We start from the raw sequence: 72,089 nt of genomic DNA on the forward strand, positions 1-72,089 counted from the left end.
TCGAAGATAGGTGAAAAGATATATATTAATAATATGATAACTAATATTACAAAATATATTCTAAGTACTTACATATAGAACTTACGAAGTTAGTCAATATTCCAATAATTTATAAGGACTTGACCATCTTCCATAGCTATCCTATACGACCCTGGTCAATTAGATTTGACCACCTTGTAGGGACCTTCCCACTTCGGAGATAGCTTGTTGCTATTTTTTCTGGCTTTGTACGAGATGTAGAACTAGATCTCCGAGTTTGAAAGATCTTTTACAGATGTTCTAGTCATGGTAGCATCAGAGAGCTTGTTGGTACTGTCTTGATCTTACCAACACTTGTGTCTTTTTTTCTTCAAAAGCGTTGAGGTCATCTTGTCTTCTCGGGATTTCGTCCTTATAGGCGTATAACTCGACTCGGGGAGATTTGATCTTTAGTTCACAAGGCAGCGGTGCTTCAGCCCTATAGACTAGGAAGAAAGACGTTTCACCCATCATCCTACTAGACGTTATTCGAAGTGCCTAGAGTACGTTAGGCAATTTGAAAGCCCATGTTTTAGCATAGGCGAATAAGCAGTTGAAGATGCCAGTTTTGATTCTCTGCAGTACTAGGCCATTTACCTGCTCGACCTGTCCATTGCTTTATGGGTGTGCTATGGACGCAAAGCAAACTGTAGTGCCGAGTTCCTCGCATTAATCGATGAACATCGTGCTAGAGAACTGAGTACTATTGTCTGTGATGATTCTCGTCGGGATGCTGAATCTTGACATGATGCTTTTCATGATGAATTTCTTGGCGGGTGCCGACGTTATTTTTCCGACTGGCTCAGCTTCAATCCACTTGGTAAATGTTTCAATTGCAACGAACAGTAACTTGAAGCCCCCGGTGCTACCGGGAAGGGCCCCAGAAAATTCGGCCCCCAAGTCGCGAATGACCAGGACAAATGGATCGTCTATAAGGCTTGAGCGGGGTGATGCACTCTTCTGCTGTGAAATTTGTAGTGGAATGGGCAGGTTAGGCTGGCCTAAAAGAAAAAATTTCTACCTCATTAATCCAAAAAACCATGCTAGTAAGAGATCATAGATCATTACCACTAGATGTGCAGAGCAGCGGAAGAAGAGTTGGAGTAGACCGATCCAACTTTGTGCACATCAATATGGATGAGGCAGCTCTCCAACCACCTCTAAGCAGGTGCGTTGCATTTCTCAACCACCTCCAAGCAGGTGCCTCGCGCTTCTCGACCACCTCAGAGTAGGTGTGTCTCAATCTTCGACCAGCTCCAAATAGTAGTCACGCTCCTCAACCACCTTTGAGTAGCGCTACTTGATCTTCGACTAGTTCCAAGCAGCACATCTCGACATGCGACTAGCTCCGAGAAGCACGTCGTGATCCACTCACCGAGGAGATCAATGCTGCAGTAGCAGTAGCGCCTCTAAGGTATTCACACATACTGGGCTGGATCACCGTGCGCCGGTGTGCTAGCACCGCACACGCAGCTAGGTTTAGGAAAATCGAGTGGAAGGTAGCATCTAGGGTTTCAGAGTGGCTTACACCTTACACATCCCACCCCATGCCTCTCCTTATATAGAGCTCGCTAATGGGCTCCCACTTTGGAAGCCCTTTAGGACTCTAACTCCTCATAGATCACAATCCAATCAAACCCGTATGTGAATCCAATCCATGTGTTTTGTTCCAACCCATTATGTTTGGTTCATGTACAAATGACTATGACTTGGAAACCCTTTTCGAATCAAAATCAATAGCGGTCCCTAGCAGGAGATGTTGACTTCCAAATATATACAAAGATCATATCGGCCGAACCTTTTATACACATACACTGATCCCTTTGTCTCACGATATCAGTCAAGCTCAAGGTGAGATACGTGCCACCATTTGTGATAGCTCGACCCTTCATTCAATCGAGTCATGGATTATCAAAACTGTGATTAACTCTTTAATAACATTGGCATGGCCATGCACTTTCTTATCCAACGACATTGAGGGGCCCAGAGATATCTCTCCTGTTATCAATAAGGGACAAATTTCAGAAGCCCCAGAGCATCTTTGCCAGTTGTCAATGAACTGATGCAAGTTGTTGATCAGATGACCCTTGACTTGAAAGGTATGATGATTATTGTTTGCTCGATTGTCATCCTGGGAAAACCTATTCCTAGGGTTATGCCTCTTTGGGTCAAATACATCTCACGATGGAGGATTGCCTGGTCTACCCTGGTTAGCACTATTCCTAGCCAGGTCCAGATGAGAGTTCTTGGCCTAGAGCATGATCTCCTTTGTCAGGTCGACCATCGAGTTCATCCAATCCTTACTAGCTGGGGTAGCCAGATTTGTGCTCGGGGCGCATGAGAGCCTCTTGTAGAAGGAGGGTCCTCTTTGCAGTTGCATACATGAAGTGGTCGACCCGTTATTCATGATTAGGAGACTGTATGACCTGGGCCCCGATAAGGGCCGGAGGTGTTGTGTCCACGTGAAGCTGACCATTACCTACTGCCGCGGCCAGAGGACCCCTAACGTTGGCAGGGTCATCGTCATGATGAGCCTGATCACCACCCATGTTTCCGATGGCGAAAACTTCCCGGGGGTAACCTCTGCTGGATGCAGTGTCTAGATCCATCATGGAGGCATCATTGGGTTGCTCCGGATTGGAATCTTGACAAACTATGTTGCCAGAAGATGCGGGGATTGATCCTGACTTACTATGAATCGGACATCCACAGTTGTCTTGGCAACCGAGTGGTTTGAACTCAATACCATAATCTTTGGTGCATCAATCCATAAATCAACTTATCTCATCTCTTGAATCGTTGCCAGAAAGTTCATCACCGAAATCTACCCGATTGATCATCAGTTTATCGGGAGGAGAGGCAACGTTGTCGTAGAACCCCACATCCAAAAAATCAGTTTTCAATGAAGCATTTGGCGATGTCAATTGCATGTCATGAGTAGACTCTTCGGTGCCTTTGGTCATGATTTCCATGGATGGTGCCAGCTGTCGACGATTGCTAAATCACCGATCTAACAAATTTATTAAAGTATAGGATTATGCTTTTAGTAGACGAATCACAGGGGAAACACACAGGGATTTTTAGACATGTTTGGGCCTTTCTAAGGATAATAACCCTACGTAATTTTTGTCGTGTATTGATATGAGCATGTTACAAGGGTGTGTGGCTAGTCTAGATGAATCTAAACCTAGTTGGCAACTTCTTCCTTGGCTTCTGTTGGCTTGTAGAATTTGTATCGCTCGTGACAACTCGTTCTCATTTGTCCTCCACAGGGCCCCTTGGCTTCATAGATATATGGGGGTATCATATGTCCTATGGCTTCTTCCTTCTTATTCTTGGAGATAGACCTTCTCGGTTATGGAATGCCTACAGTAGTTTCTTTTCTTCCAGGGATCCCCTTCTTAGAAATAAAGGTATGCTTCGAGGATTACGGGACACTCTAGGGTACCCGATAATGGTAACTAACCATTATTCATCGTCAGACTGCATTGTGTAGATGTATGATGGTAGCATTAACGGAGGCCGTCGATTCTTCTGATGTCCTCTTGGAATGGTGAGATTGCCAACTAGTTCAGTATCGTATTGTAGGACATTATAGTCTATAGTTTCTATGTAATTGCAAAAGTCAAAGGATGATGAGAGCTGCCACTACACGACATGGGTCGATCCTCCCATTGAACAGAAAAATGTAGGAGTACATCCATCACCTGCAAGACCGTATCTTTGACCTGCAGTGTGAGGTTGATGCTATACTAGTCCCTCTGGAGGAGGACGAGCTGGTTATCCACATCGATGATCCTACCATATGCCTCGATCCCTAGGGCTCATGCCCGTGTCACCAAAAGTTTCCTCCTCCTCCTCCTCCTCCACCACCACCACCACCACCGACGCACTATGGTGATGGGGGATGCTGGGGGTCAGGAGAGTCTTCGTAGTTCATTCTAAGTCAGTATGACTAGAACTAATGTATCCTGATGTGTTTCCTTAGACTTCATTGAATAAATTATACCCTGTCATGTATTGTCATATTCTAGTTGCAAGCGTAATAGTAGTAGGGTTTGTAATGAGAAGAGTTTTTATTTGGAAAGTAGGAAGTGAACGATTTATTGCCTGACAGAACAACACGCCGATACGGTTAGAAAGAGGATACGATTGCACGAAGTTATGCTTTGGGATGGAACGAGAGCACATGTAATAAAAACATGGATCATAACATAGTAGAGACATAAACATCACACATGATATGAAAAACACATAATATAAATTACATAAACATGTCAAAGCATTATCTAATGGCACAGTCAAGGGTCGTCACCATGGCCACAGGTGCGCTTGTTGGGCACGCCTGGCTACCTAGGCTGGCCAGCTGCTCTGTGACGCACTTGGTAAAATGAGTACATCAAGGGCTCATGGGGAGGGTGGCGACGCCGTGCAACATCTCCAAGGGTGGTAGCATCGGTACGACGACTGCATCGGTAGAGGTGCCCTTGTTGTCTACAATGGACCCTCCTCATCGGGAGTAACGGTGAATCAGTCGTTAGGTAGGGAGTACGTCGAGCTAGACACAGCGTCGAAGGATCTTGGAACTATTGCATGGTACGAACATGTCAAATGTCATGCATCACATAATAATTAAATTGTAAGGTGCAATCCCGAGTTATGAAATTGAGAGTGACAGACCTAGAATTGTAGTACCCAAGTGGAAACTAGAAGTAGGTAGTAGCACATTGGTGGTGGCTGAGATGATGCTAGTTCTGTGTAGAAGCGTGGCACCATAGTCTAAGTGTGTGCCAGAGTTCTCATGTGTGTGCTAGGCTCGATGACGTCCGGTAACCTCTAGCATGAAGCGCGTCAAAACCCATCATGGCAAAGCTGTGCGAGCTGATGCAGACTTGCCATTAGTTCCATTGGGTCAACCCTGAGGTGGGACCGACTCCCAACAGTCCGTGAAGTCTAGCATCTCTGTGCCGACGTCCATGCATGTGTCCGACTGCAATGCACGAGACAATACATTTAATATAAGAATGCAAGTCAAGACAATATAACAAGCCACATGTACCATGGTGTGGTACACATTGTCAGCTCCATAGCATAAGTGTTGGTGATGTTGGGTCATGGTGCAGTGCCTCTGGATGCACTGGGATACACCTAACTCGTGTCGCCGTGTGGAACCAGTGCAAGTATGCGTCCTTCATCGATGGGTCGTCAGGACCGCTAGGGATGTAGACGTCTACATCCGCGTCCTCCCACTACTCCACCCATGGCTACATCTTAACCATCCAGGTTGCACTGTACACAATGCCATGACCCCTCCTAGTCATCCTAAAAGACAAAGTTACGATTAATGAACTGAAAACATCAATAGTAAAGCACATGTAACAAGAAATACTTAAAAAGTGAGTGATGTCCATCAGTCGCCATTGGAGGGGGAAGTGCTGGTAGTACTCAAATTGCCTATAGACTCTATCTAGGTAGTAGGGTTCGACCGTGACGTTGCGCTGCCGCCTCGTAAGCCACAAAGCCTGGTCCCTGTGGCATAACATAGAGAGGCCAATAGGTGCGCACATCGTTCCAAATGGGGACAAACTAGTCTTCTTCACAATCTTTGGATACATGATATTTGCAACAAAATCAGCGATCATGTTCTTGTGTATGCACAGAGTTTGGCTTAAGTTGCAAGTATGCAGCTCAACAATGGATGGTATCCATACAGTGTCACACCTCGGTAAGAATCCATGGACTCACCACGCGCAACCTTCAACTAAACATTTCACGTCGTATGTTCAAGGATTGGAAATAAACACCATGAACTCCCTCTTCTCCGAGAAGCACCATATCTTCACTGCATGCTGGAGGTGCACCTTGACACGAAACATCTGGCCTTTAGTCACCACGATGGAATCATACTGCCATGATGACTCATGTCCATCGTTCACCGTCAAATTTTCCAATGCAAAATCCATACATTCCTCCGGAATTCTAGCACCTGAGTCCACAAATGTGCGAAACCCATCGTCATTTGCCTCCATCTGATCCACATGTGCCTCGTCTTGCTCCCTCTGATTAGCAAGCATCGCGGCTTGATTATATTCGCTGTCGTTATGTTCTTCTCTTGTTGTCTCTACCTCAACCGATGCACTTATCCACAAGAGAACCTCTGGAACCACACTCTACTGCACCTCCTCATCGATAATATTTTCACCAACAACTTCTACAGTGCTAGGGTTGGCTTCTATCCCCAATATTGCTCGCTTCTACAAGGATGCAGTAGGAAAAACCCCGTCTCAACCCTAGTGACACAAATTGTTGTCATTGCTTGAAACATGTAAGCTCTCAGAGCTCCCACTACAACCCGATTCCTCGATGTCTAGGAATCAGAACCATCACCGTCAGCCGCTGATGTGCCAGACTAAGTTGCAGTAGATTATACATCTAACCTAACACTTGGACCCGCTCATCTCTCTAGGACTACTCAATTCCTTGTCCGCATACTGGAAGTTACTCAGATTCATCCCTTTGTCACAATGCATTACATATCCAGTGTCGTAAAAAAACCCTAAACCCAACTACAGTCAACATCCCTGATTCAAGAACCATACTATACTCAGTCAGTTTAAATAAATTGTAATGACCATACAACATCTACAACAAAAAATCTATTTAACCTCAACACTTGTATTCTACTTAACCATAAAATACCACTGCTACCTATACCATTCTAAATCTAATGCTGCAAAAAAAACTACTCCATTTCGCTTATGCATATCCTACATTAACAAAATATTTCTACTACATATATATCTCCAATTCATAACAATTCTAACTCTAAATTATCTTACTATTTAAAAATTCTAACTCTATATTATCTTACTATTGAAAAATTCTAACTCTAAATTATCTTACTATTGAAAAAATTGAATTATGTACACTCTATGCTAAATTGTCTATTCAACTGGATTTTAAAATTTTCATACTCTAAATTTCAAACTAATATAATTTTTCCCTACCATTATAAATACAAAGTTGGGAAAACCCAAAACATTTCTATTGTACAATTCCTACTCCGACGGAAGATGTGTTGATCTATTCATATGAAATTCTTAATTATACTACCAACAAATTCATAAAAATGCACCATCAAACAATTCTAAATCTATAAATTTCAAGAACATTAAAGAACATATTTCTAAAATCTCAACCATGCATACTCTAGTCTAAATTTAATATCATTATTTTTCTAAAATTTCTACTCTACTATAACTACTTTCCTAACTTCACTATATTTTCCACTCTACTTTAACTAACCATTTTATATTTTCTAATCTATCTAACTATTTTTCTAAATTTACTACATTTTCTATTGTTTTTCTATCTAATTTCCTAATTTTTATACTCTACTCTAACTAATTTCTTGACTATACTATATTTTCTATTCTTTCTAACTTAATTTTTTAACTATACTAAATTTCCTAATTTTTCTACTCTACTCTAACTAAATATTACCTATTTTTCTAAAGAAAAGCAATAAAAAACATTCTCTTCGCCGGTCGACCACCGCCGAAACTCACCGCGCCGCCTGGTGCGTGCTGCGCCACTGCCCCACGTCGGTGCTCGTCGCTGCCCCACCTCCGTGACTCGCCCCACTGCATGTCTCCGCGCCCGTGCCTGCGCCCCCTCTGCTCACCGCACCTCACCACTGCTATTGTGTGTGCATGGATCATGGAAGACAAATTGGTGGTGACCAAGATTAAACAGGGATCTGTTGGCACTTTGAGTGCTGATAAGTCATCGGAATCCTCCGAATGTCAACGTGGCACCCCCACCCAATTAATTGGACCCACCACCTATCGGTATGCGGAATGTCGACAAGTATGGGATCCATTATCATGTAGAAAATCGGCACGCAAAATACCGACGGGACCCTAGTCGATAGTCCGCGTGCCGACAATGACCTATTCTTGTAATTTTATGATTTTAGCTATTAATTTTTATTTTCTAATAAAATAATATTATAAAAAAAATTCATTTATTTCATTCGTATCCAATATATGACTACCCAGTGGAACTAAACAATACAAGTAATCAGCCATTCCACCCCATTTCCCCTATAAATCAATAACATTGACGTTTACGTCAATGATCCATGAATCAAACACTATCTAATTGTTACAAGATTAATTACTTCTGTTATCTAAAGCCCGGAAACCATCTATCACTCCTATTGAAGCTCCCTTGCGCAATTACGTACACATGCATTGTTTGCTAATAACTTTATAGTACTAGGATCAGGATGATACAAAGGTGGAGTCCTTGACGGCACTCTAGATGATGTCCATCCCCTTAGGCCGGGCAAGATATTGCGTGTGTACTACAACTGTTTTAAAAAATAAACTGATAAAGGAGCTGTCTATTGTATTCATAATGAAAAAATTCCAGCGTGCTTCCTGCTCGGTTAATTAAGAGAAAACCGAGTAAAAGCCACAAACATAGCGGGTAGCTACCTAGCTAAACTAGACCTAGAGCATAGCAGAAATGACTCAACACAAGATCAACTACCTAGCTAAACCAGGCCATAGATGATCCACAATGCCGCAAACCAGATGAATGTCGGAACAAAGCCGACAGACACCCAAAATGCAGGGAAGGCAACTCCCAAGAAACGTCTCCAAGAAGGGCTTGACGCCAAAGATGTCGTCGTCGCTTATTCCGAAAACTAGAATTGATTTTTCACCCAGAAAAACCTCCCGAAGCAGGCAAAGAACACCGCAACACTACCTCCAGGGAGGGAACAATGCCCAAAGGTGTCGTCAATGCTAGCATCAACAAGAAGCCGAACATATCTTTCACTTGGTACTAAGGCACCCACCAAGGTGAGAGGAAAAAAAAAGAAGTTCCCCAATCACATAGTAGCTGCCAATGACACAGCTATGTGCCCCTTGAGCATGCACAATCCAAGGAGCTATCACCAAGTCGCAGAGCTCCATCAGACCAAATCAGGAGAGAAATCTAGCAAGGGGAGGAGCCAGTAGGACACTGGAGACACCCATTGTCGTCGCACTGAGCAACACCGGACTCAAGCCATCTGACACACTGACGTTTCATGCACCGATACAGGGCAGATAAGATCACCATAACATAAAGCATGAGAGAGAAAAATAGAAGCAAGACCACAATGATCCACAAGCTTCACCACAGTCCAATGAAACCATGGTAGGTATACACTGCTAGACACTCCGATCATCGTCTTCAAAATGGCATAGGTGAGAGGCAACTCCTCAGCTTGGTAGCGATAGGGACGGAGCTAGGATTGAACGATAGGAGCGGGGGGGGGGGGGGTGAAGAGAGACAAATTTGAACCGATTTTAAAAGATCAAACTATATGTATTGAGATGAACCCATTTTCCATGATCAACTTAAAATACATTAATTCTTGTTCATATACAAATTCACCCACAATAGTAGATCAATTATCTTTTATATAATAAATGAAGATATATATCCATTCAACATCCTGATTGCCTTTGCTACTTGGATATAGGTCTACCATAAAAGTTGCTAAAAAATCTCTATAGCTGAAAATAACTAGAGCTCAGATAATAAATAGTGTAATAATTGAACATGAACCATGACCATTAAGGATAAATATTTTAAACTTAGCAAAGTTTTATAAGAAAAAATAGTTTGTTATGTGCATTCACAATAACCATCCATAGTAAATTTGCGTTAAAAAGACATATAATACTTGAACATATATAATAGATAAAATGAGTTTATATGTCAATGAGTTTTTAAGTTATTTAGTAATATGTTGCTCGGCTAGAAAATATGAGGTTTGTGTTAGTTCTACCAACGTTAATAGCAGATCTCATTCTATGATAAAAGAGTTGTTGCTAAAAAAGAGTATAATGGCATGAGTTAGAAATCGAGCGTATAGGCTGACTAGCAGACAACCAAAGTTTATATACATGTATAATGTAAAACAACATCAGTTCATTAATTGGTTCTAGGTGTCAGATTATTAATTTATTTTTTAACAAAAACAAATATGATTTTCACATTGGTCATACATGCTTGGGGCGGGGGTGGCTGCCCCCTTGTCTCCGCCCCTGGGCAGCAACGAAGGGCGAAATGACATGAGCACCTCACGACCGACAGCTACGTGAGGAGGGCTACCTCGTCGCCAGTCCTGAGGGCACCACCAGCTGCGAGTCGAACCCGACGACGAAGCGAGGGTGTAGACGTGGACGAAAAGGTCTTGCTGTGGCACGAGACTGACGCCATGGTGAAGCATGTGCCTTGCAGCACATGGCCACCAGCTGCCGGAAATCCAAAAGAACATGTGAAGAGGGTTGAAATATCAAGGCACGAAGGCCTCATTGCGCCCGCGCGCGTCGTGGCAGTGGAGGTGCGGCATGACGGGCACCGCAAAAGTGCACGTCCCAGCATGGGCCACCAAGCTGGCCAGCCGGGAGTTTTTTTTTATATATTTTTTATTAAAAATTTAAATAAATAGATTCTCTGTAAGAGAAATTATAAAACTAGGCGTCTGTCCTTTGAGAGGATGGTTAGGCCACCTAACCACCCCCGTGAGAGGGCGGCAGGCCTAACCGCCCCTTTGCCACCCTCTGAGGGGGCGGTTAGGACATTTTTTTCCCCTAGAAATGTAATTTTTTTTGTGTAATTCAAGAAATAAAAAGGAATGGATTTAAGAAAATTTAGAATTTAAATTTAGAGTAGGTTATGTAATAGTCAGAGATTAAAAAATCAGTAATTAGCACTCGCAGCATCTTACGTGAGTATAGGGTACGAACGACGACAAACATAGTATTAAACATAGGGTGAAAATATTACAATACACTGTAATCGCGACGACACGATTAGAAAACAAAGGTGGCATGTACGGTTCGCACTAAGACATACTTATTAGTGCGCCGATCATAATCATAACATGCCTTAGGGAGGAAAAGTATGTCGGGTAACATTAGATACTCTCTACTGAGTGCATCTAGGATACTTTCCCTTTCGGAGGGCATCGGGACTTGCCGCCTTAACACGGCGGGCTCTCTCCCGCTTCCTTTCCCTCTCAGCCTCCCGAGCCTGAGCCACGGTACGGTCGTGCGCCGCCTTCCTCATGCGCTCTTCTTCCTCCCACTTGAGGCGAAGTTCCTCTTGCTGTTGCTCGTACTCCCGACGTGCGTACGCTTCCCTTCTCCACCTCATGTTCATATCGACCCACTGCTTCTGTGCGTCATTTTGCTCATTGTCGAGCCATTGAATAAAACCACAGAGCGGTGGAGGGAACTAAACAAATGGAACAAGATGAGAGGTTAGTAAAACAGGGTGCGAAATTGGAAGAGATGAGGCTGATATCTGTTGTCGTACCGGTCGATAACCAGTTGTTGCATGTTAAGGCTTGTCATACTCGTAGTTGGTACACATGAAGAAGCGCAACCCATAGGTGTATGAGATGTCCTGCGACTCGCGGAGCTGACAAAGGTCACTACAGAAGCACATTGGTGGTTCGAGACCTTCAGGTATGGTAGTCCCCCAATGTTTCTTTGGTGGGTTTGATGGAGTTGAGGAAGATATTGCACTTGAGAGATATGAGAAATGAGTGATGCATCAACGTAAGGAGGTTCGGCTATTTATAGTTGGGGGAGGCAGGAGCATTGGATTCGCTCTTGAAGAAAGGAGTGAGTGCAGGGGCGTAGCTGGTGGCAGGAGCATCGGATTCCATCTTGAAGAATGGGAAAGTTGTGTCATTGATCATGGTCAGAGATTCCACATTTATTGGTACCCGTATTGTCATTTATTGTTTGGAAAAAGCTGGGTAGTATTGTCACTTCTTGTTTAAAGCCTGCGTAAGGAGGCATGTGTTGTCAAGTCATAGTTAAAGTTCAGTAGTGTGGTCACTTCTTCGTTAAATGTGTTTGAATACGAAATGCAGTTACGACATGCTAAGTCGACCATACAAAGTAAACGTGTTTGAATACATAGGAGTACATCATGAAACGAATATGCATATGTAAGTTACATAAAATATAAAATTCTACTGCTGCCTCCCTCGTTGCCGTCTCCCGTGCGCCTCATCGTGGTCCCGATGCCGCTGGTTAACCCTCGCGTGACCCCTGGAGTAGGTGAGGGGGTCGGGTGGACCGACATATCTGGTAGGCCTAGTAGGGAGTACCGGTGTCGAGGCCTCGTTCTGTGTGGACTGTGTCCGAAGGGGAGCACTGGGTACCTGGGACCGCTGGAGGACGTCGTAGTCAGGTGTGGTCGAAACACTCCATCGCTCATCTATCGTGAGCAGCTCTCCAGGGCCCCGTGGTCGAAACACTCCTAGCTTCGTCTGGTGCTCGGCGGATCAGAAACTGCGATGCTTCTTGTCCACGGCAGGGTCTAGAAGCTCGGGGGTCGCAGGGTCGGCCATATATGCATTTGAAAGACATGTACATTAATGCATTGTTAGATAAAGACAGTAACAATATACTTTGAATGCAACTTAACTATATCACTATATGCAACATTAACAAAGATTAAAATGGTACAAAATGAGCACAACGCACCATAAAACTCACCTAGACAACAGGTGCATCACCAGGTGCATTTTTGGGACAATACTTGTACGTGTGACCTATTTCATTGCACTGACTGCATCGGTTGACCCTAGGGCCAGCCTTGGATTCATCCATATCGTTGCGAATCCGACGAGTTTGTCTTCGGCCAGGTGCATTCTTCATCTTTTCTAAATCAGGCACATATATTCTTGCAGGCCTTGGATTACTTGTAAAAGTGTCAACAATGCCGTAACCATACAGCTCATGATTCTAGATGTTGAGTATTTGATCTTTCATAAAATACTTTGAAACATATTGCATGGGAAGCATATGGTGCTCCGCACACGTAGCTATGACGTGTGTACAAGGTTTGTGGAGTAATTGTGGCTTCTGGCAACTACAGATGCATGTCCCACTCCTTAGCACACACTCTTGAACATGCCGCTCACATCTACCCCCCTCCGACTCTTATCCCGGCACAGGACACTGAACCTATGCTCCACAGTGCCCTCTTGATTTGCGCGATGCATGTGGGCCTTATTATTGGCCTTCTCCATGTACTCACATAGCATCCGTCCGTAAAGCATACGATTGCCCTCCATTACAATCTTAGCAACTGCATACCGATCAATAAAGTACTTACAAGTTCCATGCAAAATACCTTCTACAATTCCAACTAGTGGTAGGGACCTCATTCCTCGTATGACCCAGTTATAAACCTCTGTAAGATTTGTAGTCATTACTCCATACCTTGCACCACCACTGTCGTACAATAGAGCCCATTTTTCATTTGGCTCTTTACATATCCACTGTGAAAAGCTCTCAATAGATGAGCCTGATCTCCTTACAATCTGCGGAGTATCGGTTGGAAGAGGTCCGAGAGCTATTGGTTCATCACCGTTAGGTGCAGCCTCCGCAGTTTATTTTAGAGTCAGTTCATCAAGTCTTGCCCATAGTGCATTGAACTTCCGTTGCTGGTTTTGACTGCACAACTTCTTGAAAAGCTTCATTAACTCTTTGTTTTTAAACTGTCTGTAGAAGTTCGCACCCATATGGCGCATGCACCACCTGCTTTTGAGGTCGAGCTACTATGCTGCTACACCCCGTCGAACACTACCATGTTGCATATCCAGCAAAGCCTGCAACAATCCTGCATGTCTATCATGAATGAGACACACATCTGGTCGGTCAAGAACAATTGCATGTTTAACCCGCTCTAGGAACCAATACCAGCTGTCCCCGTTCTCACTCTCCACGAAAGCAAACCCTAGTGACAGGACTTGGTTGTTACCGTCAACCCCAATTGCAGATAATATCTGCCCTTTGTACTTCCCAGTCAGGAATGTTCCATTTAGGCATATGATGGGTCGGCAATATCAAAATGCTTTGATAGTTGCAGCGAATGCAAAGAAAGCACGCTGCAACACTCTTTTTCTGCTGTACTTCACATCAGTAGAGGGGTAATGCTTGATATCATAGTAGCTGCCTGGGTTTCTTCCACAAATTATGGCTAATTGACGAGGTAGATTGTGATATGAATCTTCATATGTTCCGAACCTAATCTCAATAGCCTTTTGTTTCGCCCTCCATGCCTTCGCATAGTTTATTTTGTACTGGAACCTTTGCTCAATAGCACGGATTATTGATCGTGGCTCATACCTTAGGTTGTCCACAATCTCCCCGTACATAACATTTGCAATGAAAGCAGAAGACAGGTTCCGGTGGGCGAACTCTATTTCCTCAATGTGACAATTATGTTCCTTAACTATTGAGCACTGCCAATAGTCTACCCATTTCCCTCTGAATGCGTGCACCCGCCAAGGACATTGCGGCACCAAACACTTCACATCGTACTCCCTTTTACTGGATTTAACAACGTTGAATTGCCTCCGAAGAGACAACGACCAGAATTTCACTGCATCAATAACTGCATCTTTTGTAGGGTACATAGCACCCTATGACACCTCGTTCTCATGGTACTGCCACGGTATCTGGTCAGCCTCGCTAACCACCAGCTTCGAAAATTCATGATCCCTCCACTCTGCAGGAACTAGAGCATTACCCTCCTTGTCAGATGAATCCCCATCGGCAAGGCCTTCCTCCAACTCTTCATCCTCCAAATCCATATCTTCAATGATGCTAGGGATGTGCTCCCCTTCATCAGCTACACCCATCGGTTGCAGCTCTAGAATATCACCAACATCCTCCCTGGACCCGACATTAGCCGCCTCTGATTCATCTTCCACTGTCTTACTTGGTCCTGCTACTGCTTCCGCAGAATTCACCTCAGTTTGATCTTTCAGGTATGCCTCAGCTAACAAAACCAGCGACAGGCCACGTTCACAACATATATCTATATACTGCCTCCAAGTTGATGTGGCTTCGATGGGAACAAGCTCACCAAAGTATCCATGACTAGCACGGCTGAGGACAGCTTTCAACTTCAGCTCATGTTGCTGCGGATCCAGTTGGAAAAACCGCATGAGCCATTTGCACACACCCACAATGGTCCTCTCATTAGCTTTACTAAGACCCTTCATGACATAACGAAATCCAGACAGATCTACACCGTTAGGATCGTACCTAATTTCACCCTCGCTATAATATATCCAAAAAATCAATTTATCTGTCATCCCTGGAAACACCCGCAAACATAACCAATGTTAAGACAATAAACTATATTTCTAATTATCGGATAAAATAATTTCTAAATGCTACATCCTAGGTTTGCAAATTATCATATACTGTTACCTCCTACGTCTCACATTACAACCCCAATATAGTAAAAATAATATACTAAAAATAATATTGTACATTTCACTGCTATCGTACAATTTTCTAAGTAAATTTGAGAATTTTCTAAACCCTAGGTCATACATGTCTAAAACCTATGTCATATACTACTACTGCACTAATTAACAACAACAAAAAGGAAAAAAAGACTTACCCGAAATTAATCTTCAAATCCGCGGCTCAAATGCAGCAGAGCTTCGCCGACCTCTCTTCCTCCCCTCTCCTCTCCTCTCTTCTCCTTCCTCTTCTCAAATTTTTCTTTTTTCTGAATAAAATGACATTTTGGGCAGTTTTTGGCCCCTTTTATAGGAGAGGCCGGGTGGGGGGGGGGCAGCCGAGTGCGACAGGCGGAGAGGCCCCTTACCGCCCCCTGAGAGGGCGGTAAGGACCCCTACCCGCCCCCTCAGGGGGCGGTAAGGGAGGCGGCTCGGGCGGGCACGCCGTACCCGCCCTCTGAGAGGGCGGTTAGGCCTGCCGCCCTCTCAGAGGGCTGCAGACGTCTAGTTTTGTAATTTTTCCTGCGGGGAATCTATTTATTTAAAATTTTAAATAAAAAAATATATAAAAAAAACTCGCCAACCGGCGGAACACTACAATAATTCTGCTATAAACCGTCATTGATTTATAATGTTTTTTTCTAGAAAGCATCATAAGATTAATTTGGGTCTGTAAACCTGTGTTTTAGTGATGAATAATGGTACAACCATCACTAAGGACAAACAAAAATCGTCACAGACTGATACACCAAAGTGTTATGACGAAACAATTTTATCATAAGAGTTCGCTTAGCACCAGTGACAAAGTTCTATTGTCATAAAATTTTGACATAGATAAAGAAAGCGTGGCCCACCAGTCTGCCAAGGTCTCACATATAAGTATGAGGTGAAAAGTAGGGAAGGATAGTAAAAATAAAAATAACCCATCCCAAGGTTTGAACCTAGGACCAGTCGGATGAGGAGGGTCAGCACTACCACTGAGCTATGGAGGGAGTTCGAGTCCTTGACATCTAAAATTTATATATACATAAACTTGTGGCCTACCTGTCCGTTGCAAGCCAGAGCAACAAGTCTATTTTAGGACTGACGAGAAAATAGATCATGCCCCAGCGCTGAGACGGTATTCACCCCCTAAAAAAAAAGAGACGACGTCGACGATGGCTCACTCTGGTGGTGCAGATCAGAGGCGATGGTGCGCACCTCGTAGTGCAGATCTACAGTGCCTCGCAGTGGTGCAGCCAAGCGGCGCATCCCGGCAGAGACGGCAACGCACCCCGGTGGCGCTGCCTTGTGGTGCTGGCCGGCGCAACAACCACGCCTCTGCGGCAATGCAGTAGCCCTTAAAGGGCTTGTCTTCCTCGGCAGCGATGTTTTCCCACACGACCCACCATCCGACTGCAGCAGCTGGTCCAGCCAGTCTTCCAATGAAGATATGGATGTCCTCCTGTCGATATTGGTTTTACTAATATTTCTTGCTTCTCAATGCCTATATTTTGCTTGAATAATGGTGGTATTGTAATTGTTGCACATGTCTATACCATTTCAGATTGTACATTATTTAATTTGAGTATATTCTAGTAAATAACTAAATTGAGAATGCGTTTGTAGATTTTATGATTTCTTCTGCCATGGAACCATTTTTTTTATTTATGTTACACGATACAAAGATTTATAAGCATGCATAATTATGTTGATTTATTGTAGGCACTGTAATGAGCTGTTAATTTTTTGTTATTTGAATGTTTGACAGATGGACATAAGTTGGATAAATGCTAGACAATTTAGCAAGGCACATATTGATGAGGTCAGCGATTTCATAAAGTTTGTTAGGGAAATATTTGGTGAGAATGAAGAAATACTTTTCTCGTGTCGTAAACATCTGAATTAGATCCATTTACCTGAAGGACATGTAGAGGATCACCTATATATTTATGGGATGGCATGCACATACAATAGGTGGATCCATCATGGGGAACAATTTGGTGCTAGAGTTCGTGAAAATGCACACTATCAGGATGAACGTATTAGTGGTCAAGAGGATGTTGGTTTCAATGAGGATGAAGAAATCATAGAATTCCTGATATGATAGAGGAGATGTACACAGCTAAAGGCTATGGTGGCGGGAAAACAATGTTTGCAAGTGTAATAGAAGTGTTAAAGCGTGAACTTTACCCTGCATGTGCTGGTTTTACTAGCTTTCATTTGTTATGAAGTTACTTCATATCATGTTATTCTATCGGATAAAAATGTTGCATTTACTGTACTACTGAAGTTGTTATCATTATCATTCCCTGCTTGCTCTCTTCCAGCATCTTATAATGAAGCAAAGAACTTTCTTCGTTCCATTGGACTTGGATATGATTAAATCCATGTGTGGAAAAATAGTTGTGTCTTATTTCGGAAGGATAATGCAAATAATGATGAGTGCCTAGTATGTGGTGCATCAAGATGAAAAGATGTAGATGGAAGCAAGCGCATTGCTAAGAAGGTATTGATACATTTTCCATTGATTACAAGGCTGCAGAGGATGTTTTCTTCTAAGAAAACAACAGAGGAGGCACAACGGCACAAGTTGAAGCTATAACCAGTGGAGAATGAACTTAGCCATTCAACTGATGGTGAGGTATGGAAAGACTTCGATAGAAATTTGGGTGGTTTGTAGAAGATGCTAGGAACCTGAGACTTAGCCTTGCAACTGATGGTTTCAATCCATTTGGTAACGTGACCTCCTCATACAGCATGTGGCTAGTATTTGTTGTGCCTTACAATTGTCACCATGGGAATGTATGGAATAATCCAACTTAATGATGGCCTTACTCATCCATGGTCTGAGTTCTCCAGGAAAGATTTTGATGTGTTCTTGGAGACTCTCATTGAAGAGTTGCTTGAGCTCTGGGATGGTGTCCATACTTACGATGCATTTAGTGGTAGATTGTGATCTACATGCTGCAATTATATGGTGCATTCGTGGTTATCTAGCATTGAGCACATTGTCAGGGCGAGTCACAAAAGGTTATATGCTTCTATGCATTGTGACAAAGATCATTGCTCAAAGAAAATAAGGAACAAGATAAGTTATATTGGGCATAGTCATTTCCTTCCACGGAACCATCCATGGAGAAAAGGAAAGTTTTTAATGGTCAGATTGAAACATGTGAGAAGCAAGGGGAATTTAGTAAAGAGGAGCTGCTAGAGCAATTGGAGAAGGTCAAAGATGTTAGACCAGAAAAGCATCCTAGAGGCAAGAAAAGGAAGCGGGGAGTCGATTACCAATATTGGAGCCGAAGGGTCTGTTTGTTTGACTTGACGTATTGGACAAGTTTGAAGCTGTGGCGTAATCTTGATGTCATGCGCATAAAAAAAAAATATGTGAAAACCTTCTTGGAACATTTCTCAACATTTTTGGGAAGAAAATGGACATGCTTAATGATAGGCTTGATTTGGAAGACATGGGCATAAGATTAGAGTATCATTTGAATCCTGATGGAGATTCATACAGTGTGCCAAAAGCCTGGTATACAATGAGTAAAAACCAATAGAAGGCATTTTGTGAATTTATTAGGAGAGATCAAATTTTTAGATGGATATGCTTCTAACTTAGCAAGATATATTGCTACCGATGGATGTAAACTCCAAAGACTAAAAACTCATGATTGGCATATCCTTCTCCAAAGGATTTTTCCTGCTGCCGTCCAAGGAATCATGGATAAGGAGATATATGAAGCAATTGCTGAATTGGGAAACTTCTTTCGGCAAATATGTTGTAAAACTCTGAACTTAGATGTTTTGCATAAATTGAAAGCTAAGATCCCAATCATTTTTTTGCAAGCTTAAGAAAATTTTCCTTCCTGGCTTCTTTGATGTTATGGTGCTTGGCTGTTCATTTACATGATGATGCAATCCTTAGAGGCCTAGTACAATATGGATGGATGTATCCAGTTGAAAGACAGCTATGTACATTGAAGCATTTTGTGAGAAACAAGGCAAGACCTGAAGGATCCATTGCAGAAGCATATGTTGCTAATGAGTGCTTGACATATTGCTCAAGGTACTTTGCTGATGTTGAGACATGATTCAATCAAGAGGGAAGAAATAGAGAGCATGTTGATTTAAGAAAAGGTGATCTATTTGTTTTTCAGCATGGTGTTGATTTACTTGGAGCCTCGAGGGTTATATATCTTGAAGCTGATTATGACAAGATGGTTTGGTATGTGCTAAACAATTGTCCGTTGAGCCATATATGGAGTATGTAATCCCTTGTACACTTCTGATTTCTTTATACAACCTATTATTTAGGTCTAATTTTAAATTAACTATGGTATTACAGGCTATGTAGACAAGAGTCAGTGAAAGATGGTACTCAAGATCTTGAAATAAGGCTTGAGAAGGCATTTTCCACATGGTTTAAGAAGCATGTGACTTTTTCTACACAAATTTTGATGAAACAAAGATTGGTTGTATATAGGTGTTCATCATGTTGCATATTTTTGTTGTACAGATTGTAACACTACGTTATGTGAAAGAAGAAGAGGTTAGTAATGACATATATGCATTGGCATGTGAACCAGATGTGCGAGTTCGATTATATTCAGCATGTATTGTTAACAGTGTTCGGTACCACACACTTGACCGTGAGAAAAATAGAAAGACACAAAACATTGGAGTTATGATTGAGGGTACACATAATGGAGAAAATATTGATTTTTATGGTTGTATTGAAGAAATTTTTTAGTTGCAATATAACTCAAGTTTGGACATCAATCGATTAGTTGTTTTATTTCGGTGTGACTAATTTGATCTACAATGAAAGAAAACAAGGATTAAAGATGATGGATACTTCAAAAGCATTAACAATGGAAGTTACTGGTACAAAAATGATCCTTTAATTCTAGCACAACAAGAAAAAAAGGTATTTTACTTGCCAGACACCAAGTATGGTGGAAACTGGAGAGTTATGCAAAAATTTGAGCATAGGCATGTGTGGAGTGTCACTGAAACCGACTGGAGCTAGGACCCAATGGCAGTGGACTTGCATACCAAGATGATAACTCTAATATATGTCAAGTGCAAGTTAACGTAAATAGTTTGGAGAATCCGAGTTGGGCTGATGAGGAGTGTAGTATCGTTCCTGCAAGTGTAGTTGATGACCTTCACAAACAAAACGAGGCTGCATTGGATGAAAGAGACTCTGATGATGAGGATGAAACTAACTGACAGTATGCTAGTGAGAATTAAAGTCCCATTATTCCTGACATTGATAGTGATGACGAGTAGCTTGTGATTTGGTATTTTGTTTAGAGTATGTATCCGTACTGTTGGTATCTTGAATTTTTTATTTATGAATTTTAACTTGGTTCTGAATTTTAACTCTGTGTTAACTGAGATGTGAACTCTGTAGTGCCATTTGTAACTGAGATGTGAACTCAGATTTATGTTTTAGTGGATGAGATATGAAATCATATGTGCTACAGTATTAGTGAATGCAAATTGTTTCTGAGATGTGAACTCAGTTTTATGTTTCTGAATGAAAATTGTTTCTGAATGCAAATTGTTTTTTTCATAAACAGCGAATCTTATATTCTCATTCTTGTGCCCAATGAGTACTGGAAGCAAGGCTACAACATATCTACAGTACTGCATGCCTATGCAAAAGGATGGTGGATGGTGTACCAAGACTTGGACAACTCAGTTGACTATATTTTTGTAGATGCCATAATACTATCAACTTCATCTTCAACGGATCATCCTGTGTTAAGCATCTCAAACAATTCAAAATCCATCTTTCATGTTCCTTTCTCCGGTGAAGTCTATTTCATATCAGCAGATCTTCCAATGTTCTCCTTTATCCGGTGATTTGTCTGTTGAACATCGTATCATCTGGTGTTAATATCGCCTGCAGTGCCATTTGGCTCTACTGTGTCGTTATCTGGTACTTCATTCGATGTTACTCAGTGGACAATTCGATGTTGTCATTGTTTTGTGCATTGTATTTGGATTCTATGCATTTGTTCGGCGTTTGTTTTTCAAAATCAGCGGAATGTCTGTTGCATAGAACCCTGTTTTCAGTGCCTTTATCTGGAGATTTGTTCAGTGCTTACATCCTATTATCCGATGTTCATCGTCTCATTTGAGCACTATTCCCCTAGCTCTCTGACTCTTTGTCTGGTGTTTTCTCCAGTGCGGTTAGCGGAACTTCCGGTGTTAGCATTTTTCATGGCCCCACATGTCATCATTTGACTCATCTTGACCGGTCGTTCCACATTTCATTCAAGTGCCCGTACGCCGCCACTCATCCGTGCCACCCCACTGCCTCTCGTCGTCCTGCGCCGATTTCGTCCACCGGGGAGTTCGCCCCGCCACCCTCTCTCACCTCCAGGACGCCTCCACTGTGCGTAATCGCCGCCGCTGCCGCCTAACCCTAGCCCTAGGGTTTCCCTGTCATCGGGCTTCTCTGCTGCATTTTGGCCATTCCGCCATCAATTCCTCTCATCAACGACCTCCGCTGGGCCTCGCCACCATCTCCCTCTTTGTCTTGTGCAGTGGTTCACACCCCAATTTTGTTTCCCCTACGAAATTCATACAAAATCCGAGGCAAATGCATGGAAATTTCATACAATTTGTTGCAATTAGATGCAATTCCATGCAATTAGTGATCAATTTGCCTTGTTCGCAACTCCAATTTTTCGTCCAGTTTTCACAATCTTCCGCTGCAACTCCTCTCCTCCATCTTCTATACACCAGATGATCTAGTGATGACACCAGAGTATTCACCGGACTAAATGTCAGAGAGTAAACTCTAATTTGAACTCACCGGATGATCCTGTGTTTAAAACAAGCTATCACCGAACTATCCAGTGTTCGCATTAATTTTGACTCGAACCAAATTTGAGTGTCAACACTAGTTTATAAGCTATAATCCCCTAATTCTATAGTTCATACGATTTACAATTGCATACAATCACATTAAGCAAATTGCTCCCCCCCCCCCACATTTTGCTTCACGCTTCGCCACTGCACCTCCCCCGCAAAAACTGGTTGGTGCGCGTGGCACTTACAAAACTTCATGCGCCAAAAGCCACCATACCAGACAGCCACCCAAAATGACATGCAAAATGTCTATTTTGTGCCTGCCTTTCCAAAATGTTCCTTGGATGTGCCACACCACAACAAGGGTGTTTTGGTGAACAAATGAAGGCAACTAGCAAAATATCTCCAATCTTCCCCTCGCCGCCATTCCTAATCTTCCCCTCACTGTTCCCTGCCCCGTCCCCTTCTCCCTCCCAACGACCATCGATGACCGATTCTTCTCCCTCCCAAGACCCCGATGGCACCAGGGTGGAAGGTGCCGCCAATTCAACAGAAGGTACTTTGTTTCCCACATTTTGTAGGCATCAGTCAATGGAAGATGTGAGCAGGCGGGTGGTGACTATGGATCTGGTGGACGGGAAGCAACTGTCGAAGGAGGAGGGGGCAGTTGGGATAACGCTGGTGTTGGGGCTCTGGCGACCTCCTCTAGCAACTGTTGGGGTTCTGGCAGTGGTGAAGCCACCCGAAACTGAGGAGGTGAGTGGGTGTTAGCTATTAATCCGACGACCAGGAAGCCGCTGGAGATAGATGAGGCAGCCAGCAATTATGGGGGAAGGGGTAGGGAGGGGGTGCACGCAGTAGGCGGGGAGCAACAGAGGTAGTTGTTTATATGTTGTAGGTTGATGAAATACTGGGGCCGTTGGTTTTTGTTCTTGCTTTTTAATCTTGTTTGCTTGCTCGATTTGGCCGTTCACATGTTGAAGAATGCTGAATTCATATGTTTATAGCTTATTTGTTTGACCCTTCAGGCCACAAGCTAGGCAGTCCATTAGGCTAGAACCATCTCCAATTAGCATGTTCTATCTTAAATAATGTATACCAATATTGTTTCTACATTAGTTAATGTGTAAATCATTATTAGATGCAATTGTACCTTTCTCTTCTGAGTACTGAAATAGTGATGATTATGCATATGGAATTCTTCATACTACTGAAATGCAAATAGAGCTTGGATGCACATACACAATAGTGTTATATTAACTTGAAATTGTATTTAAAGCTTACTACACACACAGTACTGCTATATACTTGCATGCTTACATCGAGTTGACTTGCTTCTACAAGCATTTCATAAACAATCTTACACTTATTTGTTTTTACAAATGTATAGAAGCTCCACTTACTGAATATCAAAACAAGATCTCAAACTATGATGAGGAACAATCAAGTGTTGCAAAGACTTGGTGTCACTGCATGAGCATCAATAGTTAACAATACATTTCCAAAGAGCAAGAGTAGTGGTCCTGAGGATTCAGGTTCTTTGTATGACCGTTAAGAGAATGAGGACTCTGAATAAGAGGAAGTTGATAAGGTATTAATTCTTCTTTTCATGTGCAAGTTTGTGCTATCTTTGTTGCAGCGTTATTTTTCATTAGCTTTGATTATGCAATTTGTTTAATTTGGATCTAATTCTTCTTGTATTATGCCTATTGAGGCCTCACAGGTTTCTAAGAATCTACCTAACAAGAGTTCCAAACAGATTGACAGTATGTCTGTTGGAGGAGCAAGAGCATCAAAGAGAGTGGTGGCACTTGAGCAAGAAGAGCAACCTACTAGAGTCATTAGGCAGAAGATAAGGGAATTGACTTCAACTGAGGAAGTTTCAATGGTACGAGTCCAGATCCACAAGAAGTACCCACCCTAAGCCTGTCTACTGCCACACACGATGCATTGGTATTTGCTAATTCTCCAACCCAACATGAGGACTAGATCCAGATAAGCGATGAAGGCAAGTGATTGTATCTCCTTTGTGCAAGGCAAATATTCTTTATACTATTGCAAATAGCAACTAAATGATTTACACTAATTTTATGAATGTAATTTTTTCAGGTGCACCAACTGTCAATACACAACAAGGGCAAAGAGGAAGAAGAATGGGGAAAGATCTTGATAGGATAAGCAGAGGATTATGCAGTAAGATTGCAATCCATATCTCTGAAGGGAAGAGACGGCAAGAGGCACCTATGCAAGCTCTTGGCCAAAAGTGAAGTCAGTGGGTGGGATCGTACTTAGGCAGCATATATCAATCCTTCCACACTGGAAGGAGTACAAGAAGAAAGAGTCTCATCTTATAAACTACATTGGCAAAGTGATGTAAGTATATCAACTCTTGGCCAAAAGTGAAGTCAATTTCTATTTTACTTGTTCTATCAAAGTTCATTGTATCTGTTGCATTCTCTTTTCCTAATGTTCATGCTCTTTACTAGGACCAATGTACCATAGACACCTATAGTAAGGCAGTGAGAAATGCATGAGCTGATACACTAAAGGGTGGACAACGATAGATGAGGTACATGTTGAAAAAAAAGTACTTCAATGGTGCACCAGCAAATGAAATGAGAATCACATCGCCTGCGAAGTGTATGACTGATGCCCAATGGAGAGAACTGGTGGAGATGTGGTCAAGCTCAAAGCATAAGGTATGGCAAATCATCCAATTGCCGGAACTATGTATTGCATGTAGTCTAGGTTAATTGAGATGTGAACTTAGTAGTGCCATATGTAATTGAGATGTGAACTCAGTTTTATGCATCAGTTCAGTTCAGTTCTGGATAGCTTCATCAGTTTAGTTTTGTACCTAAACAATTTAGTTTACATTATTTGATAAACATGGTTATAAACAATTTATTTTTTCACAATTTACTATTATTAATTATTCCTTTGTTTTATATGGCATTAGTTCATCACAAGCGACATGTTACTGTCATCGCAATACGTTATTGTCATGTGTTACTGTCATGTAGTTCAGATGAGTCTTGTTCAACTGAGTTTCAGATTTGGATTCCTCCTATATTACAAATGCTATTTGTGAGTCAAATAAAAAAAGTGCAACCAAAAAATTATTTTTTCTGAACACTTGAATTTAGCATGAACTGGAATATATTGATTAATGGTTAAGTAAGATGTTTGCTGCTAAATTGAACACTTTTTGTTTAATGAAGTTTGGACATTCTTGGGATGTTACATGCATATATGGCACTATTGCTTCTAAATGTTGTATCATATTTTCATTAAAGTGCAATTCTTGGAGTATTTTTTTAGTATTTAGTATTTTTATTAGTCTATCTTACACAAATGTATCATCTGCAGGATAAGTGTATCAAAAACCAGCTGAATCGTGAGAAAGTCCAGTTTCAACAGCAGACAAGCTCTCAGTGCTACATTGAACATGCCCATATCGTGGTAAGAAACTAAACACAAATGATTTTTATGATCACTACTCATGAAATCTCGATCATGTTCTAAGCTAACAGTTTGAAATTGTTTGCACATCATTTTAGAAGCAAGACAAATATAAAGATGTAGACCTCACCGCAATTGATATTTTCAAGGACTGCCATTGCAACAAGAATATTGGTTGTAGTGAGCCAGTAAAGAAAGCTATTGTAAGTCCTTGTTTCCTTTTTTTTTCCTTTTCTACATGAAGTACACTTTAAAAATTTTGAGCACAAGATGGAAGTCTAACTTGTAATCCTTCTATTGCTAGACTGATATGGAAGCAATCATGGCTTAACAAGTACAAGATGGACATGAACCAAAGTCTGCTACTGAAGTTGTTTCTCGAGTTCTGCAATCAAGTACATTTCTTCATAATGTGGGCCTTCAATCAGCCTCCAAGAAAAGCTCCAGAGGTGGCATTTCTTCACAGATAGAAGAGCTTCAGGCTGAACTTGAGACTGAGAAATAAGGAGCAGCATAACTTCAACAACAACTTGATGCTCAGCAACAAGAGTTGGATACCTTGAAGAAGTAGGCACAAGATCAGACACAACAATGAAAAACAGTCCAAAGAGATTGAGAGTTTGAGAAGACAACAAAAGAAACTAATGCCCTCCTTCGTCAACTACTAAGCTTCAGCCAGGGTCAGGTCAATCTACTCCCTAAAATTTATGGATTCTTCTTATCACCTTGATATAGCTCCAACTGTTGGTGAACTATTGTGGTTTGTATTTCCATAATTTTGAGACCTGTGAGACAATATATTATGTGAACTTGTGGTTGTTTCATTCTATCTAGGATTTGTGAATATTATTATTGTATTTTGGTCTATGGGAGGTCATATTTTGGTCTTAGAGACAGTGATATTTTGCTTACTAGTAGCTATCTATGAGCAATGTGAATTGTAGTATTTCTTATGTGAACTAGTATTATAAATTAGTGTATGTTTATCTACACATTTTGTGTTTTATGAATGTATCTGATATATTCAAATGTATCTGATATATGCATATGTATGAGTTGCCAACTGGGCCAAAAAAGATGGATTGGCAGCCAACTGGGCTAAATTTTCCAAATAAAATGGGCTTAAGTTCATATATATGTACATATATGAAATGAGCTTGAAATTGTTATGATTGTTAGAATGGGCTTGGCCCATTGATAATTGGCCCCAAAATAGTATCATCTGTAAAATGGGTCCAACCCACAAACATTGTGCCTCAAAATGGTTTTTGCAAAAATCGAATTGGGCCTCAAAATATGTTCAATCAAAACTGAATTGGACCTCAAAATGGGTTGAGCCCACATTACTTGGGCTCAGCAATCAACATAGACTCAACAATCACACGGACCTTTTGCTAAATCATGACGACAAAATTCGTCACAACGTTTTACCACGTTAGATCCACAATTCATCACAACATTTTTCCACGTCAGATCCATGTCACTAGGTTGCAGAATTTATGATGATCGCTATCTATGTGGCAGCACCACAGCCACCAACTTTTGACATTTTTTTTCAACAGTGACAATACATAACGTCATAAAAGTAATGACGATACAATATCGTCATAAATTTCTATGATGACAAAGCTTTCATTCGTCACTAAATTTGATTTGAGATGCAAGAAAGGTGACAAACAAATTTTCATCATACAACCATCACAAATTTTATGCCATGATAAATATTCAATAATCAGTGACGAAACTTTATGGTCACAGACTAGCAGATTTATTGTAGTGGAAAAAGTAGGCCCCTGTCTAGCCATAGCGGTGCCGCGGTCGTCCGACGCGTGGCTGGTGGTGTTGGAGTACGACCAGACAGCCGCCAACTAGGATTTGGTGTTGTCACACACCAACATGGCTGAGAACTCCAACTCCAAGTGGACGCGTCTTTCTCCGTGTGAACCCACTGTGGGCATTCATGACACCGAGTGTCGTAGTGTTACCAAGTGGAGTCAGCGGGGTGGCCGTTGCGCAGAACTCAGTGGCAGTGGCGGATCCGGCCACCCACGTGCACGGGTGCGTGAATCCCGTCAGTGGTGTGTAGATCTGGCCACCCACGCGCACGGGTGCGGGAATCCCGTCGGCGGTGCGCATATCCCACTACGTGAAAAAAAGTCATGGGTGACGGGTGGTAACCATCATTAGTGATGGGTCCCACACCCGTCACCCTGAACGCGTCACTGATGAGTCATCATTGATGACGAGTTAAGACCTGTCACCAATTCAGTCATAGGTGACGGGTTACAAATTGACCCGTTACTTATGACTTTTTCATGTTTTTTGACACGAAAAAAGTTAAAAAATATTTTTTCACCTGAGCCACCAAACATAGGGCCCATCACATATGCCCCAACAAGCCATGCTATTTTTCAAATCGCTTTCAGTTTTTGCATTCTGTGTGAATCAAACCTCCGACCTCCCCTCATGCGCGTATCCCCTTACCACCTCAGCTATCACGTTGTTGTGATAGGAAGTAGATATATTATCCTTTTAACCCTTGTTGCCGAAGATCATAGGTGACGGGTCACAGTTATAACCGTCACCTATGACTATGTTACCAAATATTTGACCTAGAGTGACATTTAGTAAAATAGGCATAACTTTTACATACGTACTCTGATTTTGACCTTTTTGACTCTACGGATATCTATAGAAAAATTTACATCTATTTCTCCCCCACTTCATCAGGTTTGGCGAATTTTTCGAGGCCAAAACGGCCTGGAAGATTGAGTTCTCGCGCCCTGAAGTTTCTACACTGTTTTTGTTACGCGTGTTTGTGTCCATAGCCGTCACTCCTTACATCAAACTTGAGTAAAAATATACAATGTTCATATTCTAGTGTTGCTGAGGTGAGAAAAATTAAGAGAAAATAAAAAATATAGCATCATGCTATGTACATATTTACTATATAAGAAAAAAAAAATTAAGTAAGCTATGATAGGAAATTGATTGTCATTAGTGACGGGTCGCAATTTGACCCGTCACTAATGATTCTCTAGATGATCCATCACTGATGAGTCGGTCATTAGTGACATGTCACAACTTGATCTGTCACTTATGACTGGCCTAGAAATAAGTGATGGGTCATATGACTCATTACCTATGCCTGATCTAGAATGATCCGTCACATATGACTGATAATAAGTGACATGTCACAACTATGATCCGTCATTGTTATCATAAGTGATGGGTCATATTACGACTCATCACTAATTTTATGTCTTCTTTGTCTATTTTTAATGTAGTGTCCGGCCATCCCCACGCGTCATCGCTCAAAGGATTCTCAAATGATCCCATCAGTAGCGCGTAAATCCGAACATCCACCTCGAAAACAACGCCAAGCCAAAGAGAAGCCGGTCATCGCCGAGCCACCACCACCGAACCCAGAGCAGAAAGAAGGGAGGGAAAGGAGGGGGGAGAGAAGTTGCTTGGTCATGTCACTGGCCGCCGCCACTATTGCCGACCGATGGTGACGGCAGCCACCGCACCAAGCTCGCAGGCTATGTGGGGGCGGCAAGGCTTCCTGAACGCCTTGTTTGATTCTTAGAGGCCCTCTTGACAGGTATTGCTATCTTTCCAAACTGTGCAGCCGGCTGATGAAGATTTTAGCTGTACTACAACTTTTGTGTGGTTGTTCTTCCTTTGTTGAAATTGAGATTCCGTTCACTATATGTAATATCTATGCCTTATTTGTAACACATTAATTTGGCATGGCTCAATACAAACCCAGTTTGAATTCTATAAAACTCCCGCATAAGGGTTGCAATCGTGTCGGCATCTGTCAGATAGTGTATGGCGCAGATATTTCGCTGATATAATCCTTAAGAAAATGCACCATATTTTCCCTGAAAAGCTATTCAGATTATTTTGTAATACAATTAACAAACAGAATTCGAATTTCCCATCGTGATGGGGCCAAGCCCATGATTCAATTGGCTAAAAACATATCCTATTTTCTTCAATGCTTTCTACCATTCTCACTTCCACCAAAGCTCCAAAAATTTCGTTCAAAAAACAGTTACCCAAAATAAATAAACTCATCAACGTATACCGCGTCCAGTTGACCACACCGCCTGTAATGCGGCTGGTAGGTTGCCGCCTCCGCGCTTGATCCCTCCTTTCCGCCCCTAGCTGATGGAAAATCCCGCGTGATATTTGCTGATGACGTCTAAAATCCCTCGAGAGATCTGAGGACGGGGAATAAAATTATTCCCTTCAACCCTTGGTCAGTGGATTCACCCCAAGTAGAATACAACAACTGCTCGGAATTAAAAAGGAGAACTATTTACTTTGTAGTACATTTCAGTTTGCAATCCAGCTTATGTACGTGGCCAGCCGTTTCCAATAAACCTGTGCGTTTTTATGTAAACATCTCCTCTAAGAAGCTCGTAATCGTCACATGTTTGTGTTTTTGGGTTGATGGAAGTTTGTTGCCATCATTGTGCATTACTCGTAATTTATTATTCAATTTATTGTTCACGTGGATTTCATGTGCATGCTACCTATAAGAAAGAAAAGAAAGAAATAAAAGGTTGCCTCCGATGCTAAATTTCGGAATTTTTTTGTTAGAAATCATGGTGGGTATAGCTGCCAAACCAACCATGTAATATTATTGTCGTAAAAATTTGTAGCTCCCATCCCAACATTATTGACCTTACGTATGTTACACGTGCATGAGTATTGGTGATACAATGGGGCAAGAGGATGTGACAAAAAGAGGATGTTGTCTAGCTAAACAACTGTACGTATCTTGAGGAATTTTTAGCGCTAGATGATAACTCGTGCACCGTTGTAGCAGATGTCATACTACTGCATGCCTTGAAGGCAATTGATGTAGCAGCTAAGCATACAAGAATGACACTATTATTACATAGGAGAACAAGAAAGACAAGTGATGGTTGAGGGCTAGTAAACCTTGTGGGGGCATGGTGGAGAATACAAAGGAAATAATATATTGATTATCACTTAACATCATGTTGAATACATGGTAGTGACAAGGAGGAATTACGGATATCATGTTTATAATGTAAAAAAATTCTCCACTCCTGCGAGAACTGAACTGTTTCCTATAAATTTATGGTACGTTCTTACGTCCCAACAAGACCTAAGTTGTTACCAAAACAATAAGAGGTGAGAGAGCTCTCTTGCGTGGAATCAATTCATGAGAGAAGGAAGTGGCATGATTATCTTTCCACCGTCTCCACTAGAACCATTGCATTTGACAGTGTCCTTTCGTATGGAGGACATGTGCCGCCAAAAAACATGAGGGCAACTTCTTGTTTCCAACACCAACAATAGTGAGGAGATGGGATAGATTGTGAGAGTGGAGGTAGTGGTGGAGGATTGAGGGAAGATGGAGGTAAGGCAGTGAACATGGGTGATGGTTGCAAAAATAGAAAAGGTTATGAAAGAGAAAAGAACAACATACTTTTGTGGTAATGGCATATAACAACATATCTCATAATTGGGAACCTTCACTATAACAGAAAATGTCATCACTGTCGGTTTGAAAACTGCATTACTGCCCGTTTTTGAACCAGCTATGAATAAGCGGCAGTGATTGTACATATTGATTACAGAACCGATAGTGTTTGTACATATCACTGCAGACTCATAACACGAACCAACAGTGATACAAACTATCACTGTCGGTTCTTGGTCTTATTCTATTGATTTGTATATTTATCACTGCTGGTTCCAGCTACGAACCGACAGTGATACTTAATACAGAAAAAAATATAGCATTAATGCATTAATTTAAATGAGATTAATATTACTAATCACCATATTCATAGAGTTTATATCACACTAATCATACTATATATTAAAAGCTATCGGCATGCCTATGATAGCACGCAAAACCCTATACCACACGCGCAAAAACCCTATACTTGTGCATAAGCTACCTGCGGCTGAGATGATACTCAATCCATGACCAGAAGTCGTTGTCGGTGTTGGCGCTGTTGCCTATCCCTGGCATCCTCCTTCGGATCCTCCTCCTCCTCCTCCTTCAACGATGATGACGAGCTTGTTCGGCCTTCTTCGTCTTCGACAGCTCGTCGACGAACGCATCCCACACCTTGTCCGACGAGGGGGACCCCGCAGAGTCGCCGAAGTCCAAGGTTTGGGGTGCCTTGTCCAACGACTGTGCCGGTGGGGCCTCCTTCTCCTCCCCGAATAAGGTCGGTGTGGGAGACGTCCTCGGAGAAGGTGGTGGATGCGGCGGCGGATCCATGGATCGCGTGGCTTGGCGGCGGCGGCGGTGGGTGAGAGAGAGCAAGCGAGAGTGAGACAGCAAGCGTGCGAGAATGAGCAACATTTAAAATCACTGGGAGAAGCCGAGTAGCCAGGCGCGTGAAGCCGAGTAGGCATGTGAAGACGCACGGATTTTGAGTATCACTATTGATTCGTAAACACAACCTGCAGTGATATCTATTATCACTGTTAGTTATAAAAAGACACGTCCTTTGATGAGCTAATATCACTATCGGTTTTTATTATGGACGGGCAGTGATACATCACTGTTAGTTCTTAGCTACAACCGGTAGTGATAATTTGAATATCACTACCGGTTTGTAACACGGTAATGACACTATTGGTATATGTACTAAGCGGTAGTGTTAATCACTATCATTGACAGTTCTTGCTTGCTCGGCTTTTTTTTTGGCCTGAAACTTCCGAACCAAAAGTGATATGTTATTATTGTCGGTTATTTTTGAACTGATAGTGATTCTGTAGCAGTGCTTGAAATCCAACATTTGATGAGCCCATGACTCCTTATATTATTCTACTTTATTCGGTGAAAAGGAATACAATACATCAAATAAATTTCTTATACAACTCAGTGCATTTTCTTTTGCTATGGAGGATGCTAAGGTGAGGGAAGGTGAAACTCTAGCTTCTTCTAATGTTACGGTGAGCAAAAAAAAATTTCAATGAATTAATTTTCAGTGCAAGAACAATGAGTAGAACCAAGCAAAGAGGCTAACAAAGTTTATTCAGGTTGGTGCTATGCGATTGGAGCTGCCGACTTAATTATTTTGCAAGTTTGAGTTTAGAGTCAACAGATCAGCTAGCAGGTTTAATTAGAGAAGTCATAATGTTCGACTCTTGGTTTTGGTCGAGATAGGTAATGGTGTCCGAGTACTGTTTTTGGTCGGGTCAGGTCATGGTATTTGAGTCCAAGTTGAAGTTGAGGCATGCATGCCTATATCTGGGGCGTCGTCCCTTGTATGAGGATCAGATTTTTTTTGCGTGTTTTGCTGAGAACGTTCCTCCTACGAGTAGAATGATGGTGCTCCCATCGCTAATATTTTACTAAAGGTTGCCAATCTTGAGTGAATTGCACTGGTGTGTTGATCAATTCCTAGGCGCACAGCAGAATCTTGTCTCGTCAATTCCTGGACGCACAACGGAATCTTGCTGGTTCGTCATTCTCTGATCGTGTTCTTTCCTGGACCACGAGTGGAGAAATCCTAATCTTAGTTTGCATCTACTACAACCTTATAAACAGAGCCACTGATCCATCTTCTACTGGTTACTTTTGTTGTTTGTGTGAGATTGATCATAAAGCTTGGACAAGTTCTGATGCCATCGTGCTGTTATATTTGATCTTGCCGAGATAGATTGGTTCCAGTTCAATCTACTAATTACTATTACTGTTGTTCGAGTAAAATTTAGAGAATGAGTTTAATGTTGGTTTGCTGCTACCATGAAAGAGAGGGCCAAAGCAAGGCACCGGCGTTGGTGCCCTAATCAACACCTCAAATTGCCTAGTAGCCTAAATTACTATCAAAGAAATTTATATAATAACAATATTTGTATGAGTTTCATATAACAAATCATGATAGTTTATGGTATACTATTGCTCAACGTTTTAAAAGAGAATAGATGAGCACATTTACAAACATTGGAGTCACCGAGTCAGTAACCACCTCTACGGGGTGCTGTAGTTGTAAGAGTACCTTACCCTAGTTTCCATCACTAGTTCATATGATAAGAGTGTACTTGCAAGAGGATGAGCGTAACATGCATATAGTGGTGTGCATGCGTGTATGTGCATATGAGAAAAAAATGATAATGGAGTCTGTAAGATGCGTTGTTATATTAAGAGTAAACTTATCATGTATTAACTTACTCGAGCAAATTTGATGAAGGAAAAGGTGGCATAGGAACGAACAAAAGTAAAGAGAGTGCATTTATGAATAGTAAAGGGGAGTCTCGAAGATATGACGGAGAAGAACTTAAAGGTCTATATTAAGGGTACAGGTTGTCATAAGTAAGCTGATGAAAATAACAAAAGAAACAAAGAAAAAAGAATTGTGGCTGCTGGGATTCGAGCCCAGGTCTCCACGGCCACAACGTGGAATTCTCACCACTAAACTACAGCCACATCTGTGTTCGCTGGGTGACACAAATTCACATGTTATTTATATTCCTCAGGTCCCTAGCGACCCACGATGTGCCGCCTGCAGGGCTTAACGAGAAGCCGAGAAGAGAACCCCGCCGCATCAATCGTCGCCTTCCCTCCCCCGTCCGGCGCCGACGATGGCGCAGAAGCAGCCAACGCTGGCCACCGGTTCGCGCATCCTGGACACCGTCCCGCTCTTCGTCGTCGTTCTCCTCGCCGCCCACGTCCTAGCCCTCGTGCGCCTCTCACTCGCTTCAATTCTCTCACCTCCCCCCCCCCCCCCCTCCCCTTCCCGCACGCTTCGGCGCTTGATCCAATCAGACCCCGACTTCTCACCGCTCCTCCCTCTAGCTGCAGATGTACTGGATGTACAAGTTGGCCTCCGAGAAGCAGCCGCCCCGGAAGAAGACGCAGTGACGCCGCCGATCCGCGCGATCGTTTGCCTGCTTCTTTCATCGGTAAGATCATTCGTTAAATTGACCGCCCCCCGCCCCCCCCCCCCCCCTCCCCCGTGCCTGTTCCCTCTTTGACATGCCCTGCGGTTGAGCTGTTTGAAGGTATGTAGGGTTCTTTCATTTGCTTAGGGCTCTAGGATTTGTTGTTTTTGGTTAGGTTTGGCCATAGAAGCAACTGGTCAGCTAGGTGAGCAGTACCTCTTTGTTCTTTTCTTGGTTTATGGATTAATGACACGTAAGAGAAGCGATATCCAGGGAATTGGGCTGCTTATTCACAAGTGAGGTGCCATTGTGGCAATGATGCTTATACATGATTTTCTGAAGTTGTTTATACATTGGAAACAAGACAGAGTGTTTTGGAGGAAAGAAGGTAGAACTGCTGCTGCTGGTTCAGTGACATTTTTCAGTGCTGAGATAATAAGGGCCCAGTGACATTGGAAACAGAAGGGCAGAGCAATAGCCCTTTTTTTTAATCATAACCACCATCACACATTCTTATCTTTGAATTACCACTAACGAAAGCGAAATCTATCTCTGACATCAGTCTCCCTAATAGAGAGATTTCATTTCATCTGCAGGTATTGATTATGGCATGTCAATTGCACTGCTTGTTATGGTTAACCTGCTAAATGTCCTTCCAGTAAACTACCAGTGGGTGACATTGATAATAGATAACACTTGAAGTGCCAATTTATCTTCCATCTAGTCAAGGTTTGCATTCTCTACAAAATGTTTTGTATTTAAAATTTTAAATCACAGATTGTGAAACTGGGTTTTCAGTTCAAAAATGTCTAACTCAGTAGTCAACACTCAACATAAGAGAAGAGCATCCGTGATCAGCACCTTTGGTGGTCTAATAACTTCTAGGATAGAATATGAGCCCAGTCTCTGTTTGCATATGTGGAAGACAGAGTGGGTTGGGCCTTAAAAATGACATCGAATATGCATGGAGAGGGTGTGGAGTGGTGTGGGCCTTAAAAATAATATTGAATATGCAGGTGCATGCATTAGAGATATAGACATGTGGGGAAGAACTTGGGATAAGATGTTTCTACAGTATAAACTTGACGACATGCCAAGGGACATTCTACTTCGTGAAAGTCCTATCGATGGCTGATGAAAAATAATCCTGTATGGTCTTTAAGATGCCAGTACTGAAAAATGTAGCCCCACTGTCATGCATACCATCTTAAGAACTTCAGCATCCTAGAGAAAAGCAATCTTTATTATGGTCTTGAGATTTTTTGTTGTGACACTCGAAACAAGTTATGCTCTTTGATGTTTTTATAGAACGGACCATCCTTATACCCATGTGTGTTTCCGACAACATAGTGGTGCCTATTTCTATGTTCTCTTCGTTTCAAGGAAAAGAAGTTTGTAGAAATTATGATATTTCATTGGAGCTCGCTAGTTGCAATCTTGCATTTCTTATTTCATATACATCTTCTTTTTGGGTGATGGGTGATATCAAATGTTTTAGTTAAAACTAACTCAAATATTTCTTCAACTGTCATACAATGAACATACAATAATCAGTGAACTTGCGCAATCTTTCTCTAATTCATTACATGTGGCTGAATCTTTTGATGCTTCAGGAGTAATGAACCTTGATGTTGTTCTGCACATTTTTTTATGGATAGCATTTATAAATGCCCTACATGTTCTGCAGTGGCAGATGCAGGGCCACCAAGTAGGGGGGCTCTCTCTCCTCTTCTTCTTCTTCTTCCTCTTCCATGCCTAAAAATTTAAAGGGGTGAGGGGCGGGGGCTCCCAACTGCGCCGGGGGTAGGGAGGCTTGAGCCCCCCCCCCACCCACCACGGTAGATCCACCCCTGATGTTCTGGTATGCAAATGTTTCAAATTCGTGACGTGCGAAGACATCATCTGTATGCATAATATTTAACACGTCTTAACAATCAATCCTTTGTGCCCGAATACACTATGTAGTGGAAACTGTCATCTCAATCTCTCATATATTCCATGATTGACAATAAAAGTATTCCTTGGTTTAGTTTTCTTTAAAACAACCTCATGTGTTTCATTTCATATTGAATTGACTGCATGCCCTTTTTCTTGTCAAATACTTTCTTCTTTAATTGAGTCATTTCATATGGAAATGACTGCATGCCCTTTTTCTTGTCAAATACTGTTGCATCTAAAAGTAAGCTTATGGTTAGAAATATTGCCATCTTGGTGATTCTGATCTGATATTTCTCTGTGTTTCAACATTCACAAAGGTATAGAAAACTCGTAAAACTGCAACTCCATACCTGGTAACATTTATCTTTATGAATAATAATAATAATATGTATCTGCAAACTTTTGGTTTTGTCCAGTGATCTTTTTTTTTTTTGCCTTCCTTTTCTGTATATAAAAGGAACTATCATTTTTGTAGCCTTTAACTGCTTACCAATCATTTTAATGCCATTAATTCTGCTCTCTCATGGTTGTAGGTTGATTTTTGAGATACAAAACTGAACTGCTACCCTCCAGAAGATTTAGGTCGTTCATTGTTCAAAGAAACTATGTAGCGTTTTGATTAGTTCTATGATACTTGTGGCATTTCGGATATTCCTCGAGAACTTGCTGAACTTGGATTTTGGGTCTCTCTTGGGAGAGCAGTTAGTCTATGATTCACTGTTATCCTCTTGTATGGTAAATAAATCTCCCTACTTGTATGGTAAATAAAGCTCCTTTTGGTCATGTGGTTAATTCCTTACCACTATACTCGCTCAAGTGATATCTGGTTGCATTGGATGGTGAAAGGAGCCATGGTCTCACGGCATATCTAGGGTCTGTTTGGCTTCAATAATATCAATGAAATTTTCTGCCTTTTAGATTTGTACCAATATTTGGAATGCCAAAAGGATTGATGGAATAACAATTTTCGTCCCTTAACTTTGCTTAGAGGGTCAATTTCGTTCCGTCCCTCAACTATCACGTAGGCCACTTCAATACTTAACTTTCCTATTGGGCTTAAAGTAGTCCCTGATCCCATGCATGTGGAGCACCAGTCAATCCCTCGTACTCTCAATTTCTATAAATATTGATTCCCCAAACCTTAACCCAAATTCAGCGAATACCTTTACTCCACTTGCATGCCGTTGGAACCCATAGACGGCGCGCTGGATCTGCACCTAGTGTGGGGTAAAGCAGGGGTACAAGGAACATTTTGCATGTGTGCACATGACCACTGCAAAACCCTATTGACTCATTGCTGACTAGGCACGTCATGTGGCATTCCACATCGGATTAGGGACCAGTTTGAGCCTAAAAGAAAAGTTAGAGAACTAGGGTGACTAGTTTTTTTTTTTTAAACGCAGGAGAAACTACGCTTCGTTGCATTAGAGAGAGAAAAAAAGTCCCCATACATCCCCAGCCTCTCATATGGGAACAGCTATGAGAGGCTGTTTACAAACACAAAAAGACTCTAACTTTAAAAACAAAGACAAGACTTGACCGGTAGGGAGGACCAATCAGAGTAGGCCTACCCCCCCCCCCCCCCCAAGACCCAAACCCTGCAGCTTCTTGGCCCCTGCCAAACACCACAGGCTGTACTCATCTTTCAGCTTACTTATGATCAAGTTAACTGAAGGAGAGACCCCATCAAAGACACAAGCATTTCTATGTTTCCAAATTGTCCAAGCTCCCAAAATGATTAGGGAATTAACTCCCTTTTTATGCTCTTTCTTCACTTTTTTCATTGCTTTGCGCCACCATTCTGAGAAACTTGTCTCGTTCTGACTGGGTACCGCTTCTGTCAGGTCCAAAGGTGAAAACAATGTGAACCAAACTTGTCTTGCTATCACACAAGAAGTGAGGAGGTGCTGAATTGTCTCATCATCCTGATCACAGAGAGGGCATCTATCAGGATGAGGCAGCCCTCTCTTTGCAAGCCTGTCAGCTGTCCAACATCTATTACGGATAGCTAGCCAAAGGAAGAATTTGCACTTACTTGGTGCCCAGGTTTTCCACAACCGTCGCCACGGCTCAAAGGTTACAGCACCAGCAAAGTAAGCCTTGTAAGCTGATTTGGAGGAGTAGGAACCACTGGCATCAAGCCTCCAAATATGCCTATCCTCCTGATCAGTCAGTGCAACTTCCTGAATGCAATCCCAAAGCCGTAAAAACTCCCTGATCCCAGTCCAAGAAAGGCTGTTCTGAATGTCAGCCACCCATCTATTATTCTTAAGGGCTTCAGCCACTGTTCTCTGTTTGCGAAATTTGGGCAGTACACTTGTAAAGACCTCAGGTGCCAGATTCTCAACAGAACAGCCATGTAACCAGCGGTCAGTCGTCAGTCCAGAAAAGAGTATTGGTCCCATTGCCAACATCAGTGGTGACAGCCATTGCGACCAGAGCTAATGAATTCGGATGGGAAGGCAGATCAAGGTTAATCCAAGGCCGATCAACCTGATTTTTTTTCATCCACTGCCATCTAACCTGCAGTGCCCAAGCCATGACCTCTAAATTCAAAATGCCAAGCCCACCCAAGTCCAAAGGCCGCATGACCTTGTCCCAAGCCACTAGACAGCAACCTCCATTGGCTTGTTTTCTTCCTTTCCAGAGGAACCCCTTCCTAATCTTGTCAACCGCTTTGATGAACCACTTGGGGACATTTAGAGCAATCAACAGATAAATCGGGATAGCTGATAGGACAAAGCGCACAAGGGCCGCTCGCCCAGCCCTATTCAGGAGTGAGGACTTCCAACCTGGGAACTTGTCTGCAATCTTCTCAATCCATGGCCTGAGATCTGATTTCCTCAACTTTTTGTTGGATAAAGGTAGCCCCAAATAAGTGCAAGGGAATTCATCCAGGGGACAAGGCAAATTATCACTAACCACTGTCAAAGCATTGTCTTCACAACGGATAGGGATAATGCTGCACTTCTGCAGGTTGGTTTGATAGTTGAGGAATGAAATTGAGCCTTAGGACTAAGTTGGATGATGAAAATGGTTATTCTACCGAAAAGATTTGGTAAGAGAACTGGCGTAAGGTGCTCATTGCCACCGTGCCCGTCAGAGTTCAAGACTCCTGTCGCCGGTGCTCACCTCCTCTTTAATGAGTATGACAGAGACCCTCTAGCCAAAAATTCAAAAAGAAAAAATGATTTTGTACTAACCGTGCAAACAGAATCTTAAGTTGATTTTTTTCAGGGGGACGATATGCTCGCCCACGTTTGGTAATGAGCTTTAAACAATCATACTTTATTTTGTAGACTGTGTATCCGATTTGCAACTCGTTTCAACTATTGCATTTCTTGATATTTAATATACAAAAACAGGATCCATATTAGCTATATGTGATGACAAAAATTGTAGATGACATATTGGCTCCACCTATTTTACTTGAGATTTTAGCTGAGTTCACGCATGGTTGCAATCTACAGCAGTCGAGCTCTATGCTTTGGCATGAGAAAATTACTTCTGCGCCATCGAATAATAGTCCTCTTATTTGTCTGTGAAAAACTTGCCTTTCCTTTCATGTCAGTAGTTTAACGTTTAGCCCCCTTCCTGACTATTTACGTCACCTCCGTCAGTTTAAGTCTCCGTTAGCCCTATATTTATTCTCTTTCTGTAGAACTACGAAAGTCTCCGTTAGTCTTATATTTATTCTTTTTATGTAGGATCGAAAAATGATGATCAAATGAGGTGAATAGATGTCTTACTAATTTCTTTTGGAATGGATGGTCTTCTTCTTTTTGTCACTCAACACATCTCAAAATGGTCTGGCGTATCATCGGACCATCCGGCGTGTTCATCTCCACCAGACAACCATTTTGCAATCTCTCCACAACAAATGATTCGATGTATTATCCGGCGTTCACATCTTCCATTGCCGGACCATCTGGTACATGTAGGTCCACTAGAGCCGATCTACTACCTCTCTGCCATAAATGTTCCAACGTTCACTATGTCCATCACCAGACCTTCTAGTATACACTTCAATTTTTTCCTCTAGGATGAAATACTCCGGCGTGAAACTCATCTGAACGCCGAAACTTCTGGCACGTTCAAAATCCACAGCACCAGATCATCCGACATATACAATTTTCCTGAACTCAGAGACAAACATACCAACTCCATATTATCTGCAACTTTAGTTAGCCAAGATCATATTTGCAGTACATATACATGCTTATACAATCCCACAAATCAACAAACTAAAATAGCAATATTATCAATCACTCATCACATATAAACCAAGGTAAATTTCAACTTTGTTTCTCAATCTCCCCATTGATACGTGCATTGACAACCCTCAAAACACAAAAACTTTAGTTTGAAGAAGTTGAACAAGAAAAGTGCATCCAATTGACCAAAAACACAAGAAAAAGCAAAATAAGTCATTTGGCACACGAAGGATCACAACAACTCGAAGAGAGACAGAGACAAGCCAAATATGCAAAAGCTCCCCTTGATGAATGCACAATTTTTATTATGCAAGATTATTCTTTTTGTTTTGATTTAGTGCATAAGTTATCCCCCTTTGGCAATGCAAACATCAAGGACTAAAAACGTCATGAAATGTATAAAAATGCAAACCTAATGAGCTTTCTCAAGTATACCATAAAGCATGTGCATGAGCTAGAAACATCAAAGGGCTATGGAGAGTAGAATGTGAACCTCATTCTCGCATAAATGCTCAAAAAGAGACAGTGACATAAGAGTATGAAGCTTTACAAGCTAATCCTGAAGAATTATTGGCGCATTTAAGTTCACATAGCCAAATCATATTAAAAGTGACCACCACAAAACTATCAATTACCAAGGCAATACAAGCATCAAGAACAAGCAAACTTCAATCTCAAACTAGGCAAACAAGTATTCAAGATAGTAGGTTTTGTAAACGCTCATATATGAATCCAAGACTTAATTAGATCAAGTGAATAAAACAAAATTGATCATTTAGGCATATTTCTTTGTACTTCAGTTGAACCTCAAGTGGACTTTTATCAACCATGGATTCACTTCTTTAGCAAACCACAAGAAGCATCAAGCAACCATATTGGATCATATTTTAGCACTAAAAACTTAGTTGCTCAAAATTATTCAATTCGCACAATTTATCAAGTTTTTCACAAGATCAAGTCAAGTAGTGTCTTTGCGATATAAGGAATACATGTTCCCCCAAGATTCTATCATGAGCTAAATATTTGACAAAGATAAAAAAATATAGTGCAATATTCCTCAATCCACTATCATGAACCAATAGGCCTAGAATAACATATCTATCAAACTAGCCTTAACACAAGCATTGACTAAGTCAAAGCAATTACGAATATAGTGACCAAGAATGTAACATTTATAGTCTACATGATTCATAAAATTGCCAAACTTCATCTTTAGGAAATCTAGCTTGCTTGAAATGTTTCATGTCAAAGTATCAAAAGAAGCCTAAGATTAAAAGTTTGCCCTGCACAACTACTCAACTTAGTCCAAGTTCAAGTCTAGCAGCAGAAAATGCTAAAGACATACAAGTCAAAGCTCAACTACTATAATTATCTTACATAATTCTATATGATGCAAATGCAACAAAAGTAAGATAGAATATGTACAACTGCAACTTCCTCTCAACACAAGAACTAAGAAACTTAGAATAATCAGCTCAAAAGACCCTCCCTACTCGAGAAATCTAACAAATCAAAGCACCTGAGGGATTAAGAACTCTAGAAGTATCACGCTTGAAGCGCACTTCCAAGTCCTTATCTGGAAACTGAGATATAGAAAGCAAATTGTATCCCAGATGCTCCACCAAATCTACATCCTTGAGAGTGAAACTCTCACTCACTCTTACAAAACCTTTGGCCTTCACTCTACATTTCCAATCATCCCCGAAAGTGATGTACTCGTGTTGCTTCATCGAGGTGAGACTGGAGTGATGAGAGGATTAGGCCCGATCTTCCGTTAGGTAATGGTAAGTCGATTGGTGGAGACTCAACGTTGACGATCCAAGGCTTCCGATCAGGATAGAATGCAACCCTTGCAATCGCTACACTACTGCTTCGTTGGTTATCAACCGCTTGCGGCACGATTGACCTCGCCAAGAAGACTAATTCCTGCAAGCAAATCGAGAACACAAGTAAGAATACGGAAGAACACAATCTAAAATTGCAAATATGATTAAGCTCATGAGTTGGGGTTTCACAAACTGAATGACGGCGAAACTGTTCAATGACAGATTAATCTAAGCAAAACCCAAAAGTCTATGACGGCAGCTGCTAGATATATGAAGAGGGGCGTGCTAGGGTTTTGGGCGACCGGAGGGCATCCACAACTTGGGCTTAGACCCGAACACATTTACAAGGCCCGATATGGCCTAAAATTGTGACATAGCACATTATTTTGATAACACAAAATAATCCACTGTGAATCTGGAGCCGGGACTAGTACCAAAATAAAGATATCGTGCTTAGCTTTCCAACGCATCAAAGAACACCTTATTTGTACTCCATATGAAGAAGTTATGTTCGTTTTAGTGCGGCGCTGTCTGCTGAATCCGAACCGAGTTCTGACTCCGACTTGAAGTTAGCTTGAGCCCCGTCCGACTTGGCTGTTCCATAAGTGCTTCTCCCATATTTCTAAGCATAAAAAATGCACAAAAATTGAGTAGCATCCCATACTTATAATTAGTAGTATGGACAGCGAGTAACGAATTCACCTCATGAGTTAAACGACGTATACGAGCCCGTGTAATCGGTCCTTGTAATGGATCAATCACTGGAGGATCACTTGTAGCGCGTGTATCTAAATGAGTGATGTCCTCATCATCCTCCCCTTCTTGAATTGGAGTCGTCCTCGATGCAACCTCATCTTCCTCTCCAATATATGGTTTTAAATCTGAAATGTTAAATGTGGGACTAACCCCAAAATCTGCAGGCAACTCAAGCTTATATGCATTATCATTAATCTTCTCAAGAACTTTAAAAGGACCATCAGCTCGAGGCATCAATTTAGATTTTCTCAACTCAGAAAATCGATCTTTACGCAAGTGTGACCAAACAAGATCTCCAGGTTCCAAAGTTAAATGTTTTCTACCCTGGCTACCATAAGCTTTATATTTCTCATTCATTTTTTTAATATTTTCTTTAGTTGTTTCATGCATCTTTAGAATAAATTCAGCACGTTGTGTAGCATCCAAATTTAGAGTTTCAGAAGGAGGTAAAGGTAGTAAATCAATAGGAGCACGGGGATTGAAACCATACACTACCTGAAACGAACTTACCTTGGTGGTAGAGTGGACGGATCTGTTGTAAGAGAAATCAATATGAGGCAAACACTCTTTCCACATCTTCAAATTCTTCTTTAAAATAGCCCTCAACATAGTAGATAATGTGCGATTAACAACTTCCGTTTGTCTATCAGTTTGGGGATGACATGTAGTAGAGAATAGCAGCTTCGTCCCCAATTTATTCCATAATGTCCTCCAAAAATGACTCAAAAACTTCGCATCACGATAAGAGACAATGGTATTTGGCACTCCATGTAAGCGTATAATCTCCCTGAAAAATAAATTAGCTATGTGTGTAGCATTATCACTCTTGTGACAAGGTATAAAATGTGCTATTTTAGAAAAACGATCCACCACTACAAATATACTATCACTCCCCCTCTTTGTCCTAGCAATCCTAAAATAAAGTCCACAGAAATATCCTCCTAAGGTACACTAGGACCAGGAAGAGGCATATAAAGACCATGTGGATTCAAGCAAGACTTAGCTTTATTGCAAATAATGCAGCGTGACACGTAGCGCTCGACATCACGTCTCATCTTTGGTCAAAAGAAATGAGTGCCAGCACATCTTCAGTTTTCTTCACTCCAAAATGTCCCATCAAACCTCCTCCATGCACCTCCTGTAAAAATAAAAGACGAATGGAGCTAGCTGGAACACATAGCTTATTAGCGTAATAAAGAAGTCCATCATTCAGCACATACTTATTCCAAGTTCTCCCTTCTTTACAATTTTGAAAAGCATCTTTAAAGTCCGAATCAGTTGCATACAACCCTTTTATTGTTTCTAAACCAAAGATTTTGTGATCTAGTTGGGACAACATGGTGTAACGTTTAGATAATGCATCTGCAATGACATTGTCTTTACCTTTCTTGTGTTTAATTATATATGAAAAAGATTCTATGAACTCAACCCATTTAACATGTCATTTATTCAGTTTAGCTTGACTTCTAATATGCTTCAAAGATTCATGATCAGAATGAATAATAAACTACTTAGGCCAAAGATAGTGCTGCCATATTTCTAAAACTCGAACTTAAGCATACAACTCCTTATCATAAGTCAAATAATTCAGAGATGGCCCAATTAATTTCTCACTAAAGTAAGCAACGGGTTTACCTTCTTGAAGTAACACTCCTCCAATTCCAATTCCGCTAGCATCACATTCTAACTCAAAAGTTTTACCAAAGTCTAGAAGTTGGAGTAGAGGTGCACGTGTAAGCTTCACTTTCAGCGTGTTAAAAGCTTCTTCTTGTGCTGGACCCCAATGGAATGGAACACCCTTTTTTGTCAACTCATTAAGGGGTGCAGCAATGGTGCTAAAATCTCTCACAAAACGCCGATAAAACCCTGCAAGACCTTGAAAACTTCTCACCTGTGTAATAGTCTTCGGGGTCGGCCAGCTTTTGATGGCTTCAATTTTCAATTCATCCACTTCAATTCCCTGTGGAGTAACAACATAGCCAAGAAAACCAACTCGATCGGTGCAAAAGGTGCACTTCTCAAGATTAGCAAACAAACGTGTCTCTCGCAAAGCATCAAAAACAGCACGTAGATGATCAATATATTGTGTATGTGACTCGCTATAGATCAAGATGTCATCAAAATAAACCACAACAAATTTACCAATGAAAGCACGTAGAACCTCATTCATCAATCTCATAAACGTGCTAGGTGCATTAGTTAAACCAAGAGGCATCACTAACCACTCATATAAACCAAACTTTGTTTTAAAAGTAGTTTTCCATTCATCTCCCAATTTCATTCTTATTTGGCAGTAACCACTATGCAAGTCAATCTTTGTGAACATAATAGAACCACTTAATTCATCAAGCATGTCATCTAGCCTAGGGATAGGATGACGATATCTTATGGTAATGATATTAATGGCTCTACAATCAACACACATGCGCCAACTACCGTCTTTTTTAGGAACCAAAAGAACAGGAACAACACAAGGACTAAGGCTTTCTCGTACATACCCACAGTCCAAAAGGTCTTGGACTTACCGCTAAATTTCCTTAATCTCCTTCGGATTGATCCTATATGCTGCACGGTTTGGCAAAGTCGCTCCCGAGATCAAATCAATTTGGTGCTTGATTCCTCTCAAAGGTGGCAACCCCGGGGGTATCTCGGTTGGAAACACATCCTTATACTCCTCCAAAAGGTTAGTGACAGCAGAAGGCAAAGAGGAAGGTATATCATCAAGTGAAAATAAAGCCTCTTTGCATACCAAAGCGTAGCAAGGAACATTATTGTTAACAATTTCAGCAAGGTCTGATTTTGTAACAAGCATAACACCACCTTTTAATTTAATGCCTGTGGAACTAGAAGAAGGTGTTGGTTGCTCTTTCTTTGGTGGAAAAACATGTTTAGCTACTTGCTGATTTTTAGATTGTAAACCTTGCTCTCTCTTCGCATTTTCAGCTATCGCTTTATCACATTGCACAATCTCACTCGGTGTTAAAGGAAGCAAGGTTATTTTCTTTCCTTTATGGATAAGTGTGTATTTATTACTTCTACCATGGTGTGTAGCATTAGTATCAAACTCCAAAGGACGGCCTAACAAAAGGGAACATGCTTGCATAGGCACGACATCCTAATCTGCATAATCATGGTAGGAACCAATGAAAAAATGAACATGAACAATGTGTGTTACCTTCGCCTTACCACTGTTGTTGAGCCATTGAATGTGATATGGATGAGGGTGTGTGCGAGTGGCCAAGCCAAGCTTCTTGACAAAATCTGAACTCACCAAGTTATTGCAACTCCCACCATCAATTATAACTTGAACACGGCAGTCCTTGACAATGAGAAACATCTGAAACAAATTATGGCGTTGAAGCTGTTCCGCTTGCTCCATTTGAGCACTCAAAACCCATTGTATAACAAATGTTCTATTTTTGTAGTCCTCAGTGGCAGCGGCACCTAAAATCTCATCACCATCGCTATCGGTCTCATGATCACCTGCAAGGTTAGCTTGAAGCACAAATTCATCCTCAACATCACTAGTACTGATGTACCCACCGTCATCGGTTGCAACATAAGCGCGTTGACTAGGACAATCCTTCGTGACATGGCCCATACCCTTGCAATGGCGGCACACAATACTTGCTGAACTACTCGTGGAGCCAGTTGAAGGAGTGGTCTTCGTCACTGGTTGCTGCACAGAAACAGATTTGCTCACCTCGGTTGTATGTGGTGCTGGTGGTGACGCTGCTACTGTACGCGCCCTATTATCGAAGGGGGCAGCAGACCATGCCGGAGCGAATGAGGCTGATTTGGCTTTGCCTGATTGCGATCTAGAGGAAAACGAACTCCCAATGTTCTGCGACTTTGGCTCACGTCCCTGCAATTCTTTCTCTGCCAACATAGCAAGATGGAACAACCTATCCATGGTATTATAATCTCTATAATCAACCAAGTCCTGAATTTCACATCTTAACCCTGAATAAAAATGAATCATTGTATCCTCATCATTTTCTTGTATACCACAGTGAAGGACAGCAATGTGTAGTTCATTATAGTATTCATTAACAAATCGACTACCTTGGTTGAAGTGTTGCAATTTCTTTTTTAAATCTCATTTGTACTCAGGGGGTATAAATCTATTACGCATGGTATGCTTTAATCTCTCCCAAGTAGTAGGTTCTAATCCAGCATTTACCAACCCATTCCACCAAATAATTTCATAATTAGTGAACTCACTAGTGGCTTGTCTAACTCTATGTATGTCAGGAACCATGTGAGAATTAAACTTTTGCTCAACCATCATTTCCCAATCTAAATGAGCATCAGCATCATATGAACCATCAAAAGAGGGTATCTTAAACTTGACCTTAGCGTAGTGATCATCATTACCTCGAACATTACCTCCCATGCGGTGGTTACGGTTGTTGTTATTGTTATTCTGCTGGTGCTGATGTTGTGCCCTCCAATCTTGTCCCACAAAAACACCAGCATCATCATCTTCATGTCCAGCATTGGGATCATCATTCTCAAAAGCATCTTCTTCCTGTGGATCCCGCAGCTCAATGTCGTTCACCCGTGTGACTAGATTAGCAATGCCTACTCTCATGTCATTCATCCTTGTGACAATGTCGTTCAATGTTTGATTCTATCTTGCCATCATGTCGTTCAACGCTTGATTCTGTTGCTGAACGAGGGTGTTAAGTTCTCCCTTGGAGACACAGTCCTTGAAATCCACCGGATCATCTGCCATGGTTAGTAGAAAGCAAAGGACAAAACAAAATTATCCCTATAACTATTAGGTAATAGAATCACACACACTCAAGCGTCTTACCACGCTTTTACATGTGTTCTTACCAACGCAGCAGGTGGAACAATCGGCGGCTGCTTCTTGATAACTTGTCGAGCGAGGGTATGATTGCAAGAGAGGACCTGCTCTGATCAAGAGAAAGTGTAGCTTGGCACGGAACAATATGGTAGCAAGGAATAGCAAAATCGTAATTAGATTAGCAAAGCTGAATAAATGTCCAAAGTAGTTATCATTGCTGGTCCCTAGTGTGTCCCTAGACCTAGCACAATAAGCTGAAAGAAAGGACCAAGCATAAAGAACACAGTGTGCTACCACAATCTGATTGCCTTTAATATTTCTGATTTTTACCACAATATTTTTTCTCTATTTTTTTTTTCCACACTTTCTTTTCCAGATGTTGTAGCACACACTTATAAAGGGTCTAAAAAAGATAGGCACAAAATTTGGAAGCAAGCAAAGCCAAAACAGATCACAAAGCGGTAGACAGCAGGATGTGAAAAATAGGTGCTAAAACTTTTAGGCCCCGAAAGAGGTTCTAAACAGTTGAATTTGGGGGGTCAAACAGGGCAGAAAGTCAAAGATGAGCTTCCTTTTTTTACATCGGGCTCAAAATTAGCTTTCCAACGGCGTATAGAATGTCCAAATCCGAGTTCGTAGGCAAAAGTTACGCCCGATTTAGTGAACACTGCTCAAACTAGGATTTTTGCGCACTTATTTCTTCTGTCGGTTTAGGGCAAAGCTTCCCTATCAACCGAACACAGGACACGACTAAATAACTCTGCTTAGCGATGTAAACACACCTAGGGCAAAGCTTCCCTGGGCTATGGATGATAACAGCAGCGGAAAATTAAGGCAAAGCTTCCCTACTCAATCGGTAGCCCACGAAATTAGGGCAAGCAAGCAATCGGATCGCTAGATGAAAAAGGAGGGCTGCGGTGGCAGGGCGAGTGATACAAGATAGTTTGTGGCCTATCTAGGGCTAGCGTGGTGAGAATTAACACAAGGTGGTTCGCGAGGGCAAATCGAGTGATGTAGTGGCTCGACTTGTTGGTGGGGGTGGGGGTGGTGGGAGAGTGGCGCGACAAATAGCACAAGCGTTGAACTAAGACCAAGAACACTACTCTAGACCAGCAACAACACTCGACCACGATGGACACAAACTCAACAATGCAACACCAAAAATGAAACCGCAAGGCCCAAATGGTTGTAGGACGGCGGACAAGGGAAATATTTTTGGCTTTTTGTAGACTCTAGATGATGAAAACAGAACTAATCTAAGGGAAAAACGAAATTACCTAGTGGGCAACCTAAAAATATGATACCAGTTGATGATAGGATTAGTCCCGATCTTCCATTAGGTAATAGTAAGCTGATTGGTGGAGACTCGATGTTGACGATCCAAGGCTTCCGATCACGACAGAACGCAACCCTTGCAATCGCTACACCACTGCTCCGTTTGTTATTAACCGCGCGCGGCACAATTGACCTTGCCAAGAAGATTAATTCTTGCAAGCGAATCGAGAACACAAGCAAGAACACAGAAGAACACAATCTGAAATTGCAAATATGATTAAGCTCGCGAGTTGAGGTTTCACAAACCAAACAATAGCGAAACTGTTCAATGATAGATTAATCAAAGAAAAAACTAAAAAGTCTATGACGACAGCTGCTAGATATATGAAGAGGGGCGTGCTAGGGTTTTGGGCGGCCAGGGGGCGTCCACAACTTGGGCTTAGACCTGAACACATTTACAAGGCCCGATATAGCCCAAAATTGTGACACAGCACATTGTTTTGACGACACAAAATAATCCACCATGAATCTGGAGCTGGGACCAGTACCAAAACAAATCTATCATCCTTAGCTTTCCAACACATCAAAGAACACCTTATTTGTGCTACATATGAAGAAGTTATATCCGTTTTAGTGCGGCGCTGTCTGCTGAACCCGAACTGAGTTCCAACTCCGACTTGAAGTTAGCTTGAGCCCCGTCCGACTTGGCTATTCCATAGGTGCTTCTCCCATATTCCTAAGTATCAAAAATTCACAAAAATTGAGTAGCATCCCATCCTTATAATTAGTAGTATAGACAGCGAGTTAAACGACGTGCACGAGCCCATGTAATCGGTCCTTGTAATGGATCAATCACTGGAGGATCATTTGCAGCGTGTGTATCTAAATAAGTGATGTCTTCATTATGGAGAACCATGATGCATCTCCGGTCATATGGCGCGAACAACCAGAATCGATGAGCCACTTGTTCTTCAGGCCTCCACCTGCGACCTACATATGATAAGAAGTGTTAGAAACTTATGGGAAAGAGCGAGAAAAAGGCTCATGTACACCAAATAAGAGGCGATACATGTCCTAAGTACTCCACTCCTACTCACACCACCCATCTCTCGTACGGCGAAAGCAAAACCTAACAAGGTGACTCTCTATCTGGTAGTAGATGCAATAGTAGCATCTCGGGAACTTGACTGCCGGTCACTCTAAGCTCTCTCACATGAGCTCTCATCTTGGACTGTGGAACTCTCTTGGGTTGTGGTGTGGTTTTCTTCTTTGTGGGTTGTGGAGTGCGTTTCTTGATGGGTTGTGGTGTGGCATTGATTTTGGATTTCTTGCCTTCTAGGGTAGTAGGTGATGTGAAGACAGTCTTACCAACCTCATCGTAAGCCACCCTCTAAAAACCCAACCCCAAAACTAAACCCACCTCATCTGTGCACATTTTGGTCTTGGCCAAAATCAAGTTCATTTTTCCCTTGCCATCTGAGCATTTCTCCACAAGAGAAAGGAGATACTCATTCTCGTCCATGAGCTTCTCAACTTGCCCTCTAGCCCTGCTGAGCTTATCCTTCAGGATGATATAGGTGGAATAATTTGGTTGCACATCCTTAGAACTCTTAGCACTCTCCAGTCTATGCTCTAGCTCCTTTATGTATTTGGCTTTCATATCAATATCCTTTGAGAGCGAAGGGAAATTCTTGTAAGCGCCTAAGAGAGGTCTAGACTCCTCCTCAAGGAGCTTCTCCTTAGAAGTCTCAAACCGACTGGTGACTTGAGCATGCAAAGTCTGAAGCTCAGCAAGCTCACTCAAGACCACAAGATAACTATCGTACTCCTCATCCTTGGCCCTATACCTAAGCAACTCAAGCTCAGAAGATTAACATTCTAGCCTGTTCCTTGATTTCATGAACCACTTTCTTAAGCAATCTATCCTAGCTAACAAGCGTATCATTCAAGGTATCGACCTGAATAGAAAGCTGGTCATAGGAAGGTGATACCTCAAAAGAATCTAGCTCGGGATCGCAGTCGTTGTCGTCCACCATGAAGAAGAGACCGGTGAAGTCCTTGTTCTTCTTCTTATTCTTCATTGGCAGCTCATCCTCCTCTGAGCTCTCATCCTCTCTTGAGGAAGTGTCGATGTTGTTGAGCACCACCTTGAAAGCTCGAGATGTCACCTTGGCCGCCTTCTTTCCTAGCTTGTCGCGGTTCTTGAAGAAGGGCTTCTTGTTCTTCTTGTGCTTTTCGTTGTCGTGATAGTGATCTTCTTTCTTGTTGAACTCTGGGCAATCAGTCTTGAGGTGAGTGGTATCACCACACTCATAACAAGCCCGAGAGCTACCTCTCCTTCGGCCTCTTCTGTTGTTGTAGAAGCAGGTGAACTTCTTCACGATGAAGGAGAGATCCTCATCATCAGGTGTGTCCACCTGCTCCTCTGTGATAGAAACCACAAAAGACAAAGCAAAGCCACTTGGTGATGGGTTAGCACAAGAAAAGCTAACTTCAGCCTGACTACGACCACTAAGTCCTAAAACCAGCGCCATGTTTTGAGACAGCGGTTTTCCTAGACCTATCCTAGCCACCTTAGCTATCTCGGTAGATTTGAGCTTGCTGAAAAGTTCATCATAAGTCAATGTGTCATAACTTGATGACTCCTCAATACTTGAGATCTTCACTTCCTATATGCTACGGTCAAGAGCATAGAGAAGCTTGATCGCTCTCTCAAGATCATAGTAGGGAAAAACACTAGTGGATCTGAGATTGCTAATAATTCCATCAAACCTAGCAAACATAGCATCCAAAGATTCTCTAGGTCCTTGCACAAATATTTGATATTCTTGATTGTATGTGCTTTGACGTCGTGCCTTGATTTAGTTAGTGCCTTCATGAAGGACACGAAGAGTGGTCCAAATCTCACGGACAGTACGAAGGTGTTGGACTATGTCAAACTTATTATGACTCAGGCTTGTGAATAATATATTACTTGCCTTGTTGTTGGCTTCATATTGTTCGATTTGGACCTAAATAGTACGAGCAGCAGGAATCTCATAGTTGAAGTCCACAATCTTCCATATTGCACTTCTTTAGCCCAAGAAATAAGCCTTCATACGCACCTTCTAGTACGAAAAGTCCCAACCTTCAAAGAGATGAATCTTCCCATGTCTCTCCATTATCGCATATCGATCACAAAACCGGTTAGAGTTAACAAGTGATCAAATCGACTCTGACACCAATTATAGGATCAAGAATGGTGACTAGAAGGGGGTGAATAGACGCCTAAATAAATTTCTTATGAAATTGATAGCCTTCTCCTATTATTGAACCCAACACACCTCAAAACCACATGCGGAAGCAAAAAGAGACAAAAACATATTGCAAGACTTTTACGACAAGCACTCCTCTTCGATGAATGAGAACTATAGGTTCTATTTAAGGCCTTATCAAGAGTCATAGCGCAAGAAAGCAATCAACTTGAAGAAACACTGTTGAACAGAAGAGAACGGGCCATTGGAAGAAGAGATTCTCCAAGTTCATGGATTCAAAGGGTTGGGATGGTTCAAGACTAACTCATATGAGAAGATACCCCTCTAGCAACAAGAAGAACAACTTCTCAAGGTGAGAAAATTTCAGCCTCAACGCAAGCCGATTTGCAACCTCTCTACAAGAAATGCTCTAGCATTCACTGTGCCCATCGCCGGACTATCCGGCATGTACTTCCACTTTTTCTTCTGAGTTAAAATGCTCCGGTGTGTAGTCTTCCCAGGTGCTGCTGGATCATCCGGCGTGCACAAAATTCCCAGCACTGGATCATCTGGCGTATACAATTTTCTTGGACTTAGAGATAAAAAAGCCAACTCCATTTCCTCTGCAACTTTTGTTAGTCATGATCATAATTACAGTACTTATACATGCTTATGCAATCCAACACTCATCAAACCAAATCCATAATCTTATCGATCATTCATCACATATAAATCAAGCCACATATAAACCAAAGCACATTTTAACTTAGTTTCTCATTGTGCTTAGAGTTAATCTTGTTCATGCATGAATGGCTGATTATTCAATGAAGCCAAGGTGCGAGTCCAGATTGGCTACTGTGTCTGCAAGGGCACACGTGTTGAAGGCCGATGCCCAAGCGGGATGAGCACAGGAGACCTATCAGGAGATGGTGTAAGTTGTTTGGTAGCTTGCTGAATATAAAAAGAAGTATGATCTGTTGTTTAATGCACGTGGAAATCGAGTGCATCTTGGATCGGCCGATCAGCTGGGACACATGAGTCAGGCTTGGTCAGGAGTATGACTAGGACTCAAATTGGAGTCGGCCAGCCATGCAATTAAAATAGCATAGTGTGAGCAACAGAATTGACAAAGCAACCGAAGGGAAGAGGGGGATTGCAACAAATTGCAATTGGGTCGTTCATGAACCGGTGCTTACGACAGTTGGTAGTGAACATCAAGGGATGCTCGATTAGGTCACTTCATTATGTGCAAGCAGCGTAGTTGTCTACAGGGCTTGAAAGTGGTAGATTGTGCATAAGGGGTGCAAGAGGCGGCGCATGCACAATTCGGTGTGTGCGTAGCGCCTTGTCCAAGCAGGGCACAGGATGAGCATGTGGCGATGCACTCAACACACATGAGGTGTGCGTGAGCAAAGGGATTTAGCAGTCTACGACAACAGGCAAATGGCGTCGATGGCATCCAAATTCAAGGTTATGAGGTTTAACAGGGTTGGCAGTTTTAGGTTACGAAAGAAGAGAGTTAAGGACCTGCTAGCATAGCAGTGTATTCTGAAGACTCTAAGGGAGTCAAAGCTGGTCAAAGTAGATGATAACAAGTCTGAGGAGATGCAAGGGCAAGCAGCGGGAATAATTAGGTTGTGTGTCTCTAATCAGATCATGCACCGTGTCATGGATGAATCATCACCTAAGAAGATTTGAGATAAATTGGCCGATCAATTCATGTCCAAAACATTGACCCAGAAGTTGTATCTGAAGCAGAAATTGTACGACTTGAAAATGCAGGAAGGGTCGGATCTTGCTGAGCACATTAACGTCTTCAATCAAGTTGTACTTGACCTTGTGAAGGTGGAGGTGACAATTGATGATGAAGGCAAGGCGATTATTCTTTTGTGTTCGTTACCAATGTCTTATAAGCACTTGGTCACTACTTTGACATATGGCAAAGAGCTAGTTAAAGTGGGTGATATCCTGTGGCGTTTTTTGCTCATGATCAATAGAGAAAGAAGAATGTAGGTGAGGGTTCATTAGGAGATGTCTTTCTGGTCAGGGGTGATCAAGACAAGGAGACTGATAAGAAAAAGAAAAAAAAGGGGGGGCACGGTGTTATAGGTGCAAAGATTGAGGATATGTAAATAAAGATTGTCTAGAACTGAAGAATGACATGGCAAATATTCTGGTTTCCAAAACACATGACTCGGAGACCGATAGTGATCATCTTTTCATACGATCAAGTGAGAAAATTTGTGATAAAGCGTGGTTGTTAAATTCTGCAAGTTCCTATCATGCAATATCTAAGAAACAATTGTTATCTTTATACACTGAAGGTGATCTTAGTATTTCTCACTTGGGAGATGACACGGGGCACATAATTGGTAGAGATGTGAGATCATTTTATGTTTGGAATGGCATATTGAATGTTCTTGTCTGCACATAACTGTCTCATCATGTAACACCCTGTGTCTAAATTCCACTAATAGCCTAGCCCACATATCGTGCAGGCCAACATATGCATCGCACCTTTGTCCCTACTTCGTGTAAAATGGTTAATCTGGATGTGCTATGTCTAAATCACTTGGATTTATAAGTTAACATCAACCTATCTAAACTCTGGATATGAGACTATTCCAACCACATGGGTCATCTGGGCCGCAACCACTATTGGGCTAGGGTATTACACACCAATATTGGTATCAAGCTGAACAACTCTGATCCCTTCTGCACTTGTCTCACTAATTGAAGCCTTTCCTTTATGCACTTGAAGATCTAGGATCAAACTTTTAACATTCGGCAACTTTGACACCTAAATTCAACCTTGAACTAAAATGAATCAAAACTTTGAACTCAAAAGATTAACTTTATAGCCAAATTTAGGACAAATTTTACTAAAAACAAAAATTGAAACTCAGAATTAAACAACCCCACCTGGAAGTTGGTGAGAGGAGGAAGAGCGTTGCAAATGAGACTGGTTACCGCCGTTGGTTGGGAGTAAGGCACAAAAGAGAGCTGTTGGATTTGTGGGGAAATTTGTGACGCAGAAGCGACATTAGTAGCCATGTCCTAAAGGCGGTTTTGTTTGAGAAGGGGAAAGGTGGACTATCGTATTCTTTCCCACTGTGCGGAGAATGATAGCATGAAGATTGTGGACCCATTGCCCATGAGTAAAGGACAGCACAGGTACCCGTGGATTAAGAAATCATGCATGATTTAATCAAATGGTCTGCTAATTTATAGGTTCCTGTCAAAAAACATCTCTAATGACGCTCAACTTCCCATCCAAATTCGTCTTCCCTAGCCCGACTTCACTTCTTTTCTCTCTCTTCTGCAACTTCTTCTCAGATAGGATGCACACTTATCATGCCTATTTTGTTGCGCCCTCTCTTCCAGGAGGGAGGGGAATAGGTCTTTAATGCTTGAAAAAAAAAGTGGCAGCTCTCTCCCCAAGCTTAAAACAAGACGAGGGAGAAGCCTCCTTGGCCGATCTAAAGCTTAAACTTATCTACCTTTCATGGGCATGAACACTTACCTCGAAAAGGTAAAACTGTAACAACCCAGTTTTAAAATTCCATTACAGTTTGGTTCACATGTGAAGGTGTAGGGATGGCAACGGATCTAATATCTACGGGTAGAAGCTCTATAAATCCATACATGTAAGTTAATTTCTTGCTTCATGTAAAAAAATTAATTCAGATGTACTATGATTGAAATACGAAGATTTATAAACTGGCTTAAATTTATTTAAACTGTTAAAATGATACTAAATCCATCATATCAGAATATTTAAACTACATAGGCCGAAACAAAAATACTAATAGATCGGGTATTTAAAACAATATATATATATTAATGATTTTCACGTTTTTATTTGTTTTTAGATTAACGAGGCATAGATGTTATAACACAAGTGGAACAGTAGTTCGGTCCATCAACCTAAGCCCATGCTTATCTTGACAAACTAGTTCTTATGAGCTTACGTTCTCACAAGCATTCAGTAAATTTCTACTCATAAAAAATATGAAGTGAAAGCATAAACGGCCTTATATGCCTGGTTATTTGAGATGAACTAAACATAATTACCTTGGATTCCTTATGACAATAAAGCGTAGACATGACTGATCCTTTTTTTAAAAAAAACAGCAAGTTAACCAATCTACTTATTCTCCTGGTGCATAGTTGTTATATAGATCACGTTAGCTATCGGCTGTCATCACTAATTCTGTAATCACGTTCAAACGTTGACACATGCGTCCACGGTTCGCTCCAACTTTGGTAAATAAGGTATCTGTCGATATCACACTGAAATATTTTGGCATTTACCGATCTAAACCCTACATTTCAAAAACACGGTATTTACCAAACTAGCAACACCGTATTACCACAATTCCGTATTTACCAAACCGAAATTACCGGATGAACACTCCCAGGTGGCCCCAACGAACTGTCACTGTACACAGGCCCACTTGCAGTGTCTTGCCGGAAACGTGTGTGAAATTCACCGGCCGTTCGGTTCCTCGCCGTCAAACTTCACTTCCACGCTCCGCAACTGCAAAAATCCTCCGGTTCGGCCCGCAGCGCACCACCGGCCGTTCGATCCTCGCCGTCAGCTCGTCCCCCGTCCCACCCGGCGTCCGATCCCTACTGTCCGATCGGTCCACGCTCACGCTTGACTCGAACGAGTCCACTCGCTTGACCGACGCAACCCCGGCCTTTGTGCGGTTGGTTGGAGTACAAGATGGATTAGTTTGACCAATTTTATTTTTAAGATATGTTTATCTAAATTGTCTATTTAGTTAGATGATTAGATAAATTAGTTTTCTATTTAGTTAGAGATAAAGGTAAATAGAATGAGACTAATTAACTAAATTATGCCTCTTAATTTTAAATAATAATAGTTATCCAAACATTGATCGTAAATAGAACAAGAGTAATTAACTAAATTATGTCTCTTAATTTTAAATAATAATAGTTATCCAAACACGGATCAACACACTACCACTTATCACTAATAATCTTATCGTAGTAATTACTAATTAATAATAAAATATGCTAATTGTCACTAATTGCACTAACCCTTAACAACATAATCCTATAGTAATAAATACTAATTAGTAATACAATATGCTAATTATCACTAATTATTTTACTAATGAACATAATTAGCCAAGGTGGATGACATCATTAGACTAAAATGAATAGATCACTCCATTCATCATTGTTAGGGGGAAATACCCTAGCACGAGCTCCGTTAGGACCCTTTGGTTTCTACCTCCATAGAAGAAAGCTCGGCTTCTGGAGACCGTGGGTCCCTTCGGAAGCTATCCCCAAAACAGGAGAAAAAATCATCCTCTAGGGGAGGGTTGGGGTCGTCTCTAGAGACCCTCAACACCCTCAAAGATACAGCCTCCCGGAGCCCATATCTCCCGGAGTCCTCGATGCCCCTAAAGCCACAGCCTCCAGAAGCCCCAGTCTCCGAAAGCCCCTATCACCCGGAGCCCTCGACGCTCCCAAAGCCATGGCCTTCTGGAGCCCTGTTTCCCAGAGCCTGGGCAAGCTCCCCCGGAACCCAGAAGGAGGGGTCGTCTGATCTTAGAGAAAGATCAACCAGAGGAGGCCCACCAGCTATCCTCCTCCAGCAAGAAAGTGACCGGCATTTAAGGCGATACATGTGGGAGCTGTCCTAACATCCCAAGTGCAAGTGGGGACGGACTGACACCTTGGACATTACGACACCGCAATAGGCAACCGACTGGGTGCCACGTCCCTAGAGCCACTTGCACTACTGTATTATCATAGTAGATAATATCTTCTAGTTTGGGGTAAAATACATCCTACCTAGACCCATGCCGAGTGATTCGATCGGTCCTAGGTCCCAGCCCGGCCACATGGCGCCATCCTACGGTGTCACTCGGACTTTTGAACACACGTCTCATCGTATTTATAAGACGAGTACCTTTCGGTGCATGCAAGAGCCATGGGCACAGAGCCCCAAACAAAACTGCGCATGACCCTATCAGGTGCACCACTATTAACTGAAGGGCTTGTGATCGCACCCCGACTGACCCATGTGGACATGGTGATACCCTATGGTGGCACTATAGGTTCCCACTTGAAGGGATCGGTGACGTCCTAAGAGGGGGTGAATTAAGACACTTAGAACTATTTCGGCTTTTAAAACAACACAAGATAAACCTATATCAATTTATATCTAAATATGCTCTAGATTTATCTAGTGTATCTACTCTACCAATCAAATGACTTGCAACCTATCTAAGAAGGTAAATTGCAAGAATGTAAATGCAGAAACATAAATAAAGTAGAAAGAGCAAACTTGGCATAAGAGATTTTTTCTCATGGTATCGATGTCATGAATGCCACCACTAGTCCACGTTAGAGCTCTAAAAAGAATATACGCCTTATCGGCACCCGATCATGGCTATTGAGCCACCAAGTCACAAAGACAAGGACTCCACCCGGACAAGCCACTAAGCTACCAAGGCAAGGTTTCACCACTAGCCTCTCTTCCGTTTCCTTGCCGTCGTGATCACTTCGGAGCTTGAGCCACCAAGGTAAGGGTCTCCACGTCCCCGCACAATCGCCTTGCCGTCGCTTCACATCAAGTCGGAGGGTCAACAAGCTTGTCAACGAGTCACCAAGACACCAAGGTGCCAGCATACCACTAGTACAAAGTTGGATCACCACTTGATCCACTCTCTAGGCAACAGTCACCTAACAACACTCTCTTTAGACCTATAAGCACTAATCGCTTTAAATGATCATTTTGAGTACTTTGGTGGCTTGGATGTCTTTTCAAGTGTATATGAACTTCTCTAGACTCCAGCCCCTTCAAATGACTAAGTGGATGGGTATTTATAGCCTCAAACCCACGCACTAGCCGTTAACTCAATAGCTCTAAAAAGTTGTTAACATTGGATGATCTGGTGAGAACAATAGTACTAACACCGGATCATCTAGTGAGTATACTTTCACAAACTAGCCATTGGAACCCCACTCAAGGCTCTGTGAACATCAGACACTATGGTGTATACTTCATCTTCATCACCAGACTATGCAGTGAGTTATCCTGAGCCATCCGAGCCTTTCCTTCTTCTCTATGTAAATTGCTCCGGTGTATTCATCTGGTGCACATCACTCCATCACCGAACTATCATGTGAGTTGTCTCCAGCCAACCGAGCCAATGCAACCCTCTCTGGAAATAATGCTTTGGTGTTACACTGCCTTCATCACTAGACTATCCATTGGGTTGAACTTCTTTCTGCTTCTTTACACTGTTCATTGTCCGGTATATTGTCCGCTGTTCATTATATTCTCACCGGACCATCCGATAGGTTGAACATTAAATCTTCAGTGGTTGCATCCTTCTTTGGTAATAATGATCTGGTGCATTAATCCTTCTGATCACAGACTATCTGGTGAGGTATATTCTTCAGAACAGCACCTTCTCTGAAAGAATTGATCTAGTGAGCACTCTGCTCAAACACCAGACCTTCCAGTGAGGTCTTCAGACCTCTCTCTCATTTGATAAATATACTTTGATAAATTCAACACCCAGAGCACTGGACTATCTGATGACACAAATCTTCCTGAGACTTCTCCAATTCAATCTAACTTTGTCCCGGTTACGGTGGTTTCTTCATATATTGCATCCATGAGACCTACTAACATATATTTTTGACAAACATATTAGTCTCATTGACTATGTTGTCATTAATCACGAAAATCACAATCATAACTTAATAAGGCCATTTTCGCTACACCACGCACACGTCTCATCGTGTTCATGAGCCGAGCCCCTTTCGACGCATGCAAGAGTCATGGGCGCAAGGCCCCCAATGAGACTACGCATAGCCTAGTTAGACACACTGTCGTTTCTGCACGTTATTAGTACTTACATCGAGGATAAAGAAAAAATCTTGCCTTCACGCACGACCCCCACTACAACGGCTCAAGTGGCAAGAAGACTTACCATCAGAAAAGCTGAAGTGCTCATTCCGGCCTCCGCACTAACTCCTAAACTGTGTCTCTACCAGCATCACAACGGCCTTCGGCTTCGGCGCCACCTACACCACCGAGCCTCGCCATACCCATCTAACTCCGACATCGTCGCTCACGGTTATCACCGAAAGACTCCTATACGGAAAGAGGCTACGACATGAGATATCCAGACTATGGGGTCGGGCTGGAATTAGTTTCTTCTACATCTGCTCGCCCCTCCTTACCTCGGGCCAGCAAATGAGAGAGTATTGTTGAGGGAAAATATCTCAGCCCATAGATAGCACTAAAAGGTCACCACCAGGAGCACTGTTGGAACCTTTGGGTTTTAACTCCATAAAATAAAGCCCGGCTTCTAGTGGCCATGGGTCCCTCCAGAAACTATCCTCAAGACGGGAGAAGAAGTCATCCTCTAGGGGAAGGTGAGGGTCATCTCTTGGGATCCTCAACACCCTTGGAGACATAGACTTCCGGAGCACCTGTCTCCCAGAACCCTCGACACCATCAGAGCCACAATCTCTCAGAGCCCTCAACGCCCCCGGAGTCCTTGCCTCCCGGAGCCCTCGACGCCCCCGAAGCCAGAATCTCCCGAAGCCTTGTCTCTTGGAGCCCTACGTGCCCCTGAAGCCATGGTCTTCCAGAGCCCATGTCTCCTAGAGCCTGGGTAGGCTCCCTCGGAACCCGGAGGGAGGGGCCATATGATCTTGGAGAAAGATCAATTAGAGGGAGCCCACCAACTGTCCTCCTTCAGTAAGGAAGTGATAGACATTCAAGGCGATGCATGTGGGGGCCGTCTTGACATCCCAAGTGCAAGTGGGGGCCGGACTGATACCTTGGACAGTGCGACGCCATAATAGGCGAACGGATAGGTGCCACGTCCCTAGGGTACTTGTACTATTATATTACTATGATAGATAATATTTTCTAGTTATGTGTAAAATACATCCTATCTAGATTCATACTGAGTGATTCGACCGGTCTTAGGCCGTGTTTGTTTGCTGCTTCTTGTTCTGCTTCTGCTACTGGCAGAAGTCAGAAGCCAGAAGCCAGAACAAACGAGGTTCTGAAGAAGTGGCTTCTGGAGAAGCCAGAAGTCTGTTTCTGAGGAAAATGAACTAAAGCTGAGAAGCTCGCTGAGATGTGCTTTTCTGAGAAGCTATGTGCTGAGAAGCCAAAAATTTATTGTAGAAGCCAATAGTCTATTTTCAAAAGTAGCTTTTCAGACAAGCCAAAAGCACAGCTTTTCAGAAAAGCTCAGCTTTTCAGAAAAGCTCAAAAGTAGAAGCTCAAACAAACACGGCCTTAGGTCCCTACAGGATAGCGATGGTTTGTATCGTTATCTCTATAAAGATATATTTATATATTTACATCATATATGGCACTATAAATATAGATCCTTAGTCATCAGATAAGGGATCAATCCTTCTTAACCATCATATATCTGGTGTTCCTCTCTTTCTACTTTTTCTTCAAACTTGAGCACACTACTGTGAGTGTATTTTCATCATATTTATTCGTACAAAACATATTCTTACGCTAACGATCATATTTAAAAATATTTCCAAAAATCGAAGAGTCTCATCCAATGTCTTCTAATCAAACACCTTAAAAATATAAATAGTCATCTTTTATCCGACCTTACTCCATCCGCCAAACACACACTGACCTCCTCGCTCCCCTTGGTTCACGTTTCCCATTCCCTCTTTCGTGCGAGCGTGTGTTCTTGCCTTGGCTTGGCTTCTTGCTTGCCATGATCACCATGGATGATCCGATGAGCTGCAGCCGTGGTAGCGTTCCAGTCGACGAGGAGGGTCGACAGACGACGATGGGTGACGGCCAGGAAGTTGCCGACCAGCTGGCCGTGTCCAGGCTCCGGACCGTGGTGTCCACGCTCCACCGCCGCACCGGCCACGCGCGCTTCCGCCGCGGCCCCGTCGTGGTTCAGCATCAGACGGATCAGCCGTCCGGGAGCGCGCCCGCCGGGGCGCTAGAGATGGCGCGGTCGTGCGAGGGGTTCAGCGCGTCTGCCTCAACCAGCTCGTCTCTCCCGTCGACAACGCTGACGAGTGTTACCGCCGGCGAAGGGAGCGTGTCCAACGGCCGCGCCCAGCTCCCTTCTGCCAGTGGCCACGCTGCGGGACGGCCGCCGATGCAGTCTGCGTCCGAGTACCATCCCGGCCGGCTCGAAAGCAGTTGCCACGACCGCGCGCGCTCCGAGAACGACGCAGCCGGTGGCAAACCGCACGGCGGCCGCTGCCACTGCTCCAAGAAACGGTAATTATACTACCACGTTACTGTAGTAGATTGCTGTCGCCAATACGTAACGCAGATACGAACTAATGATCGTGATTTCTCCTGAATTGCAAAGCAACAGCAGGAAATCGCGCGTGAGGCGGACCATCCGCGTGCCGGCGATCAGCTCCCGGAACGCCGACATCCCGCCGGACGACTACTCGTGGCGCAAGTACGGCCAGAAGCCCATCAAGGGCTCGCCTTACCCCCGGTAGTAATCAATTCGTCCGGCCCGAATTCGACGGCAACCATTCTCTACCTACCCCTGTGACTGAACATCTCGTGCATGCAAACAGGGGTTACTACAAGTGCAGCACGGTGCGCGGGTGCCCGGCGCGGAAGCACGTGGAGCGCGACCCCGGCGAGCCGGCCATGCTCATCGTCACCTACGACGGGGACCACCGCCACGACGACCCCGACTGGAGTGCCAGCGCCACCGCTGGTGCGCAGACGGAGCACACGTTGACTAGCTGAAGTTCAAAGTCTCCCCTTCACTTGCCCATCAGAAATTTCTTGGAGTCCTCTGTGTAGTTTCGATTTGCTTTGTCTGATGTTCAGTTCAGACTTGTAGAGGAATTCAGGGGAACGAAAGATCACAGTGTTTGAAATATTGACCATGCATGTAACCAGTCAAGGCTTGGGTAGTTGAGTGTTGTGTGCTACGCGTTAATTGGCGTTAGTGGTCAAAAGGCTGATGTGGGCCAGGGTTCCAAAATTTGTTGAAAATCACTTGGTATTCGTCATATTCAGCTAATTCGGTCTGCACTCTATTCTGAATTCGACCAGTTTCGAATTTGAATTCAACTTTTTTAAAAAATAACAAAAACTTCTAATATACTAGAGACAATTCTAAGACTTTCAGTAAAAAAAATTTAAAAATAATATTGTTTGCATCATATTTCATGAAGAGAAAGTTTGAAAAAAAAATGCTAAAATGGGTCATATAAACAGGATGATTTGGCCCATCATGTTAAGGAAAAGCTTAACATATAAACACATATTTTTTGTGTAGAGTATATCTTAAGAGGATCTTTAAAATTAATTTCAATTCATTTAGAGTTTTATTAATTTCTCCATAATTTTTACAAAGTTCACAAGCATAAAGTGAATATGTTAAGAAACAACACTATAATTAAAATTTTCAAGTCTACCATTATTTTTCCTACATAAAGCATAGTATAAGTAAACTAATAAAAGTGGTTTCACTAATTTTGAAGGTGTGATGGGTGAGTTGTGAATTAATCTAGTTGCAACACATTTACACAATCATGCATGTTACAATAACTATTTCATGATTTCATATATTTTTAAAAAACATAGGATAATGTAAGAAGACTAAAAAAATGGGTTTCATGATTTTTGGAATAGCAAAGAGTCAACTATACATTTAGCTAGGTTTAGCAAATACATTTTTTCACAGAAACTATTCAACTTTTTTATGAGTATAAATACTTCTATCGTGTAGATCATGTTACAAGAAAACCAAAAAATTTTGTTTCACATGATTTGAAGCTTAGATGAATTAGTTGTTGATTTTACAATGTTGAGCCATTGTTTAGTTTTTTGTTAAATTTCACTACAATTCGGGAAATACGCTCGGTAAATTGGGAAAACCAAACGGGTTTTGAAGAATTCATTTGAAATGTGTTCAATATGGAAAATTCAGAAAATAAGATCGGTTTTCGGTGCAATTCAATCGGTTTTCGGTTGAATTCGAGCGGTTACCAAATTGTCGATTCGGTCCAATACTCACCGAATTTTATAAACTTGATCAAGTGAATTTAGCTAAATTCTTACTGAATTTTGAACGGTTTTTTCAATATTCACAAATTTTGGAAATTCAATAGGGTCCGGTTTTCGACTGTAAATGAATTTATAAACCTAATCTCTCCTGGTGGATAGGGACAGGACACTCAGAATTGGAAGTGGGCCCAGGTCAAAGTGGTAAAACGATCTTTTCAAATCACAAAATAACGCGTAGCACAAACACTCGGGTGTTGTCTTGGGTACCATGACCTATTTTTTTGGTGGGATGATATATTTTCATTCTATTTACTGGTTGCCGTTGCGATGTACAAAATCATCCCATTTCCTAAATCAAACGAGTGGAGTAGATTTTGATATAAACTTTCTGATGGAAGGATATGCGACAAGTCTCAACTTGAAATACGTTTGGAGCTTAAACTTTCTCACCAGAAGTCACCCTAATACTCTTTTTTTAAAGAATTTTTCTCGATAAAAAATGGTAAATTTCATGCAAATTCGTATCAAGAAACATTCTGTAAGTTTTGACACCACAAAATTCCCATGAAAAAGACCATGCATCAAATCATCCGTTTATTCATCGCTATCGTTACTAATTATTATGCCACAATGAGAACCGAGCGTTAGCTCAGTTGGTTGGATCTGAATAAGAGTTAGAGGCTGATCAACCAGAGTTTGAGCTTCGGCTCTCACGTCTTCTTATAAGACTAGAGCATATTCTATTTCCTACGCTCTATTATTATGCTACAACCACAGTTGCTATGAACCTCCAGATTACAAGTGACAACACAACCAAGCAACCAACAATGACGGACGCATTGCCCTGTGTTCAGACCATTGCCCTGTTCTTTTACGCTGCGGTGCAGATGTACAAAGTCCGGCGGGGAGCCATATTCTTCGATACGAAATTATGTGGGAACGCGAAGAATCGTTAGGCTAGCAAATTGAATCTGTGTGGAGGAACTCTATACCAAAACGATGCCTGGGTTCTCTGTCTAGGGCCCTGCGAGAGGTCATGTGCTCTCTCCAATCTTGGAGCAGATCGAAGTTTGGCTCTGTTAGGAAGGAGTTGGGTGTGCTGCAGGCCACCAATGATAGTGCTAACAGGGACCAGATCAGAGGGACAATGCCTCGCATGAATGAAATCCTTTGCAGGGAAGAGATGATGTGGCTCCAGAGATCGAGAATTGCATGGTTAAAGGAAGGTGACCGAAATACAAGGTTTTTTTCACCGGAAGGCACAATGGAGAGCAAAGAAGAATAAGATTACAAAGTTACGAGACGATGACGGACACTGATGCGATGATCAAAAGAAGTTAGCTAACCTCGCCACGGGTTTTTTCAAGCAGCTGTATACCCGGGATGATGATGTAGATCCGGAGGTTGTTGTTCCAAATTTTGAGACGAAGGTTACGGAGGAAATGAATCTTCAGTTGTGCAGGGAGTTTTCAGATGAAGAAATTAGTGACGTTGTTTCATATTGGTCCCCTCAAGACTCCTGGACCGGATGGTTTTCTGGCTCACTTTTTTAGCGTAACTGGGGTATCATGCGAGAGGGTGTGATCCGAGGGGTAAAAGAATTTTCCGAGAAGGTGTGATCCTGATGGAATCAATGGTACGGCGGTGGTTCTCATTCCAAAGAAAGAGCATCCGGAACTGTTCTCTAACTTCCGGCTAATCAGCATGTGTAAAGTTATTTATAAAGTGGTCTCCAAATGCATAGTAAATCGCCTTCGTCCTCTACTGCATGATTTGATCTCACCGAACCAAAGTGCATTCATTCCAAGAGTGGACAAGTGAAGCTGTATCCTGGAGGTCATCTAAACAGATCATCTTTACTCGCTCCACGATAGAGGCTGAGCTAGTAGCGCTAGACTTAACAGCCATAGAGACAGAATGGATCAAAGAACTCCTTTCTGATCTGCCGATATTGGATAAGCTAATTCCGGATGTTTCCACCTACTGCGATAACCAAACCATTCTGGTTAAGATGAAGAGTAGGAAAAACAATATGAAGACTTCGAAGCATATAAAATGGTGACTCAAGTCACTTAGGCATGCAGTAAAGACGGGTATAATCGCTGTGGATTATATTCAGTCTAAAAAGAACCTTACAGATCCTTTCACAAAAGGAATGGCTAGAATAGTCATTCAGACAGCGTCAAGAGGAATAGGATTATTACCAACTAATAAGGTTCACACCGGCAGTAACATATCCTAAGAGATCGGAGATCCCGTGAACTAGGCTCTAGGAAAACAAACTATATGGATATGAGAGCAAATATATCCCATTTGCTGCTCTGCTCTTTTGTAAGAGAGGATGAGCCATTGGCTCTTAATGAATTCAGTGTCGTATGGTAATAAATGTCGTCCTACATGACATTTAGAAGAATTCACCTATATGAGTGTAATTGTATGGTTGTAATCATACAGAAACCGAGTGCTTCTCTATATGGCACTCATGAATTAAGGTACATGGATATGACCATAACGTCTAACCTAAGAGCCATGACAAAAGTAGTCTTGTACAGGGTGTTATATAGCAGGAGGCTCTCGCACCAAGGCTGAGGATCAAGGTCTAGTCCTCCTCATCCCATGTGAATCAAATCCTTTGCAACTAGGTAACCTATTCAAAGCCGAAAGGTACTAGTTACTTAAATCCTGTATATGAAAGTGCATCTAGGCCCCCTAAGTGGGTTCTGGTTTATTGATGACAAAACGATTAAAGAACTAACATGCTTTGCGAGTATTGAACAGGTATAAGCACTAGTTGTGAAGGTAAATGACGTTTGACGACCGTCGAAACAATTGAAGAATCAACGAAGGGTACAAGATAGGGTTTACATTTATTTTACTTTTGAAATTGAGTCTAGGATAGATTTTTTCCTAGATGGATGGATTTAATTGCTTGATTAGTGTCTCAATGCTCAAGAGATCCTTTAGAACCACCCAGTTGAGAGACACATTCACTCACGGACACGAAACTCTTTCTGAAAAACTTCAGAGTCCGGAGTCTCCGGTGTTCACCGGATACTCCGGTACTCAGCGTTCAGCCGGAGTCTCCGAGATAGCCTCCGGCAGAGAGTCTCGGTTACGGTTTAATCTTTTCAAGAAAAAGGCCGGAGTCTCCGGTGTTCACCGGATACTCCGGTAAAATGTTTAGTGTGTAGTCGGAGTCTCCGAGGTAGACTCCGGCAGAGGCTCTCGGTTAGCATTTAATCTTTTTGATAAAAAGAAGTAAAGACCGGAGTCTCCGGTGTTCACCGGATACTCCGGTACCTGGAGATGCCGGAGGATCCGGCTAGTCTCCGGACTTAGTCTGTTTTGGAAAATCTGTCAGGACCGGAGACTCCGGTGTTCACCGGAGACTCCGGTAATTAAACAGAACTGTAACGGCTAGTTCTGACACGTTCGTGACCGTTCTGACGCCGTTTTTGGAATTAGGTCCGGAGACTCCGGTGTACACCGGATACTCCGGTAAGCTCTGATAAAAACAGTAACGGCTAGTCTGTGAGAGAGGGCTATAAATGCCCCCTCTCTCCATAGCATTTAGAGCTTGCTGTGGCTGGTTTTCTTGAGACCTCTTGAGCACTTTAAGAGCATTCAAAGCCCCTCCAATCATCTCTAGAGCTAAATTTGCACAAATTTGAGAGTGTGTGTTTGGAGAGGGTTCAAGCCACTTGAGCATTGATTTCTTCATCGAGCATCTACTGCGATCATCTCCCTTGAAGCTTTGGGCTTCTAGAAGGAAAGGAGTCGCCCGAAGAGCACCCAAAACTTGTGGTGTGCCTCGGGAAGTTTGTAAGCATCTTCATATTGAGTAAGAATTTCTAGCTTGATCTTTGTGGTCGCTAGAAGAGGATAGGGTTGGAGAAGACCCGGCTCTTTGTGAGCTCCTCAACGGAGATGTAGGCACTTTTTTATGAGGTGGCCGAACTCCGGGATATATTCTCGTGTTCTTATTTGCGAAACTTACTTTATCATGTGCATTTGGTAATTTGTCATTTAAATTGCTATAGTGTCAATCTTGCTAGTTTTAAGTGTTATTCTAGCTTTGTAATATCTACTTGACCTAGTGCAACTCTTAGAATCTAGCTGTGGTCTTTAGTTCAAATTTATTTTGAAAATTCCTGTCAGGCCGGAGACTCCGGACTAGACCGGATACTCCGGACCATACCGGAGTATCCGGACTTCACCGGAATATCCGGCAGTTTAATCCGCTGTTTTTAGTTTTTAGTTTGCGAAAACTGCATTTTGAGTGTTTTTCTCAAAATTATTTGGCTTTTTGGTCTCTCGACCATAATTTGTAATTTGTGATCATAGTTATGTAATGATGCTTGATTGGCTGATCACATTTAGCAAATTAATCCTCTTGTCCAACATCTTCCTTCCAGAAAATCCCCTTCCCAATTTTTCAGCTCTAAATCTTCCTGTGACAGTTCCAGGTCCCGGAATGTCCGGTGTTCACCGGAGTATCCGGACCTGACACTGTTCACAGCCTCAGCTGTGTTCCGTCCTGTTTCCAGTTATCGGATAGTCCGGTCTTCACCGGAGTCTCCGGTACAAGTGTCAGGACCGGAGTCTCCGGTGTCCACCGGAGTCTCCGGTAAAAGTGTCAGGACCGGACTCTCCGGTCTACACCGGAGTTTCCGGTGTTTCCAGAATTCTATATATTTCCCCAGCCCGAACAGTTATCTTTTCTCATCTATTCACTTGTCCTCTCTCCAAACAACTTCCTCTCCGGCGATTTTTTAGAAGAACCCAAGGATCTACAAGTCTTGCTACTTTTCTCACTTGGATTAAAGGCCGGAATCTCCGGAGATCCCTATTCTCCAAAGTCCCCGGAGGATTTGAGCTCAAAGGTATCGTTTTCAACAATCTTCCCGATCTCTCAATGCCCTTGTCTAGAGTTGTTTTCCTTTGGTAGAATAGTTCCTAGTACCCTCTAGAACCCATTTCCAAACTTGTTTCATCTCTAGTCCGCCATATCTTCCAAACCCTAGCTGTTTAGGATTTCTATCGGGGCCGACCGGAGTATCCGGTGTTCACCGGATACTCCGGTATCAGCCTGAAATTTTAGCTTTTCCTGTCCAATCTTTTATTCCTCACATCCTTTGTTCATTCCATATCTCCTAGGTGTTCTTGCAATGACTGGAGACCATTTTGAGAAGTGTCGCACTTTCGAGAGGAAAAAGAAACAAAGAAGTGACCCCCGTGCTCAAAAATCAAATGCTCCTGCCCGATCGGAAGATAGTGGAAGCGGCCATGCTAGCGGTGAAAGAGTCCGCAAAGTAGCCGCAAGTGGTGATATTCACATTGAGGAAGGCGAAGATGCTGGAAATTATGACAGGGACCTTGTGACCGTCTGCCGAACCAAATCTCAAGCTATGCGAGGCCGAGAGTCTGCAAGGGGAAAGGGGCCAGCCAAAGTGACTGCAGGAAGAGGTCAAGGAAGAATGCCCTCTAGGGAAGAAAGAGGCAAAGGTGTTGCTCAAGATAGCTCATCTGAATCCGAGAATGATGAAGAAGAACAAGCCGATGAAGTCATTGGACCGTTGAAGCTTCATAGACCTCGGAGAACTGCTTCTGTTGTTGATGCTCCAAAAAGGACAGTAAACTACATGAAGAATGTATCAATGGTTGTTAGTGAAAGGTTGAACAACCCATATGATTTTGAGAAGAATGTTGCCGATTATCGTTTCTGGAATGATTTTCAGGCAGACTTCTATGAGATAGTAATCTTGGCCAAGAAGAAGCCTATTACTCCCATGCAATGGATTGATTGAGATTACATGGCCAGAAAGAACGACCCGGTGTTCACTGAAGTGATAGCAGCCTGTGAGAGCAAGAGGGTAAAAAATATTATGGCCTTCAGGTATGATTGGTGCGAGGAGGTTATCGCACAATTCTATGCCACAGTGTGGTTTGAGGGATGTGAAAATCCCATTATGCACTGGATGACAGAGGGAGTCAAATACAGGATCAGTTTCAGAGGCTTTGCTCACTACTTCCATCGTGATGCCAGAGATACCTCCAAGGATCAAATTCACAATGAGAATCAGCTGACATTGGAAGAAATTGGGTTCATGTATCTGAATCATGGACGAGTTGAGTTCGGAAAGCTCACGGGGATGAGGCCTTTCTATCGTTGTTTGAACTCCTTATTCCGACTCACCTTGGCGCCCAAGAGCGGAGATGCAACAACAGTTCAAAGTATCTCCAGAAATCTCCTTGCAGCCATGTCTAATGATCATGCTCCTTTCAGCGTGGCTCACTTTCTTTGGGAGGAAATTGTCTTTACATCCAAGTCGCCCATAAAAAGTTATGGATATGCCCCTTATCTCATGATTATCATTGAAAGGATATCCAAGAAGACTTTTGTAAAGGAGATTAAGCATGAACCCTACAGAATGAGGCCTTTGAACATTCAAGCTCCCTCCCCATCTCCATCACCTCCTCGTGCTCCTCCTAGCTCGAGACCGTTTGCCTCGAGACGCGCTCCTCCTCGAGGGTCATCATTCATCAAGAGCGCTCTCAAAGCAATTTTCAAGATTTGCACTCACAATGCCACTCAAATCAAGGATCAAGGTGCTCGATTAAGGAAAATGGAGAATCGTCAGAAACAAATGTATACATCCATGAATCTCCAACCACCGTGCTCTCCTATTGAGTCAGATGAAGCGGAGAGTGCACCTTTTGAGGTTGAGAACCCTTGGGCATGGTATGATGAAGCCCAAGCAGCTGCCGAGAGTTCTCAACAACAAGCTCAAGACGATTCCTCTGACGGCGACGAAGGAAGTGAAGAAGAGGAAGAAGATGATGAGGAAGATGGTAGCAGCGAGTAGGCTCTCTCTTTTTGGTGCTTGATGCCAAAGGGGGAGAGATAGTTATCCTTTCTCTTAGTTTCCTTAGCTTTGGTCTCCTTTTAATTCCTTTCGTCATTGGACAATTGGATTCTTGTTTGTGATGAACCTTGTGTCATTTAATTTGTAAGACCGTTTATGTTAGTGTGATGATTGTCGTACTTTCATAAGTTTTGTGTGCTCTATGTCTTATCATAAATTTTGTATCCCACGGATTCTAGGATATAGGGGGAGCTCTTGTGAATTTAAATTCTCAAATAGGTGCATTGATGTTTAACTTCGTTTAAACCAATGCACACATTTAGGGGGAGCTCACCATATCTTCTAGAATTCAAAATCTTTTTCATATATCCTTGTGTATACTTTAATCGGGTTGTCATCAATCACCAAAAAGGGGGAGATTGAAAGTGCATCTAGGCCCCCTAAGTGGGTTTTGGCATATTGATGACAAAACGATTAAAGAACTAACATGCTTTGCGAGTATTGAACAGGTATAAGCATTTGTTGTGAAGGTAAATGACGTTTGACGACCGTCGAAACAATTGAAGAATCAACGAAGGGTACAAGATAGGGTTTACATTTATT

The 72,089-nt window shown here is 42.3% G+C and overlaps 1 protein-coding gene, 1 long non-coding RNA gene, 1 other non-coding gene and 1 pseudogene across 5 annotated transcripts; 3 read left to right on the forward strand and 1 right to left on the reverse strand.

Annotated features, from left to right (window-relative positions):
* Positions 1-24,735: 24,735 nt before the first annotated feature.
* Positions 24,736-26,138, forward strand: LOC133917859 (uncharacterized; annotated as a pseudogene).
* A 7,857-nt stretch (positions 26,139-33,995) lies between these two features.
* On the reverse strand, positions 33,996-34,067 carry TRNAH-GUG (transfer RNA histidin (anticodon GUG)). The gene has a single exon. It is a non-coding gene; the product is annotated as a tRNA-His (tRNA).
* Positions 34,068-34,530: 463 nt separating this feature from the next.
* LOC133918905 (uncharacterized) lies at positions 34,531-37,243 on the forward strand. Its single transcript, XR_009909862.1, has 3 exons — positions 34,531-34,543; positions 35,119-35,251; positions 36,994-37,243. It is a non-coding gene; the product is annotated as an uncharacterized LOC133918905 (long non-coding RNA).
* A 24,976-nt stretch (positions 37,244-62,219) lies between these two features.
* LOC133917498 (WRKY transcription factor WRKY51-like) lies at positions 62,220-63,631 on the forward strand. Of its 3 annotated transcripts, none has more exons than XM_062361389.1 (3): positions 62,220-62,859; positions 62,954-63,049; positions 63,174-63,631. In XM_062361389.1, the coding sequence occupies exons 1-3, from the start codon at positions 62,336-62,338 to the stop codon at positions 63,349-63,351; spliced, it is 798 nt and encodes a 265-aa protein (XP_062217373.1). In that variant the 5' UTR covers positions 62,220-62,335; the 3' UTR covers positions 63,352-63,631. The 3 variants fall into 3 exon arrangements, with proteins under 3 accessions (XP_062217373.1, XP_062217371.1, XP_062217372.1); XM_062361387.1 differs by having other exon boundaries at positions 62,221-62,859; positions 62,960-63,088; XM_062361388.1 differs by having other exon boundaries at positions 62,221-62,859; positions 62,963-63,088.
* Positions 63,632-72,089: the final 8,458 nt, after the last annotated feature.

This window comes from Phragmites australis, chromosome 5 (genome assembly GCF_958298935.1).
Source record: "Phragmites australis chromosome 5, lpPhrAust1.1, whole genome shotgun sequence".
Taxonomy (NCBI): Eukaryota; Viridiplantae; Streptophyta; class Magnoliopsida; order Poales; family Poaceae; genus Phragmites; species Phragmites australis.

Excerpts from the sequence above, each read along its gene's own strand:
- LOC133917498 (XM_062361387.1), top strand. The coding sequence starts at position 62,336 with ATGATCACCATGGATGATCCGATGAGCTGCAGCCGTGGTAGCGTTCCA. Across the intron at positions 62,860-62,959 it reads TGCCACTGCTCCAAGAAACG|CAGGAAATCGCGCGTGAGGC; the intron begins GTAATTATACTA and ends GCAAAGCAACAG. Across the intron at positions 63,089-63,173 it reads AAGGGCTCGCCTTACCCCCG|GGGTTACTACAAGTGCAGCA; the intron begins GTAGTAATCAAT and ends GCATGCAAACAG.